We start from the raw sequence: 72,089 nt of genomic DNA on the forward strand, positions 1-72,089 counted from the left end.
GGGTCCACAAATACCCAAGTACCCACTAGGGGTTTAGCTCTCTATGGAGCTAAGTACAATCAAAGAAATAGAATGTAAAAGCAATGAATCCATAGAGAAACCCCCTCGATAGTCGTGTCGATGGTCTTGTGTAAAGTCCTCTACTTGTCGTCCAAAGATTCCCTTGTTCGGTATAGGATACGCCTCGATAGAAGCTCCCCTACCAACCTTCTTCTAAGGAATGATGATGTCGGAGCCGTAGAACCTCTCCAAAACCCTAGCCAATACCTCTCAAAACCCTAGCAGAAACACTCTCTCAAGTTAGGGAAAAGATGGAGAAAAGAATACTGAAATTGGGGCTGAATCGGCTTTAAATAGGGCTGGAATCGGGTGACCACACGGGCCTGTAGATTTTTCACACGCCCATGTGGAATTTCCACACACCCGTGTGGATTCTCTGAATTCATGTTTTCTCGGCCTGCTGTGAACAGTGCTACTACAGTACTTTCTCTACAGTGTTCTGCTGCAGTACCTGGCCTAAAATACTTCCCGAGTCCATACTTTCATCGAGGTGACGCAAACGGGCACACGTTCACATCGTGGATCGCTTTGCTTCTTTAATGACGGACAAGTTGGTGGAGATCTTGTTCTATGTGCATAAGTTAGGATGCTTGAGTGTGGTTGCCCTTGTGCCCCTCCAAATGGTTGTGTTAACTCAAATACGAGGAGGTTGGCACACACTCTAGCATCTCACACCCGACCTATGTCTTCACATTTGAACCTTAGCAAGATTTCCTCCAAAATCGGTGCATTATGATCCACATTGGCTTTTTTCCTTCATACTCGGCCTCACAACCCTACCTGCACGAAAGTAACATAAAAACACACATGTTAGTGTAAAAACCCGATAAAAGTAATGCTCAACATAAGGAAATAATGCTTCACATTCATATCACACAAGCACTTATCACATACCATTCAAAAGCCACACTAGTTAAACTAGCAGCAAATTGTCTTAACAACAAAGATGGGTTATTGCTTGTGTCCCCACATGCTATTATGAAATAAGCTAAATGTTGATCAGGATTCCCTAAGCCATTAAACTGCTTGAACTTGGGAACATTGCATCCCTTAGGATAAGCCACTTGATCATGAAAGCTTGAGTAGGGCTTATCACCATCACTTTTCAGTGTAGCACCCTTGGCTTGTTTTAATTGTGCAGCAACTATCTTTTGTACTTCTTCTCGAGAAATCATTGGCTCTGGCACTGCCGATGTTCCAGCTTGCTCATGCAACCCAAGAACTTCTTCTTCATCATCTTCTTCTTCTTGGATAACTTGTACGGATGGTTCTTGCCTATGAACCCTAGAATTATCATGGAGCAGATTTTGGACTTGATCGCTCAAACGAGATATAACACCAGTCAGAGATGCAACAGTCTGCATCATAGATATGTGATCTTTCTCTCATTGATCCAATTGCTTCTTTAATCTTGCAAACACTGGATCTTTGTTTGATGTGAAAATACAGAAGCTCGCGACTCTAAAAGTAAGTTCTTTTTCCTTATATAGAACTCCCTCGGTGTCATCTTTTCAGTCTGTAGCTTCCTGCAAGAGGTGTAACTATTATATATATTCTTGGCAAGAGTGCTCCTTGACTGGTGGAACTTTGGTGGCCTGCCCCCCTTCTTCATATCACTCTGGTGGGATCGAAGCTCACCAGTTGTAGAGTTCTCCTTCACCATTCTCAGTGGTGTGAAGGAGTTGGTACATGAATTTGTAGAACCATTACCAGAGTCTTGGAATGAGACAAAACTCGCTTTCTCCTGAGGTGAGGGTATCTTCCTCTTAGTCAATCTTGGGCGCCCCATCATAAAGGATTTTGTTAGGGTAGCTTTGGGCTTCTTAAAAATACCACTTTCTTCACCTCTAGCAGTGATTGTGAATGAAGGCTCTTCTTCATCCTCCCCTCCCTTAATGTTCATGACTTTCTTTGGAAAAGTGAGTCGGTCGAAAACAGATGCTTTAGTAGCAGCGACACCTTCTTTGACCTCAGCAGGCAGAATCACGTTCGGGTGACGTCCCCTTGATGGCAAGCGTGGGACATGGACTCCAGTTGGTGATGATGGTAGACTTGGTACAAAGTTGACAAACTCTGAGACAGTCCCAAATTTGATCTCAGCTCCAGCAACACCAGTGTACACAGAAGCATAGGGAAGCTTCACTTGAGTGCCTTCCCCAAGGAAAATGGTGCATGATGCAGTTGCATTGTTGGCGTTGTTTGTCGGTGCCATTGTGAAATCCTGCAAAGGAAAACATCACGTTAACAACACTGGTGGGCTCCTTTCTTTTCACCCGACCTTTAATTAGGATATGACCGGTTGAAAAGCATGGATCACAAATCAAATTTTAATTTTTTTAGATTTTAGATGATTGCAGGTTCATGACTCCTATTAGGGGCAAATCCCTAATATTAATTACCCCAGACAATGTCATGGGAACCTCCGATTAAGAAACAAGTGTGAATGAGAAGTAACTGAGTAAACATAATAATTTTTTTTATATTTAATTTCAAAGATGCATGCGAATACATGATCATAGACAAGAATACAAAAGTAAGAGAGCTATTCTCTAAGAGAGCTTAACAAGAGATTTTTTTAGAAAGAGCTATTTCTATCATGCTCTTCAAAAATATTTTTTTAGCTGGCACTCTTAACTCTTATACTGAAAGTATGTCAGAAGATCCTTTTAGCTTTGTGGATGTAGCTCTCCTCGATTTCTTTTTCTTTGTGGGTTTGTGTCTTGACACATAGCTTAGTCCAAGCTTCGGCCACTCTATATTTACGAGTTGCCTACTTGGTCATGTTTGCTTCTTTTATCAGTAAAGACTTTGGTTCTTTGCGCTTGTAAAATCTCTAGCTCCTTGACTTGTGAAACTCCTCAAACCTTTAACTTCTTGATGTCTTGAAACTTCAGAGTTGCATTTGTCGTTTATATGATATTTAGATCTTGACTATTCAATGATTTTGAGCCTTGACCATTGGATTTTTTTTTTAGGTCATGACCTTCAACATGGTTAGATCATTAACTTGATAATTTTGACTTGCCTTTAAAATGGATCTCAAACTCATTTTTTTTTTTAAAGAAACCTCATAATGGGCTTGGGAAAATCTTTGCCAACTCAACTTTTTCAATGAGTGTTGATGAGAAACATTATTCTTCTTTTTGTGAAAATTTTCATTCATTTTCTTTTATCCATCATTTTTTTCAATGAGTGTTGAACATTGGATAAGAAATGACCTTCAACATGGTTAGGTCATTAACTTGATAATTTTGGCTTGATTTTAAAATGGATCTCAAACTCATTTTCGTTTTTTGAAAGAGACCTCATAATGGGCTTAGAAAAATCTTTACCAACTCAACTTTTTCAAAGAATGTTGACAAGAAATATTATTCTCCTTTTTGTGAAAATTTTCATTCATTTTTTCTTCATTCATCATCAATTTTTTTTTTGTGAAATTTTCATTTTTACTCTTCCTTTCATTTCAAGAAAAGTTTTTTTTTATTTTTTATTTTTGCACTTTTCATTTCATCTCTTTTCACTTTAACGGGTGTCAAGAAATCTTTGCCAACCCTTCTCATTTTTTATGAGTGTTGACGAGAGATATTTTTTTGTGAACTTTTCATTTTTTTTTTCTTTTCTTTCCATTTCAAGGAATTTTTTTATTCTTCTTTTCATTTCACTTTTTCCTTTTACTCCAATGAGTGTCAAAGTCCTCAAAGTGAGCTTGAAGAGAGGATTTGATTGATTTTTTTTTAATGGAAAATTTCTCTTGACCCCAAGAAAGTCAAGACTTCAAGGTGGAATGAGAGAAATTATGGAAAATTCATCGTTACCCCAAGAAAATCGAGATTTCAAGGTGGAATGAGAGAAATTATGAAAAATTCCTCGTTACCCGAATAAAATCGAGATTTCAAGGTGGAATAAGAGAAATTTATGAAAATTTCCCGTTACCCCAAGAAAATCGAGATTTCAAGGTAGAATGAGAGAAATTATAGAAAATTCCTCGTTACCCCAAGAAAGTCAAGACTTCAAGGTGGAATGAGAGAAATTTCATAGAAATTCTCGTTACCCCATGAAAGTCAAGACGTCAAGGTGGAATGAGAGAAATTTCATAGAAATTCTCGTTACCCCAAGAAAGTCAAGCCTCATGGTGGAATGAGAGAAATTTCATAGGATTTTTTTCTATAGGAGGCCTTGCAAAAATAAAATTACCAAAATACCCCTACTCAAATTCATCCTTTACTTTTTTTCTCATTTTTTTTACTCTCTTTTTTTTTAACCCATCCTTTCATTTTCCCATATTTTTCCTTTCTTCTCTTATTTTACTCACCCTTCCATATCCCTTTTTTTATATTTTTTCTTTCTCATCTTTTTTTTTTAACCCACCCTTCCATTTTTCCATATTTTTTTCTCTCTTTTTTTTTAAACTCACCCTTTATTTTTTTATTTTTCCCTTTCTTTTTTCCACTAACCTTTCATCATATTTTTTCATCTCTTTTTTCATCAATCATCCCTTATTTTTTTCATTTTTTTTTCATCCCCCTTTTTTTTTACCATCATTTTTAGCAAAAATTGCCTCTCACTAATATACTCCTCCCCATGTCCTTTTTTTAAGAGCTCCGTGATGATATGCCATGAGTTGGGCGAGCCCGAACCATTCTCATCCCTCACTACCTTGAGATGTTTTTCTAATGCTTTTAAGATGTACCTCATGAGTAGCCGCTTCGAGGGTCGGGCAAGACTTAGCCACAGTCGCTATAGCCCATAGGGATTTCAAAGGGGCGGGGAATCCCCGTTCCCCACGGGGACCCGCCCCGGCAGGGCGGGGATTCCCCGAAATAACCCCCCCGCGGGGCCGGGAACGGGGGAAAATCCCTCCCCGCCCCGCGGGGATCCCCGCCCCGCTCCCCATGGGGATCCCCGCGGGGATTCCCCGATTTTTAATAATATATATATATATATATATATTGAAAATAACTCATATGATTAGTTATTTATTTTTTTAAAATAATTCAATATGAATATAAGATTATAAGGACCAAATATTTGGGTTTCAAAAAAATATATTTTTAGTATTTATTAATAATGTTTTAGACTTTTAGACTTTAAGTAATACTACTATTACTCCCTTGTGATGTCCGAATATAATTATATGAAAATTTTTAAAAAAATTTAATAAATGTTTTTCTTTATTTTTCTATAGAAATTAAAAGTAAAATTAAGATTAAATAAAAATAAGCTATTTATCAACTTCAAAAATATAATATTTTTTTATAAAATTAATTTTTATTATATATTATGAGATAAAATAATAAAAAAATTAGTTTTAAAAACAATATAATTTAGTGTTATGTTATAAATATTTTTAATATTATTAAAAATAATATTGGTAAAAATTTCTATGAGAAATTGACAAGTGTCAAATAGGTTTTCTACTTTAATATACATATATATATATATATATATTGATATATAATATTATTAGAATTTTATGTAATAAAAAAAATTGGCGGGAAACGGGGATTCCCCGACCCCGTGGGGATCCCCGCGGGGGAGTGAGTGGGGATAATTTCTCCCCCGCGGGGAATTTGGAGGCGGGGAATCCCCGCCCCGTTGGAAGCGGGGATGGGGACGTGGATCCCATTCCCCGCCCCTCCCAACTTACATCCCTAATAGCCCATACTTCCTCCAAAAGGTCCTCATCGACAATGAGAGATGGGTTGCCAATATTTGTAACAAGTTCTTTCTCATAGATGCTAACGTAAGGCAGTGTCTGATCCATCCATCCATCCATTTGTCACATCATTGTCAGGTCCGCTAATCCCAAGTTTACCAGTCACCAACTCAAGCAATACTTTTTTTGAAGCAATATACATTGTATGCACATATTGAAGAAGGGAAACCGGATGAGCTTGCTTCTGATATTTGTGAAAATTGTAGCAGTCTTGTGAGGACCTCCTGGTGACCATCTCCTTTTTGAGGAGATACCTCACTTAAATTTCCAAGACACAATTCAAATTTATCATCAAGATGGATGCTGCTTGCCTGAATATCTCTATGAAACAATGGCGGCACACACTCATGATGTAGAAAACAAAAAGCTTCAGCCACTCCTATCGCAATCTTCGACCTTGTTATCCAATCCCAAGATTGCAAACCCTCCTCTTCAGACCTTTTTTTTTTTTTATCATCCAAACAATGCCCCAAGAATGGGACCAGTCTTGAATGTGAAGCCTTCCTAGATACCATGAAAGAGATCTCCTAAGTGCCCATACTTGATAAGATTATCATCACTGAACTTTGACGTTATTTTGATCAATTGATTATAAGTAAATTACTCCCTGACAACCGACAAGTTAACAGAGGCACCGGAAGGAGGTGGTTCAGCTCCCGAAAACATAGTATTCTCACTGCTCTCTCTCTCTCTGTGTTCAGCAGCTTGGTCTCCATATCTCATCAAGCAAAACACAATAAACATGATCACCAGTACTGGAAGCACAGTGTCGCCAAACATGTTGGTCTCAGCGATGAAACTTTTGTTGATCTTCCCAGCCAAAAAAAAAACATCTCCACAACCTCGATAGTGTGAGCATTGGTGACGCGAAGGCCGTTGTGGAACTTAGGCTCATGGCTAGTACGGAGGAGCCAAGCATTGACCTCCGGTCTACCACCATGGATGAGGACAAGGAGGAGACCGACACAAACAAGGAGGGATTCAGAATCGGAGAGACTGAGACCCTCGCAGCTGTGAGATCCTTCCATGTCTCTGGCAAGAGAAACACGAAGAGAGAGAGAGAGAGAGAGAGAGAGAGAGCACGGCACGAGAGAGAAAAGAGAAGGAATTCATGCTAACGGGTCTCATGGGTGCATGTACGTGCATGGTTTTTTTTTTCTAAAATTGCATGAGAGAATCATAGGTGGGACACATTACATTTTTTTAAATGCATGAGAGATGGATCATTGGCATCATATACATGCATGACATGCATTCGATTTTAAAAAAAAATCATTAAAAGGTGGGACCCATTGCATTTTTTCTTCTTAATGCATGAGAGATCGATAATGGGCAGCATATACATACATGACATGCATTCAAAAAAAATTTATTAAAAAGTGGGGCCCGTTGAATATAAATGTATGATCTTAGGCATGTTCATCATGCAAAAAATAAGACCCTTCATTATTTTTTTCTTTTCTTTTTTTTTCTTTTCATCTTTTATATGGGAAGCATTTAGAAAAAACAAATATTGTACATTTTTTTGCTGTTAGAAATAATCCCGTTATTTTCTACAGGCTTTCTTTTGTCGTCCGTCAAGCTCTCTTCGACTTCTTCACACCTTCTTCTCCCCGCCTTCTTTTTCTTCTTCCTTCTCCCTTCTCCTTTTTTTCTTCTCACTTTTCTTCAAAAACTCTCTGTATTTTTCCTTTCTCCTTTTTTCTATCTTTTTTCAGTCTCTCCTCTTGTTCCTCAAGAAAAATCCCTTTTTTTGTCCCAAAAATCCTCAACACCCCGAAGAATCTCCAACTCCCGGGAGAAATTTTTTTTTAAAATTTTGAATTCAAAATTTCCGATCCTTATCCATAATCTCCTCCTTTTTTTATATATTTTTATTATTATTATTATTTATTTTATTTTTTTATTTTTTTATTTTTTTATAATTTCCCTCCTTTTTTTCATTATTATATATATATATATATGAAATTTCAAACGAAAATACATATATATATATATATATTATCTTCAAATATATATATATATATATTCTCTTTCCTCTTCTTTTTCTTTATATCATTATTATTTTTTCATTTACACCCCTACTTTTATTTGGAATAGGATAACGCCCCTTTTTTACTCCTATTTGAAGTAGGAGAATATGATTCATTACTATGATTTTTTATTTATCTCTTTTTTTGTTTGATATTAATTCAAAGTAGAATGCCAATTTTCTAATGGATTAGGTATGAAAATTTTCTATATAAACACAGACCAAGAGTCAGACCAATCTGAAGTTGATGTTCATAAAGGTAAAAATGTATATCATTCTTTCTACATTCTTGCTCATATCCCTTTTGTTTTGAATTATTATTTATCATGACAGAAACAAAATATTTCACAAAATCCCAATGATTAACTTGCAAATGTAGTTATTTGTTGTTTAATTTGGTAGATAACATTTCTCAATTATATTGTGAAGAGGCAATCTGACTCACCAACCTTTGTTTACTGAGTGGATTACTTACTGATCATGAGACCATTTAGGTCAAGAGTTTTTTTTTATTGGTTTTGCTTATTTTTTAGATTTTCATACACTTTTGAATATTTTACATCATTAATCCTGACAAAGATGTGTAATCACCAACGTGTTATATGCACCTTATGCTGAATATCATCACGCTCTGTACCTTTGATAGGACCTGCATTAATGGGTCAGATCCCTAGTGTGCCATCAGTGACTCATCAATTTTCTAATTCAGATGTATTTGTCTCGGCAGGACATAGTATAGAGGTTCAATCAATTCAATTTTGTAAGAATATTACCCAAAAATTTTTCTTCTTGATTTGTTGAAGAATCTTTATATGCCTTTTGCTTTCCTGTTTTAGGGTTCTTCTTGTGCTTGGAGTCCCAGAGATTCTCTTCTGGCAATTGGGTGGGTATAGTTTCCTCTCAATATGCTCTTCTTAGGTAGAGCTTTTATTTTATATTGACTCTTTGAATTAGTCAAACTCCTTATACTAGGGTCATGTATCATATTGACATGTTGATCATTGTTTTTTATCATTTATTATATTGACTCTTTGAATTAGTCAAACTCCTTATACTAGTGTTGTGTATCATATTGACATGTTGATCATTGTTTTTTTTTTCATTTTTTATTTTTATTATATATATAGATATATTTGTGTCATTTCTCTTAACTCCACTAGCTGATTTGCCAGATTTATCAGTGAATAGATTTTTGTAATTGTACTCTATGGATGACTATTCTTATGCCATTCCTTAGAGCTGATTCATTGCTTTCAAATTATGCAAGCAACTCACTGTACAATGTCCAAAGAATTTCTTATCCTTGATATGCAATTGTCATTATTGCATTCTAGTCATTTGAATACTTGCTAGTTTAGTTTCACTAATCTAACAACATTGAGATCCTGAATCTGTTTAGTTTTGAATATACAACATAATAGACAGGTAACTATGAAAGTTGTTTCAAATTTTATTGCGACCAAAAATGAAAATGCACATGACTGTTAAGGCTGGTTCAACTTAAGTCATCTTTATGTAATTGGTTAATTTTGTATGCTTTCTGATTTCAACATGCTCTTTCACAATCTGTTCAAAGAGTGTAAAACAAATATTTCTTTGTCTAAGTTTGTTTTACAATATTTTCAAAACTGAACCTTATGCAAATTTGTTATCAATCGTTAACATGAAAACCTTAACTCTATAACTCATAATCCCATAACTAAAAGTTCATGAGCAACATTAAAAAATATGCAAACTGCAAGATCAACCCAAAAATACTATGATCAGTGTCTAACCTGGATTACCCAACATGAGTTGACATAGGAATGTTAAGCCTCATATCTTAAGATTTCTTCATGATGATGGATTTAGCTGCATGACGACTTGTGCAATTATGCTAATGATGTTTTGATCTACTTAAGGATATTTTAGAAAACATTAAGATATGCATGTTAGCCTTGTTTTTGCTGGGTGGTGTGGTTTATAGAATTCACATTTTTTATTTTATTTTATTTTTTATTTTTAACTAATAGATCTTCAAATTCAACGGCACAAATATGGAAAATTTCAGATGATTTCTCCAATATGCATACTTCAATTCCAAGGGTGCATTTTCTTATTCATTCTGATGCTGAAATCGTTGAGCTAAGTGGACCAGTCACCATAGTTGCTTGGAACGTGAGTTTCACTGTTTCTTTCCATTGATCCCTTGTTCTTGCAACTTTAATGAATATTCTAATTTTCTTCCTGAGAACTAAAGCAAACCCTTTCCACCCTTTGAGCAAGGGACATAATATTTTTCAGTAATCATCAAACTAAATAATTCTAATGAATTCAATCACTTGTCATGTATTCTTGCATAGGGGTGATTTATAACGTGCAATAAACTACTGTACTGATCTAATACTTACTATTTAGGGAGAAGGGGAACTACTTGCGACAGGTTCAGAGTATGGGTTGCCAAGTATTTGGTATAAGAATGGTTAGTTGCTTCTTACTTGTTATATCTAAATGAAAGAAGTTAAACTGATTATGAAGATGTCGTTGGAATTTGAGATATTGTAACCTTGATAAAATAGTTTCATTTAGTGTTTTGTTGATGGTGATTATATCTTGTCTTCCTATTTTCTTATGAAATGGCTGATTCAAAACCATTTTAAACCCTACTATTTTATTAAGATAGGAAATAGGTATTTCAGCCTTCATCAATACAACGACTAATCCCTTTAACTACTGCCATGCCAGTTATCTATTTTCCTACTTCCTTGCACCATGGCTTATCAAAAACCTGATAACATTGAAGAGTTATGTCTGTCAGTCAATACATTCACTTTGGCTAAAGTCAGCCTTTCATGGGGTAAGTTGTTGTCCTATGGAAGATGGCTACATGATATGCCAGCCTTGCTCAATTCAAAGGAAGATTTTGCTGCCATCTTTGTTTGAATTTGTCTGTATCCTCTCTTTTCATATTGGCGGCTTTAGGATAGTGCTTAGACTTGTTTTCTTCTCTACTAACATGCCTAAGAGACAATATTCTCAATTTATGATTTTGAGAGGAACCGAAGAATGCATTCTCATGGAAGGATTTTTCCTCATCAATCTTTATTTTAGTAGTAAGAAGGATTAGAAATTCAACTTTGTTTAGGGTTGTTATATAGCAAAAATCTTTTTTATTGGTTACTGAACGATCATCCATTCCTAGAAGAAAAATTACCTATATGAATTATGGAACTATGAAGGATTATAAACATTCATAATTTACTAAATGGAGTCACTTCAAAAGAATAAATGTTTAAGTATATCTGTATGAGTAATATAATTTAGCATACTTTAAATTCACCGTACAAGTGAGTTATATTTGGCTTCCTTTTGCCTAACCATTCTCTTTTTGGGCAATTGTTGCAATAAAAGTTTGTAGTATTGGTTCCCAAGTGGCTGTCCATGATAATGAATAATAAATTACTATATGGATATGGAACTAAAGGGATACATAAGCATATTGTTCTATTTTATTAAATGAAGTTACTTCAGTAGAAAATTAATAGATACCTATATCAATATGGACTAAAATAATATAGTGTTGATTATTTTGTATTCCTTTTTGTCAAGGTATTCTTTCGACGTTGTGTTGATTATTTCACAAGCAATCAAACCATAGCTGATTTTATGCTAAGTGGGGATATTTGAACTATCATTTGAAGACTTATTTCAAATACAATTAGTTTAGTCTTTCCATTAAAACTACTTGATTTTTCCTACATTAAGTACAATGAGACAAAAACCTAAACCCATCATTAAAGTGTTTCTTGCATTTACTTTACGCAATATTCATGTTGAAGCATCCCTGAAATTAAGTATGTTTCTCACTTGTATCAAAAAGTCCTCAACCTGTGTATTTTGCACAGTTTTATACTCTCTTTTGTTGGCATTGATGCCACAGGTGAATTACACAAGACACTATACAAACATGACGAGTCTATTTCGTCTATCGCATGGAACAACAAAGGTGATCTTCTCCTAATTGGAAGTTATGGCAACCAATTAATAATATGGGACACAATAACATGGGAGCCCAAGCAAATAATAAGATTTGATTTAGGTGAAACTTGATTCAGTTCTTATAGATATATTATGTGCTTTCCTTTTAGAAGTCTCTAAATATAGTCATGCTCATAATATTTATTTTTTCAGGACTTGGCCCTATTGTTATTGTTGCATGGAGAAACAATACTTCATTTACATTATGCTCAAGGGACTACAGAATTCATGTTTGGAACATTGGAGATTCTCATCCAATTATAACTTTTACCGGACATCAAGTTTTAATAAGCAAATAATATAAACATTTATGAGATTAATTTTTATTTGGCATTCCTAAGTTATAATGATTTGTTGCTGATCGGTTATATCCCTTAGTGATAGCATGAATCTTTTACTCAACAAATTTCATGTTTTTGTTCAGTATGCTTGAATGTCATTTGGCCAGCAAAGTGAGCTTTGACATGCATGGCATCAAGTGCCTTTTTTTTTCTTTTTCTTTTGACAAACAATCTTTAGCCTTGTGGTATTTGTAATTTCAAGTTTGATTTGACTCCAATAACCTTGATGTGTTGAACTGAATGGTAAATTCTGAACTGTTTCAAAGTATTTTGTTATATTTATGTATATGCCACTTGTGTGATGACTTCATTTATTCTCATCCCATGGCTTGGGACCTGTTGCTCTGGCCAGACTGGCTTATGGCCATCTCATTTTTTGAATGATATTTTCCAGGCTGTAAATCCTGTTGGCCTACTATGTGATTTTTTTATTTGACAAAATCTTCATGGAAGTTTAGGTTAATCATGTCATGCGACTTTTCTTTTTTATCTTTGAAAGAATGAAAGTTGAAACAAAAATGCATTGGTGATATACTAACAACCAAGTGATCTATTGGTAGTCAGGTTCCCATTAGAACCCTTCACAAGTGGTGAGAGTTTGAATTTTGGACGAGGGCACATTTCTAGGAGTATGAGTAGTGGTTGTGTGCGGGTGGTCCTAGCGCCCATGTGTGCGGGGACCCCGCCCCCATTTGCTCCGCCGAGGCTTGTGCACACCCCTGCCTTTCTTAGCGGCCTAGCTGCTCATCTTGGCACAAAATGCATTGGTGATAGTGGTGTCAGGCCGGCCCGGCACGGCCCACGCACTATGCATGCTCGGGCCAGCACGGCTCGCCAACCACCAAGGTCGGCCCAGCACGTGGCCCGATCCGGTTATATTATATTTATATTTTTTATTTTAAACCCCAAAAATTTAAAAAATACCTTAAATTTGCTAAAAAAATATTTAAAAAATATCATAAAATTCAAAAACATAGAACTAAAAGCCTTAATGACTAAAAAAACAAAAAATATATTAAGAAATTAAAAAAAATGGAAAAAAAAACTTTCATTTGGCGTGCCAGGCCATGTTGGCCCGAAGCAGGCCGCGGACTGTGCCGGCCCGCAGGCTACAAACCTAGCCCAACACGGCCCAGGGTTTGGGCCGTGCTTGGCCCGGGCACGATACTGTAGCACCGTACTTGGGCCAAGCACGACCTAACTCGTACGGGGCCCGGGCGGCACGGCCCGTTTAACACCACTAATTGGTGATATGCCTATGGTGCTTGTTGCTGCGGTTCTTAAGACTGTAGAGCATTAAGGCACATTATGTCATCTTACAGTTAGTCATAGATGCTAGGGGTGGCAATAATCTGTCCGGACCCGCCGGCCCGGAATAAAAAGGGTTTGGACATAAGGTTTGCACATGCGGGTCGAGTCCGGACATGGCTTGGTTGTCCGGATTTAAATCCGGGCCGGGTCCGGACATAGAAATTCTGACAACCGGGCCCTTTTAACCCCTAAAACTTTAAAAGCCCACAACCTTAGGCTCATTTGTTTTAAGCCCATTCTTCTAAAAACTTTAAACATATATTGTTTTTTCTATTAAGACTTAGATTTTTCTATAATTTGAGTTGAGTTTTGGATTATTGATTTTTTTTTTTAGCATTTAATGTGAATTAAATTATTTTTGTATAATTTAATATTTGAGCAAACTTAAAAATAGCTTATAGAATTCGGACAAATTTGGACATCCGGACAACCCGGTTTTAAAATAAACCGGGTTTGGACATGCCAAGTTTGTTCGGATTTAAAACCGGGCCGGGTCCGGACACAAGTTTTTCTATTTATATTAGTTGTTGTCCGGACTCGGTTTTGTCCGGACCCAAATTTTTACCACCCCTAATAGATGGTTACAGTTGAAAAATGCTCACGATCTTTGTTTTCTGTGGGTCACTGTTTATACCCTTCCTCAAAAGTTTGACTTGCATTGGTAATTTAATTTCAGGACGATATTGCTGGCATCAAATGGGATCCTACTGGGACTTTATTGGCTTCATGCTCTGATGATGGGGCTATAAAGGTGGCCAGATTTTATCAAAGTGGCAATTGTTTACTCTGATGTTTTCTAGCCTATGGATGTTTCACTATTCAAGTAATTAGTACTCTAATCTTAAGTCAAGTTGCATAATTTTGAATATTCTAATATATACCTTACAAAATATAAAACTTGTATAGACTTGGATTTGCTGTTTGGATGTGTGCTATGGACACCTATTATGCTTGAAAAATATAATCTTGGGTTAAGTAGGCCATTCATTGTTTGGTTTTTGAGACTAAAGCACAGTGAAAAAGTTTGTCCTTACACATTCAACCCTACATGTACTGTTTGAAATTAACATTTTCAAATTTATTGGAGTGGAGTTAATTTATAAATAATATAATCATGAACAAAGCAATGGTTTTTACTGTTGGTTGATGGCAGGATTTTTTCATGTGCACAAAACCTCATTTTTACAATGGTGTATTAAGAAGTCAAGCAAGAGTTTATGGGTAATTCTTGGATTTCATAGTTGCTTTGTAGTTAACAGACTTAAATTCTTTGTGCACCTGGTGTTACTTTCAGTACCCATAGATTTATCTTGAAGCCCATACCCTAATTTTGCCATCTTAGGATCTGTTACTAAAAATGTCATTTTTCTTGTTGTAGTGTACTTAAGAATTGTGGCAAATGAAGCAACCTTTCTTTCATAAGAATAATGCTGCTATTTTTAATCATTCTAGGTCACATTAGCGAAACCTTGTGGAGTTGACTGCTCTTTATGTTTCGGTTTACTTTTTCCATAATTTATCTAGTTTTAATTTTGAGGGCTATGTGGAAGTTTCTATTATGGTATTTGGTGCAGGCTAATCATATAACCAGCCTCATCTTTTTTCCTTCTCTTTTTTTTTGTTTTGTTTTCTTTTGTCTTTTCTTTCTTTTCTTTTTCTTTTTGGCTATTCAAGTGGTATATTTCAGCATTTACATGTTTTCGAAGATTTGGTCCTTGAAACAGGACCAAAGTCCTATAATCGATGCACTGTGAGGTTTGGGGGTCGTCATTGTTTACTCTCGAATGATCGTCATCGGAAGTGTTTATTTAGTTGCATTTTTCGTGGTATAAAACGATGATTAGATGGAGCTGGACTGGCCCGGGTACCAGCTACCCCAATAAGGAGTTATTGCTTGCTAGGTACATCTCGTTCTCTTTTTCACAGTATCTTTTGTATTATGCCATACTGTGACTCCATGTCTTAATGGTGTGTTGTGCCAGCATTTTAGTTGGGCACTAAGTTATTGACGGAAATATGATTCTTATGATTGTGCTGTTGGGACGCAGTGGTTAACCTGGTCCATAGTCTCACATCGTCTGCGAGCTCAATCTCCCCTAGCCTTTATATATCCTAAGCTCAATCCTTCCCTCTAGCTGCAGTTATGAGAAGTTGGGAGTGGTGGGTCCCCTGATTAACATGGTATCGGAGCTCTTGCTCGAGTCGCCGTGACTAGGATCTTGGGTCCCACATCCGCCGTGGGCCCGGGGGTGTTGGGACGCGAGTGGTTAACCAGTCCATAGTCCCACATCGCTCGTGAGAGCCAATCTCCTAGCCTTATATATCCTAAGCCAATCCTTCCCTCTAACTGCAGTTATGGAGAAGTTAGGGTGGTGGGTCCCTGTATTAACATGTGCATGGTCTATACAAGAGTTTTGTCAAGGTGTTTGTCTAAAATTTAGTTTAACATTGAAAAGCCCAGTGAAAAATCTCAAAAATAATTAAAGAAAAATAATTGTTATCCGAAAGTCGCCTTGTATTGTCTCTGTGGCCATCTTCGTGACTTTGTCTAGCATTAACCTTTCTTTCTTTCTTTTCTTTTTATGGGAGATTTTTGTTTGGTTTTATGACTCAGATATCTAAGCAGGTAGAAGTCAAAATTCTAGGACTATTGTCATAGTTTTGGCAGACACTATGGGCCTTGTGCCTTGTTGCTCATTGGTAGCCTGAACATATAAATGGATGTTAATTTTTTGGTGGCTATTGCAACAACTGAATGATGATTGCTGTCAATGCATCTTTTGCTCTTTGTGGTACTTTTGATGTCTTTCTTGTTACTGTTTCTTAATTTATATTATTTGATTTCACATCTCCTTTGTGAACTACTACCTGCACTCAACTTGATTGTCATGTTTATTCCTTATGCACATCTGTTCTACACAGCTTTTCCCTGTCACATTTACAAGCCTTGCCTCTTGTACCATCATTACCATCAATTAATGTGATACTTGCCCTGAACACAATTTAGCATCATTAGCTTATTTTTCTTGATTTTAGAAAATATCAATGGATTTGCTCATAACCAATTGTAGCCCAAAGTCCAAAGATGCATTTTTTTCACATGCTTGAAAAGTTGAATTCAAGCATCAGTTAAGCTCATGATTGAGCACAAGACAGTTATTGCTAGAAGTGCATCTGTTCTGATTTGGCTTTAAATTACTTGGACTTCATTTTCACTGCTAATATTTGAACATTGTAGATAGAAACTGGCAAACAGTCAAAACTTATGATGAGCAGCTTTTGTATGTTCAAATTTACCCGCGCAGTTGAATATCTGAAATAACCTCAGTCGAATAATTCCATATATAGAACAATCAAAATTGTTAGAATCAAAAGGAAGTTATGGAGTTTTCTCGGAGATGTCTGTGGCTAATATTCGAGCAGAATTCTTTAAATTTACACGTCTTCCATATGTTGTTCTGTTTTATATGATCCTATCAAATGCTAGTGCTTCTAAAATTTCCTTGATTTTCACATCTTTTCTCTTACTCATGATCTTGTCAAATGTCAGTGCCGCAAATGATGGAACAGTCAAAATATGAAATGGCGCACAAGGGCATCTCCTTTACTCCTTCAATGGACTCCGGTACCCTGATCATTTAATTTCTGACTGATTCGTCAATGCATGGTTAAGTATATATTGATGGGAAATTCCTTTCACTTTGAATACTAGGGGACCTGTAATGGAGATGGAGTTTAGCCCGGATGGTGAGTACATAGCTAGTGAATCCATGGATCAACATTTACTGATATGGAAAGTCAAAGATGGGACGATTGTGAAGTCCTACGTTGGTTGTGATCCTTGTGTGATTCGCTTGTGGTAGATCCTTTTTCTGTGCATTGAGAAGTAATGTGGCCTTTGTAAACCTGATTCCTTAAGTATATATATAGTTTTTTTTTTATGTTTTTTAATTTATATAGTTGATTTATACACCAAGAACTGAGGGTGCCAGCGTCCAAGGAAATGAGTTATTTTCTCATTTCAGTAACTTAAACATACATGTTTCAGTGGTTGGAACAATACAATCACACATCTTAACCTCTGTTTGGCTTAGCGTCAACAACAACAATCTACACAAGTTTCCCGACAAAGCTTCATTTCAACTCTCTGTGTCAGTAGCACATTTGCTTAGGACTGAGAAATGAATAATTTCTTCTCTATTTTTGTTTTTAGACTAGTTTTGTCATCTTTTCTTAGATTTCTGAAATAAAAATGTGAGTTTTTCCTCTTTATTTGAATTTTAAAATGCATTTAAAATAATTCATTCATTTCAACAGTTTTTATCTTAATCTTCTCTTTTGTTGTTCCTCTTTACACTTTGCAGTTTGTGTTGTGCACAAACTAGCTGGGTTTTCTTTCCTACGAGTCATTTTGCATCTATAACTCTGAGCTTGGTTAACTAGAATTATATATATATATATATATATATATTATCTGTTATTTGGTAATTGATTATTCGATTTATCTGTGAGTAAACTGATTTGGAGTGTGATTCTCTGGGTGATGATTGAGTGTTGAACTTCGATTAAGCTTTTGAGCATAACAGCAGGTTGTCACTCCGTTCCTTGATCCTACGCCCAACTCCTTTTCAGTATCAATTAAACCCTTTCTCAGACTCCAAGCATCAAGCTCTTATGACAATTTTTTGAAAGCTGCTAGCTAATAGATTTACATTCTGGGAGGTGGTTCTTCATGTATAGTTGATATGATCAAGCCAAATAAATTTCACCGTATGGTGTTAAATGCTGTGTGTAACCTTTTTAGTATAGTTACTATGATAACTGCTAGCTATACAATTTTTTTACTGTAAAGTTTGTACAGTTTATATGTAACCTTTGTAGAATTATCATATATATGAATAAAGCTATCTGGTTTAGTTGCAGATAACAAAAATTTTCCGTAAAAATTGTAATTGCTATTGTGAAATAGACATTTGCACAACTCATTGCTGTACAATTTGCCTATAAAATTGCAAAAGTTAGTTAAGTCATTGTTTTCCACAAAGGTTATAAAATTGTAAATGCTTGCTGTAAAACTATGAAATTGTAGGAAACAAACATTTATAATTGGAACACTTGCACAAAAATGATAGCAGTGTCATGTCATTTGTTTTCTTTTTTTTTTTTAGTTAAAAGAGCTCCCAAGAGCTGATTTTATTAGAAGAAAAACTTAATACATAGAGGTTCCAAACCAAAAAAAAAGGAAGAGGAAAAACAACATAAACCTAAAACAAAGCAAAAGAAAAATAAACGAACAACACAAAAACTAGAAACGACATGCATGCCCAGTGATGATCTTCATAAGCCATCTAGGCAGTTCTCTGCCTTGATGAAACAAAGACAAAGAATGAATTGAGACACAATGACTAGCAAGCCTTGAAGCAATGATACACCAGTTCAAAGGAATAAGATGAATGCGGAGAAAGCTAGCCTCTCTCAGCAGGAACTTGAGATGATTGAAAGTTGATTCCAATCTTCAGGCATTCATAGAAATATTATCTTCTTGGATGCAATGAGAGCGCATTGCATGCTAAGGAGAAGGGCATTGAGCTCAGCATCCAAAGTGGAAGTAACTGAAATAGGACAGCAACCTGCTAAAGATATAACATGATTGGCATCAGTAATATAAAACCCAGCGCCACAGCAACCTGCTAAAGATACAACATGATTGGCATTAGTAATATAAAACCCAGCGACACCAAAATTAAGGTCCCCGGAACAAAAGGCAACTGAGAAGAGAAAGGGAGCATCTGCAGATAAGAAGTTAGAAAGAATTAGACTTTTGCTATGATAATGTTTAGCAGCAACAAAATATTCCTGAGCCAAAGCATAAGCTTTTCTAGAGATGTTAATGAAATTAGGCTCTTCATTCTTGAAAATGGCATTACACCTAGCTTTCCAAATATACCAAGCAGTTGTAGCCACAACAGCTTTAGCAAAATTGGATAAAGAATTGTGATCACTAGTAATCCAATTGCCAGTAGTGAAACCATCATGAAAAGAGACTCGCTTACCCATCAAGCAACTAATCGAATTCCAAGTATATTGGGCTTTAGGACATAGATGTTAATTATGATCTGCAGTTTCAAAGTTGAGGCCACAAAAAACACACATTTATTGAGCACCCAAGTTCAAAACGTGCAGAAAATCAGTTGTCTTAATCTTACCCTTAAACAACAACCAGAGAAAATGCTTCACTCTGGGAAATATCTTTAAAGCCCACAATTTTTTCCAACCCATCCAAGGACCACAATCAGAAGTAAAAGAAACTAACTGATTGTAAACCATATTGGAAATCCTGCTGTTAGAAGCCTTGGGGAACCAAACGCAGTGGGCAGATCATTTAAATTGACCTAACCAACACAGACAAAAGGGTTGATATGCTCCAAAATAAACAATTTGAAAACATGGCAATTCCAATGAGAATCCACAAGGAAATCAGTAAGAGGATAATTATTCAAATCCAAGTCCATATTCAAGTATGTAGGTTTATAAGCCAAAGGGATTTCAAAGTACTACGGATCATTCATCAGAGAGACATAGTTAGCATTGACATCCTTGATCCAAAGAAAAGGCTTAAGAGCATGAGAAGTATGGCATAGACTCTGAAAAAACCAGGAGCAATTGGAAGGAATATTATCATACCATATATTAAAACTAACTACCATACTTATGAGTCAAAATATCCAGTTAAAATAAACCCCCTTCCCCTCAAAACAGATCTGGGAAGACATCTCAATGGAAAACATTCTTGGAAAACATCTCAATGGAAAATAAACCCCCTCCAGTTAAACTAACTACCATACTTATGAGTCAAAATATCCAGTTTAAAAAACTGAAAACATTCTTGGCCATCAAAGCAACTTTGCAAATTCTAAGATTTTTAAAATAAACCCCCTCCCCCTCCCTCTTTTAGAGCTATCAAGAGAAATATCTGTTCTATTAACCAAATGGATGCCACTTCGATTGCCACAATTAGACCAAAGAAACTTCCTTGCTTTAGTGGAAATTTTATCCAAGATAACATCCAGAATAGGATAAACAAATAGATAATAAAGAGGAATAGAAAAAAGAGAAGAGTTAATAAAGGTCATTTTGGCAGTAGGAGATTTTAGAGATTTATTCCAATTGGCAACGATCCTATCAATTTTCTCAATTATCAAATTAAAATGAGACATAGCAAGCTTTTAGGAGAAATCAAGATACCCAAGTAGGGTAAAGGGAAAGACCTAGATTTAAAAGAAAGAATAGAACAAATACTGTTGGAAATCCTTTTATTAACCCAAGCAGGGAAAAGAAGCTCACATTTGAGAGCATTGGAGAATTGGCCAGTCAACTGCCCATAGATAGATAAACAAAGTTAAATAAACCAAGAAGCACTTCTAGTCGCATGTGAGATAATAATTAAGTCACCGGCATACATGTTGTGATTAAAATTATAACGAAGATTGTTGTTAAAACTAGGAACCATTTGATTTTTTGAAGCGAAATTCGAAAGAGCAGTAAGATTATGAGAAACCAAAATAAAAAGATAAGGAGAGATAGAATCACCTTGCCTAACCCCTCTAGAGGAAGATATCTAAGAAGTAGTTTGACCATTGATTAGAAAGGAAAAAGAGGCAAGATTAAGACAAGTTTTAATCCATGAAATCCACAAAGAAGGGAAGTTCATCTTGGTAAGAGTGGCAAGAATTACAGTCCAAGATAAGGTATCATATGCCTTTTTGATATCTATTTTAGCTAACATCCTAGGGGGCAATCAAAATCACGACTAAAAGAATGCACAATTTTTTTAAGAGAAATAATATTATTAAAGGAGTTTTGACCAGAAACAAAGCCGCATTTCTCACGACTAATAAGATGCGGAAGAACATGCTTGAGGCAATTAGCAAGAATTTTGGAAATAATCTTATAACAAACATTACAAAATGAAATAGCTCGAAAAACAGAAACCAGCTTGCGATTAGATTTTTTTTAGGAATAAGAGCTATGAATGTCTTACCCCAAGCCTTAGGCATAACAGCATTAGCAAAAAATAACTCACAGCCAAAAACAGAAAATTGCCCACTTCATTCCAAAAAATACTGATAAAACTCCGCATTAAGCCCATTAGGCCCAGGACTTTTACCTAAAGAAAAGGAAAGTAAAGTTTGATAAATCTCATTTTTGGAAACCTCTCGAGTAAGAAACTCACAATCATTTGGAGAAATAACATTAAGATTAGCTGGTAGAGCACTTAAAACATCATTGAAATTTCTACCAAAAGGATCATTCCAAAGATTAGAGTAAAAACCCAAGAAAACTTGCTCAATATTATTACGATCTAATAAAAACACGACCATTGGCATCCATAATATGAGCAATGGAATTGAAATGCTTCCTAATATGCACATTGTTACGAAAGAAATCTGAATTACTGTCTCCATCCTGTACCCACATCAATGTTGCTCTCTGAGCCCATTTAATTGTATTCTGCCTCTGAAGGGTAGCATATTTTTTATAGAGCGCCATCAGATGGATACATGTACTATCATTTGGAGCATTGGCACTATCTGCAATTCCAACGCAATAATATCTATTTTAGTAGATTTTAAGCTATGCTCAATAGAATTCAAACCTGAAGAACACCAGGAAATAATTAGTTTTGGTGCGAGCCACCAAATGAGAGAAACCATGCATAGGAATGTAATGAGGTTGGAAATGCCAGACATCATGGACAACCGCATGACAATCTAAATAATCTAACCAAAATTTATCAAATCTAAAAACTCTACTTTTATGAAAATAGTGGAGAAAAAGCTTCAATAGAAGAGGCAAATGATCAGAGAAAATTCGAGGAAGGTGATCAAGAATATAAGAATCAAATCTTGAGGACCAAACTGGGTTAACAAAGCACAAATCAAGCCTAGCCCAACAACGTGCTAGGTTGGTATGATTGTTACACCAAGTATAGTTTGAACAAGTGAATTTAACATCCAAATGATCATTTGAAGCAATAAAATCCAAAAAAATACGTATTTTACAAGAATAATATTGATAAGAACCACCCTTATGCTTAGAAGAAGAAAGCACAGTATTGAAATCACCAATAATAACCGAGGCAAGGTTAAGAAAAGACATACCAGAGAGCTCCTGCCAAAGCAAACACTGACCCTGAACTCGGGTAGCATTATAGATAACCAAAAGAAGTCAATCAACATTGTTATGTTAAAAAATTACCATGTGGAGAGCCTTATGGGAGACAACTACCAAAGTTACTCTACCAAGTTGAGTTCTCCATAACATGATAATTCCACCAGAGAACCCACTAGCCACAACCACTGCTTAGTTCCAGTCTTTACCTAGCTTTTACAAAAGCGATTTGTCCGGATATCATCAGCTCTAGTTCCAACCAAGCAAAGCACAAGGGGCTTGTATTTTTTGAGAAGCTTGAGAACTTGAGAAGAAGTATCATGCCTGGCCGTTCCTCAGTAATTCCAACCAGTATGAGGAGATGAGAAGGAATAGGCTGACCATTCATCGATTGCTGGTGGCAGGCATTGGTACCATGATTAACTAAGCCACACAGATAGTAGAACGTTGGCAATTTCTCATAAAGAACAATGACAAATACTTTGTGCTCTTCTTCATCGATCCAAAGTATCCTTGCTTCAAGGGTTTGGTGAGTTTAATCTCCACGCAAACCCAAGCAAATCTTGATCAAGACATAGTACTAGTAAATTCGTCAAATAAGCAAGAGACCGAAATGAGAAGAAATAGCTTCAAGAGAATCCCTATCCTAGAAATCCGCAGTTAGATTATGGAAGTTAAATTCAAATAGCAGCAGTAGAAAGCTTTGTAAAAGTAGGTTCAAAATAAGGATGCCATGAAGCCAGTTGCAGAGTAATCCCATTTACAGTCCAAGGACCTTCAAAGAGAATACTTTGCATGGCTTCATGGGTGATAGTGCTAAACTGATCATATTTTCCATGTCATTTACATTGCATCTAGCATGAAATTGTTCTTGTTTAGCATCTCATTATGACAAAATTTCATTCTTTTGTTCACAATGACCTTTATTTCTGTTTTAGGAAAAAAGAAGTGAATTCAAGGACGTTTTCAAGTAAAAGGAAACAAATTGCTGAATTAAGGTTGCACCACGACTCACAATGGGCGTTATGACAACACACAACGACCGTTGTCTGCACTCATTACTACTATGATCAAGCTGTGGCAGCATGAGCTCACTGGTAGCAGCATAGAAGCCATAACGACCTTACAACGCCCATTGCGAAGTTCATAACTGCTGTTGTCAAAATGCATAACGCCCAAAGACCATGTCGAGACGTGAGTTAGAGCCCAAGCAATAACTTACTCACAACGGTAATCACAACACCTGTGGTAAGGCCATGGCGGAGCCGATTACCAATATTCTCTAAATTCAGGGAGAGTCTTTTGCTGAAGAAGCTAGGGCAGCTAGATTTCTGGAGATCTGAGCGGTGGGAGAAGGAGTTTCTTCCATATTCCAATAGATTCCAGCGGATTTCTCAAGAGTACATCAATGAGCATCATCGGAGAAGATCGCGCGTGGCAGGCATCTTCAAAAATCATCATCAGAGAGGCGTGAGTGACACACGTAATCGGACAATCTTGGGATCTTATAATCCCTATCTTTCGAGAATTATTGGAGGGAGTTAGTCTATGAATACATTAAAAGCTTATCTATCTATTATTTGGTCTTGTGGTGTTCTTATGCTTTGAAGCTTTACTTGTGATAATCCATAAGAATCTAATTCGAGGGTAATTGTATGTCTAGGTCCCTCGGTTATTATTATCAAGATTAATATAAATTATTCTAGTTTTCATAATCATTGCATGTTCTTAATTGATTATTACATGTTGATATGGATGAGGAGGATATGCCCCCATATTGATGACACCCATGCTATGATAGATCTATGCATGTTCAAAAAGGTTAGGCATAGCTAGGTATCCGGATTAGGGATTGATTATTCCTTAGGCTTAGGATCTGATTGCTCTCTTCTCGTGGGATTCACACACTTAAGACAAACATAGGAGGCTGGGATGGAAGAGATTTCATCTTAAGTTCCTAGTGATTTAAACCTAGTTGCCATGGCTTATTGGGGCTAGTAGGTCTTTGAATCCCCCCGTTTTGAACCTAGAACACGATTGACACTTAATGTCTACCATAATTAATAATCAAGATAACTTAGTACATACTCCAAATTCCTTTTAAGTGTGCTTAACGTCATCTCCAATTGTGTTGTTTAATAGTGTTGTACAATCTAATGTAATATATATTATATCAAAAATATTTAATGTCTAATATTATTATGATATTTTATTTAAGTTTTTGACGGAAAATTTTTAATAAGAGCTTGACACTTGTCAGACTTGCCTTCTATTTTAATATATATATATATATATATAATATACTAGTGTTATGCCCGTGTTATGCACGGGAAAAATGAACGCAATATTATGATGTTAATAATATTGTTTGGATCATAAACATAATTATCATATATGCTTGAAATTTAACTTATTAAAAAATTTTAAAAACAATGAACTCAATCTAAATTTAAAAAAATTGTTAATTGATTCTCTTATTGACACATTGAATGGTTCTCCAACTTCTTTAAAAAACTCTTTAAAGATCAAATTAAGAGTTTCAAAATAAAAAAAAATACTCCAAATTTATAATCTATGGACATATTGAAATGGGTTTAATTTTTGGATAGGTCATTGAACTTTGCTCATTTTTACTTCAGTTTGTATCAAATAAATCATCCAATTTTAATTTCATTTCACAACAATCACCCAGAGAATTCTGACCCCAAATTGTTTGATATGGCCATAGGAGATTCCAATTGTCCTCACCGGGCCATATCATATGTTTCAAATGGCACAGTGACTCAGCCAAGTTATGCTTTGTCAGCAAAGTGATGCCACATTAGTATCTTCTTCTCACTGCTTTGATGTGGTCTCCATCACCGTCATCTGCTGGCCCGGTTTAGTTCTAGAAGAGTGTCGACACACTGACGGTGTCTTCGTAAATTACAACGACCAATTCACCGATGATGGCGGCGATGCCGTCATCCTCGTCTCCGAGCCAATGGGTTCATCTTGGCTTTTCCGAACTAGTTCACCAGATGGGAAAACTGAATCTCTGCCGGTGATTTATGAGAGCCTCTTCCATCGATCGCCCAACGATTAGAGCTGATCAAAATTAATTTTTTTCAAAGCCCAAAAAAAAAAAATCATGTCCATGGATTATTGCTGACCTCAAATTTACACACACTACCTGCATGCAATCCCATGATTGAAAATTCTGATCCTGAGGTATTGTTTACTATTTTTTATATTATATATAAATTAATTCAGAGTTAAACACAGTACCACTGAGTCAGCGATTCGTCTCCGATTCAAACACAATGGAATCGAATCCGAATCGCTCCGACGATGCTGATAAAGGCAAAGCACCACCCAAAGAATTGATGCCGCCACCGCCGCCTCGTCGTCCGATCCCCTACCTCGGCTGTAATCCGCGCTTCAATTATCTCCCCTCTGCCAGGTTGATCTCCTTCCCCAACGTTGATGTCCTTGGCAAACTCACTTCCGATCAGCTCGATGTTCTCGTCTTCCAGAATCTCCATGAAAGAGGTCTTGTTTCATTTGTTTCGATTTTTTGGATTTTTTTTTCTTTCTTCTTATTGATGAGCAAGAATATCTTGATAGTTATGTTGTATTTTCTTGTGTTTTTCTTTGAATGGTGATCACAAGTTTGTAGGATCTTCTCTGTTTTTTTTCTTCTTTGCTTTACTTTCTTTCTGGCTTTTTGACATTGTGAGCCTTTGATAGTTATGTTGTATTTTCTTGTGTTTTTGAGTTTCTAGGGTTTAGATTTCTTGTACTTTTCTCGATCTTTGATGGTGGATTTTGCAGTTTCTGAAGATTGCAGGCTTTTTCTCTGCTTGTTCTTCTTTGGTTTTTCAATTTCCTCGTCTTTTGATTTATTCTGGATCTTCTATGATGAATGGAGTTTCAAGGGTTTGGATTGTCATCACATGTATGCTTGGATTTGTGTCGATTTTGTTGTTCTTGTTAACGAGCAAGAGTTTGTCTTGAGGAAGCTTATATTTTGTTTTATTATTATTATTTTTCTTGGACTTCGATGATGAATTGAGTTTCAAGGATTTGGAAAACAGGAGATTCTCTTGAGATGCTTGTTTGTTTTTTCTTCTTCTTCTTTTTTTTTTTGGTGGATCTTTAATTATGAATTTTTTGAAGGCTTGGATTGTCATCACTTGCATGCTTGGATTTCTTGGTGTTTCTTGATCTTGAATGATGAATTAGAAGGTTGTAGGTTTTTTCTTTTTATTTTCTTTTTGATGAGCAACAGTTTTTTTGATGCATGCTCGTTTTCTTATGTATTTTCTGGATCTCTGATGATGAATTGAGTTTCTGAGGCTTCAATTCCTTGTGTGTTTCTGGATCTTGAATGGTAAAATTCTTGGTTGGGCAGGTCTCAAACGCACTGCATTTCAATTTGAAAATGAAACAGAGATTAAGAATACTTCAATTGATAGAAGCACGATTGACAAGGGAGCTCTTCCTTCATTTGTTCACAAAGGTCTTCGGTATACACAACTTGAGGCAAATATGCATGCAGTGGGTGTTTCTGGATCCTTAGATCTTATAATTTTCAAGTTTTTCTGAAATGTTAAAATTTGGCATCTAGTTTCTCATGGTCTGAGTGTTTCTTTTTCTTTTTCTTTTTAATTTTTTTTTAATTTTTTTTTCATAATGCTAATTCTTTTACCGAGTGTTATCGCCTTGAACCTCTGGATATTATCACAAACAGTGTGCATGACTTATCAAAAATCATAAAGAACAGGAAGGAAAATGCTAAGGGGAAGAGAAAACGTGTTGACAGTAGTGAATCTGACCAAAAGCAAGGAAGCAACAAATGGGAAAGAAATATTAATGTTTATGGAGGTAAAAATGTATTTCTTTTCTTTTTCATTCTAGCTCTTATTACCTCTATTTAGTTTATGAATTGTTTAAACAGAACCACAATACTAGTGTTAAACTTCTTATTTATGTGGCCTTTCTTGATGAATTTATTTTGAAAGCAATTTGACCCATCAAATTTTGTGTCTCAAGTGGATTATAGTTTTTCTAATTGTCAAACAATTTTGGTCAAGTTATCATCTTTTTCATGGTTCTACTCTTCCTTTAGATTTTCATACACTTTTGAATGCTTTACCATTATTAATCTTGATCATGATGTGCTATCACTAACTTGCTATGTGCACCTTATGTCAAATGACCATCGTCATCTTTTGTACCTTCAATAGGACCTCAATTAAAGGTCCGCACCTCTAGTTTGCCACCAGTTACTCATCAAGTTTCTGACTCAGATGTATATCTTTTGGAAGGACATAGTGTAGAGGTTTGATCAATGAAACTTCTTGATAATATTCCTCAAAACAATCATATTGTTACTCTTAACTTGCTGGAAGAACTTTATTTTGTTTTTTATTTCCCTGGTCTAGGTTTCTGCCTGTGCTTGGAGTCCAACAGATTCTCTTTTGGCTGTTGGGTGGGTATAGTTTCCTTTTGCTTGCTTAACCGAACTAGGACTTATACAAAGATTTGACTTTTTTCTTACATTGTCTTACATTGGCTCTTTGAATTAGCCAAAACTCCTTGTACCAGTGTTCTTTATCATGTTGACATGCTACACACTATCTTTATTTGATATTTCTTTCAATTCCACTAGCAAATTTGCAAGGATTATATCAATGAATATCTTCCCTGAATTTAGTACTGCCTTCATTGGCAACATTACAATACAAATGGCTGGCCTTATGCCATTCCCTGTGATATTCAACAAGTTAACCTACCAATTCCTTTATTTTGAATTATGTAACATTGATGAAATTATCATTAGACTAAGACCCTTTCTCATTTTGGTGCAATTTACCAACTCACTCACTTTATAATGCCCAAGACCAAGAGTTTATTCTTGATGTGCTGTTGTTGTTAGTGCTTCCCAGTTATTTGAACATTTGTTGCTTTAATTTCTTTAACCTGGCAATGTGGAGATCCAGAATCAGTTTAGTTTTGAATATACCAAGGTTGGAATGCTAAATTGGAAAACTTCATGCAGATTTTTTAATCCAGAATTTGCTTATCAAATTCCTGTGATTCTGTTTAGGTATCTCCCATAATTCAAGTTCTGGAATAAGTGGATTTGTGTTCTACTTTTCCTGTTGAGGTTAACACATTTATATAGAATGTTAGCATATTTTTTCGTGTAATCAGTCCTAAGAGTTGATTTGAAGGTAGATTGTTGGCCTGCAAATTTTTTCAAGTTTCTGTCTTACAGATGAAAAATTTAAGTGCCTGCAATGCTGCTTAAGCGTTTCAAATAGTTCACCTCTAGATTAAGTGAATGTATGAGCTACATGTCTGTTTCTGCCTTGATGATCATCTATTTCTGTATGGGTTTTCCATTATCTTTAATGCTAACGGTCACTTCTCCTAAGAAAGTCTGCAGTATGATTACTTTCAATTGTTTACTTTTTAAGGTTTTTCCTTTTCTCCCGTTTTATTTAATCCATCTTTTTCTTGCATATTCCCTCAGTTTTGAATGCTTGAGTGTCAATTAAAGCTTACAAATTTTTGACACGCTACAATATTTATCTTTGCTCAATAATTATCATTTCAGTAAGTCTGTAGTCCACCTTAAATGATATTTACAAAACCAGGCATGTTAATTTCCGAGTTCTTGCTGATTTCAACATGTTATCACTATGTTCTTATGCAAGTATTCTTGATTTTATTTTGTTTTACAATGTTTCCGAAGTTAAGTCCAAATTTTATATTGGTTATGAAGTTGAAAACTTCATGTCTATAACTCATAATCCCAAATTTAAAAGACAGTTGTACTTTTAAGGTTACTTCCAACTTTGCCATTTGAAAATATGCACACTACAGGATCAAACATGTTTAATTTTGTCCCTAAAATGCATGGGTCAACCTCTAACATTCACTTGAAATTATCCAACATAAGTTTTCATAGGATAGTTTGGCCTCATATCTTTGACATTAATGATTAGTTGTACCACAGATTTGATAATTATGTTAATGATGCTTCTATCTACATTAGAATATTTTTGCTAACATTGATATATATATGTGTGTGTGTGTGTGTGTGTGTGTGTGTGTTAAGGTTTATGTTTGACATTACAGTTTATAAGATTAAAATTTTAGTTTTAAACTGGCAGGTCTTCAGATTCAATGGCACTGATATGGAAAATTTCGGATGACCTCTCCAAAATTTATAGTTCAAATCCGGACGTGCGTTGTCTAATTCGTCCCGATCCAAAAAACGATGGGCTAGATGGAGTTAGCACACTTGCGTGGAATGTGAGTTTCACTCTTTCGATCGATGTCCCTGTTCTTGCAATTTTAATAAACATTATGTTATTTTCTCTCAGAATTATGTAATTCATTTTCGTCCTTTTGAGCTAAGTATATAAGAATTTTTTAATAATCATCAAGGTAAAGGATTGTCCTGAATTCATTCATTGGGACATAAGTTCTTATTGCATGGCAGTGCTTTGTTTGTTTATGGTTAATTGCTTAGTTTACAAATGGCTATTATACAGGGAGGAGGGGAACTACTTGCCACAGGATCATTTGATGGGCTGGCAAGTATCTGGACTAAGAATGGTTAGTTACTTCATACTTAGTTTTCATCTGAATTAACCAAATTAATTGATTATGAAGATCTTGTTGGAATTTGAATTATTCTAGCATTAGTAAAATAGTTTTATTTTGGCATTTGTTCAATCAATATTATTTGTTTGTAATCTCGATTATGCAGTTGTAGTTAGCACTTGAGGTATTTTGGCCTCCATAAAATAGTTTTGTTTAGGTTGCTTCTGTTCTGTTTTATCAGAAATATATATATATATATATATTATCTCAAAGTTGAATAAAACCTGAGCATATTTGGTTAGGGAGTATTACAAAGAAGAGACACTAATGTTACAGAATCATGCCGTCATTCAATGGATTTGCTTAGGGGCAGTCAGAGCCACTTGCCGTGGTATCTCACATAGCTACTTTTGTTCTCTATTAGCAAGGATATGATTTTAATGGTAGGCCAAGAATGCAGTTTCATTAGAGGATCTTTATTCCTTCTATCCTTTTCTATGGTAGAAAGTATTATTGGAAAAATAGCCTTAGTTCACAGCTGCTATTGCAGCAAACTCACATTGTTCACAGAAGGATTGCCTATGCCTAAATGATAAATCACCTTTATTGTTATTGAATTTCAGCTGAAACATGTTTTCATAATTTACGAACTGGATTTGCTTCTGTAGAATAAATACATAAATGCATCAACATGACTGGCATAATTTAGCATGTGCAGCTTCATCACACAAGTGAGTGTGATTTACCTTTGTTTTGCCAAAGTGTTCTCTTTCACTGCAGTTATTGCAACAAAATTTCTAGTGTTGGTTCCTGAATATGGATATTGAGCGAAGGGATATAAGCATATTTTTGTAATTTACTGAATGAAGTAACTCAAAGGGGAAAAAATGATAAATATGTTGCTACATCAATATGGATTAGCATTGTATAGCATACTGCAAATTTGTCTGTTGGGATAGAGCAAGTGCATAAGTTTGTTTTGTTTTTGCAGTCATACTTCTCAAAATTCCCTTTGAATATAGTGTTGATTATTTAACATGTATTCAAATCACAGATTGTTTTATGTGAAATGTTGATCTCTCAACTATTATTTAAGCACTTCTGTAAATAAAATTTGTTTAGTATACGTTGATTCTTCGTATGCTAAGTACAATAAGACAAAACCTAAACCCACCAATAAATTGTTCCTAGTTATTTATTTTATGCAATGCTTGTGTCCGAGTATCCCAAACATTAAGCTGTGTTTCTCACTTGTGCCACAAAATGCCTCTACTTGTATTTTTTTTGAGCAGTGCTGTTTTCTATTTTTTTCTGGTAATAATGCGACAGGTGAATTGAAGAAGGCACTAGACAATCATAAGGATACCATATTGTTTATAGCTTGGAACAGTAACGATGCTTTTCTCATTACTGGAAGTGGAAGTAGTGACAACAGAGTTGTTGTCTGGGACACCAATCGATGGGAGTCTATGCAAGAAGTTGCATTTGATTCAGGTGCAAAGTTGAGTCAGTTGGTGAAGATAGATTTTGTGTCTTGTTTTAGTTATCCCTCGATGTAATCATGCTCATAATATCTACTTTTGCAGAACAATTGATTGGTGTTGCGTGGAGGAACGGTACTTCATTTGCTGCATGTTCAGGGGACAAGAGGATTTGTGTTTACAACATTGGAGAATCTCAGCCAGTCAAAACTTTTTCTGGATATCAGGTTTCAACAAGCCAATACTATTAACAATTCTGTGACCAATTTTTATTAGTCATTGACAATTTGTAATGATATGCTGCTGATCTGTTATTCCTTTTGTTGATTGCCTGAAATGTGGCCTCAGCAGTGTTTATGTTTCCATTCTTTATGCTTGAATACTATTTGTTTGGTGAATTGGATTTGACATCAATGTAGCCAAGTTGCAGTTGCTGCTGCTGCTTCTTTGTTTTTTTCTTTGGGCTATGTGTCTGTGATCTTCAGTATTGTGATATCTACAATACGAACTCTTAAAATGAATTCGATAACCTTGTTGTGTTGGATTAAGTTATAACTACTGGCTTGTTTTATGGGCGTGTCACTTTTGTGATCATTTATTCTCATTCTTTTGCTTGTTAAGTTGCATCCGTTGCTTTGGCCAAACATATGCAAGGTCATCTCCTTTTCTGAATGACATTTTCAAGGTTTTAAATATTGTTTGCCAACTATGTGTTCCTCAATTGATGGAAACTTCAGATTGATTACTTTATGCAACTTCTCTTCTTTCTCTTTTGTGAAATGAAAATTGAAACAAAATGTATCTGTAATATGCCTTTGGTGCTTTTTAGTGTAGTGAAAAAAATGATGTTTCAATTTCAGGATGAAGTTTGTGGTATCAATTGGAATCCTACTGGGAGTTTATTGGCTTCATACCCTCATGATAAGGCTATAAAGGTAACCATTCTTTATGAAAGCGGTAATTGTATATTCTACAAAATTTTCTTTCTTATCACCTGACCTCAGTTTTCAAAGATGTATAATTTTGATTATTTTACATATATACCTCAGAAAATGCGAAAATTGCATTCACTGTGTATTTACTATCTTGCATGTGTACCCTGGACACCTATTTCTCTGGAAAACTAAGCTAATGAGTGGGGCTAGTTGAAGATAATATAATCATGCCAAGGCAATAACTTCTAATGATGGTATCCAATAAGATTTTACATGTGCCCTAAACCTTTGTGTTCAAAGGTGTATTAAAAAGTGAGACTAGGGTTTTATGTGTAATCCAGGATTTCTTGGTTGTTCTATACGCAAAATATGCTTAGTTTTTTATATGATCTGGTCTCACTTTGGCATCCATGGGTTTTGCTGCTATCAGTTCCTGCTATAGATATAGGCATGATATCCTTGACTTCAGCCCATTCTGCGACATTATGGTGAAGCTCTTACCCTAATTTTCCTAGCTTTCTGATCTGGCATCAAGAATTTATTATCCTTGCTGTAATGTGTTCCATTAAAAATGACAGCATATGAAGTAGCCTTCTTCCATGAGGGTAATGCTGTTGTTTTTACCCATCCAAGGTCACATTAAGGGGGCCTTGTGGACTATACTTCTCATTATGTTTTAGTTGACTCTTCTTTTCTTATATATAATTATTTTTAATTTCCAGGAGGGAAACTGGTCAACCTTCATCTTCACTTATTTCTGTCATCATATGTGAAACAAAAGTTATTTATATAATAAATGGTCCCATCTTTTGTTACTTCGGTATAAACTACAGTTAATCAAAGGCCAAATTTCAGAATTTATGTGATTTTTTCCACCAGATTTGGACTCTAGAGCAGGATGAAAGTCTACATGATCTGATGCATAATGAGGTTTGGGGCTTTTGGGCTTTTTCTTTTCATTGTTGGTCATTCATTCTGTACGATTAAACTGGATCGGGTTTCTTAATTTGCATTTTCAGATTGTACACTGTTAGATGGAGCCCTACTGGCCTAGGTACTAACAATCCCGGTAAATCTTACAGTTTTCTTGCTAGGTACTCTTTTTCCTCTCTTTCTTCTGCCTTTTTTCAGTTATGCGTTATTGTTACTAAATGTCTTATGTGGTTTATGTGTTTTATGCATTTTCTGACATGTCTGTTAAGTAATTGTCTGAAATTTGATTTAAATATTGATATGGTCCTGTTGCATGATGTTTATGCTCCAACAAAAGTTTCCAAATAGTTGTGTAAAATTTAATTTATTAAGCACATTAGAAGCCTTCTAAATATTTCAAAAATAATTGAAAAATAACTGTCAGGTGAAAGCAGTGGATCTTTTGTTCATAATTATGTAAGCAATTTGTAAATAGTAACCCTGTAGGTGAATTTTCTTGTATAATTCATGTCTGAAATAATTATACATGTGCGATAACTCCTACAGCTAGCTTTGTTTGGCGTCTTATTCTTAGTTTCACTTAAGAGTAAATCTATAGTAAAGAATCAAAATGGATAAGATCAAAAGAAAGTTTTAGAGTTTCCTCAGAGTTGTTTCTTGCCCACTTCTAATTTTGAATAATTTATTTTCATCTTTCTTTGACGGTTGTGTATGAATCCTGTCAAATGCCAGTGCTTCCAAAGACAGAACAGTGAAAGTATGGGATTGTGTTCATGGGCAGCTCCTCTACTCCTTCAATGGCCACGGGTACCATGATCATTAAATTTCTATCTGATACTCTGAAACATAGTTTAGCATAATTTGATGTGCAAATTCATATCATTTTGAGCACCAGGGCATCTGTAGTTGAATTAGAGTTCCACCCAGATGGTGAGTATTTGGCAAGTGCATCAGAGGATCAGCGTTTGCTCACATGGAATGTCAATGATGGGACAATTGTGAAGTCCTATAGCTCTTGTGACACTTCAATCTATAATCTCTCTTGGCATAAAGCAGGCAAGCTGATAACAGCAGGTTCTGATAATGGTACTCTCTGCGTGGTTGATGTATCTTTTTGATCTTTTTATGCGCTATGTAAGAAACCATGCAGATCTGTCGAAATGATTTCCCAGTCATTGAACATACAGATACGTTTCCAAACTCCTTTAAACTGATTCTAATGCCAATTTTTTCCCCATGCTCTTGATTGTGCATTGACAAAATCACTTTTTAGTGCCACTTTTGGTTTGACTTTGGGCATATTTAATGTTTTTGTTGTAAAACTTGTATGTTAATTTCTCATAATATTTCAAACATTGTTTTGTGCACATGCATGCTGCTATGGTTTTCATGTGAAAGAACTTCAAATAAATGATTGCAAGACAATGCCAGTGGTCTCTTTTGCATTGCAGAATCACCGAAAGAATGCCTAGTTTCCAAGTCCCACATGATAATCCAACCTTTAATGGTTGTGGTTTATAAAAAAAAAAATGTGATCATATTTGTGTTTTAATTGTCTAGTGTAAAGGTTCTTTGATGGTTTCCGAGGATCAAAATCCTTATCTGCTTCAGGTTTGAAGATAAAATGGCTATTGTGCTTATGAAAATGTGTCTTGATCTTTCGTTTTTTATAATTCTTTCTCAACGTGTACTTTTCATTATGCTGCTGCTACTGCTGCTTCTGTTACTGCTTCTTCTTTCTGTCTCTTTTTTATTTTTATGTTTTTTCTCTCTCACATGCACACAAACACGTAACAAATATACACATATTACATCAAATGGTTTGAGTCGATTGCTCTTATTAACAATTGGGCTGCCCCAATCCTATTTCTTGTGTTGAGGGCTTTTGTACATATTTTTTTCCTGGTCATCATCCCCTCGTTTCTCTTTTTCCTTTGCGCGGGGAGTGTTATGTTGGTCTTTTTGTTTATCTCCAGCCTAGTTTGTTTGAGGTTTGGTAATTTTTGAAGTCCTTGAAGGGTCTTTTAGTTCACAATAATGATATATTTTACTACGTTAGTGAGATTATAATGTTTGGTTGGAAACATATATTAGATAGCAATTAACATAGTAATATTACAAAATTTTTAAAATACCTTTGTATAAAAAATTTTCAGTAAATTTAAAATTAAAATAAAATAAAAATTTTATATTTAAAATTATTGATTATAATAAAAAATTTAATTTTTTGAAGTTGAAGATATTTCCAATATAACGTTAACTAAGGTTAATTTTTTATCCGACGGATGAAATATGTAGTCTTTTAATTTTAAAAAAAATGATATATTTGTCCAAAAAAAATTCAAATTATTATTTAATAATCCAACATAGCCATCTAATTTGATGGTAATGAGATTACCAAGTTTTTTAGTAATATTTCTGTGGGATCGAAAATACGCGTCTGGCATCATGAAGACACTAGACAATACATCGAATCACAAATATCATATGTTGTTGTGTTGGTTTTTTCATTTCCAATAGAGGCAAGCCTCTACTATTAATTACCCTAGATTAGAATCTTAGGAACCTCCGATTAAGGGCAAAAGTACAAATAAAAGGGCAAGAATATTTGCGAATTATAAATTTTGTTATTTTATTGCATATATTTAATACATCATTTATGTCATTATATAACTTTATATATATATATATATATATATATCATATATCGTTGCCGCTGCCTGTGCCTTGCCACCGTGTTGCGTGTCTCATTGCCGTTTTGAAATTGTTGTTGCCATTTTGAAATAAATAAGTCACCGCTGCCTCTGTCTTATTAATGCGTTACATATTGTCGCTTTAAAATATATATCTCATTGTTGTCATGAGATAAATTTAGCAACTACCTTGAGATAAGCATCCTTGTTGTTGCTACATATTTTCTGTCATGCGTTTGTTTTCATATCATTTCCATATTTTTTTTATGCACTTTTGTCATCATTTTTTTTGTTATTTTTTTTTCATATGCGTATTCGCAAGTGTGCATGCATGTACTGGAAATTTTTTTTATATCATGACATGCTCCTCATTTTATATATATATTTGCCACACACGTGTGCATGCATGGTGGGCCCCTATGCTTCTCATTTCTCTTTATTATTTTATTATTATTATTAGTTTTTTTTATTTATGTCGCGCATGCATTTCATTTATTTTTTTATTTTTGCCATGCATATATGCATGCTTCTCAAATTTTTTTTCCTCTTATTTCTCTCTTTTTTTTAATTTCATGCAGGTATACATGCATGCTTCTTATTTTTATTTTTATTATTATTATTATTATTTTTGCATGCTTCTCATTCATCATCATCATTTGTAATTCCAATTCCAGCTGAAAGCATCTTTCCCCACACCACGGCTAAAGGTAAATTCACCATGGATCCTTCAAGTAATCTTTTAAAGACTTCCTACGTATTTTTACTGATAGTGTTAGCAAATGATATAACGCCAAACCATGTTGTTTTACATATTTTTTTTGGACTAACGACTCATGGATTAAGGTTCGAGACATTCATATAAGTATGGCACTAGTGATTTTTACAATCTGTAGTGCAAATGATGAGATGAGGGGATCACAAGTATTATCTCCAATTTGCATCTCATCAAGAATCTCACCAGCTTTGTCAATTTGCCTAATGAAAGCTCACAGATGCATCAACATTTGAACTAAATCCCATCTTTATATCAAAAGCAAGTAGCTGTTTGTAGATGACCGGAGTGTTGAACGCCGGAGAGGAGGCGACCGTTTGATGAAAATTCCTGAAAGAGAACAAAGTGTTTGTTAAAATGCTATACAAAACACACTGCTTTTTCAGAGGAAAAAGGGAGAGTCAAACTAGTCAAGGATTGGTTCTCAGCCAATACCATTCCTCCACTATCTTCCAATATATATATAAACTAATACACACAGTTAGACAAAACAAACCACATCGATTGGCTAATGCCCAATCTAAACTCTCATTGGCCACCTCATTCCACTAACATTTAATTCATTGGGTGGACACCCGGGCGTGGATAATTTCCACACGCCCGTGTGGATTCTCTGAACTCCTGTTTTCTCGGCCGGCTGTGAACAGTACTGCTACAGTACTTTGTTACAATGTTACTACAGTACTCTGCTACAGTACCTACTTAAATAACTTCCCGAATCCATACTTTCATCGGGGTAACGCAAACGGGCACACGTTCACGTCGTGGATCACTTGCTTCTTCAATGATAGGCAAGTTGGTGGAGCTTTTGTTCAATGTGCATAAGTCGGAATGCTCGAGTGTGACTGCCTTTGTGCCCCTCCAAATGGATGTGCCAACTAGAATACGAGGAGGTTGGCACACACTCTAGCTTCTCACACCTGACCTATGTCTTCGCGTTTGAACCTTAGCAAGATTTCCTCCAAAATCGGTGCATTATGATCCACATTGGCTTCTTTCCTTCATAATCGGCCTCACAACCCTACCTGCACGAAAGTAACATAAAAACACACATATTAGTGTAAAAACCCGAGAAAAGTAATGCTCAACATAAGGAATGAACGCTTCGCATTCATATCGCACAAGCACTTATCAACCATGTATCTTACGATCTCCACGACTCATTAATGTATTAGTTAGGAAGTATAATAGTTGGTTTTGCACTTGAAACAATTATTTTAGGCGGAACAGTATCCAAGTACTCCATTTCTATCGATTGCCTTATCTCTCACCTACTTGTGTTTCTTTTTCTTGTTTCTTTTACTCATGTTTACACTACACCTTATCAACACAATCATTGTTCATCTTCACTTGGTTAAGTAGCAATTTAAGTATTTTTACTCCCTACTCCTTGTGGATACGATACCCCACTCAACTGGGACTTTATTACTCAACAAACCCGTGTACTTGTGGGTAGTACGCAAGGGGCATTGTCACAAAACTAGGTTGGAGAGGGTCGAGAGGGTGAGTCGAGAGGTAACAGAATGTCCCCTTTCCGTTCCGTTGTGGTTTATCCTACCTCTACGTTCTAAGAGTTCTTTACGGTCATGATAGAGTGAAGTGCTAAGAGACAAACTTGAATGGGGTTTAGTTGTGCAAGCAACACAGTGAAATGTTGAAGTAATCCTCAGTACTGGGCTTAATCATGACTAGGGGTCTTTCGCTTGGACCAAAGGGTTAGATCTATTTTAGGGAATAGGGTTTACCACTTGGAGTCTCTAGAGCTTCATGCAACCCCACACAGTGTAAGGCTTCGAGAGTATCCCTTTCCGCCAGGGCATAGTGTAGGGTTAGTCATGGTTGACCTTAGGTTTGCAACCGTGTGTCTTTGGATGTCCACGACTAGTTAAGCATCAGTTAGGAGGCATAATGATTAATCTTGCAATTGAAATAATAGTCCCCTGGTGAGTAATGTCTGGGTGCCCCATCTCTGTATCGATTACCTCTCCTTATCCCTATTGCGCCTTTTTTTCTTTTCTTTACTTTTATTTGCATTGATATTGTTCACACAACTTTTTCACTATAGTTGAATAACAATTCTTGTGTTTCCAAGCACTATTCCCTGTGGATACGACTACCCACTCACGGGGGTACTTTATTACTTCGACAACCCGTACACTTGCGGTATACACACTCAAGGGGTGTGTCAAGTTTTTGGCATCGTTGCCTGGGAATAGTCATTCTGGAAGCATTTTGCACTTTGCTATTTTAGCTATTCATCATTTGTTCTATTTCACACTTTCTTATTCTTCCATCGTTCTAATTTGTTTTTCTTTTTTGGTTACAGCTCTAGGTTATGACCTGAGGAAACCCTTCGACGTTAATTGAAGGTGATTTGGATATTGGAAGAAGAATTCATAGATGGAGAAAAGAACCTGTACAAGAACAGTTAAATCAAGCTGAGATAGAAGGTAAAGGGTCTGATAATATGGCAGAACAGAATGAGCAGCAGAGGATACTCTCAGATTATGCCAGACCCGCAGTTCTTGGCAAGCAATCCAGTACTGTGCAGCCACCATTTACAGCTCAAAATTTTGAGCTTAAGCCAGGCTTCACCCAGATGTTACAACAGTCGGCACAGTTTAATGGTTTGGCCGATGAGGATCCAAACAACCATATCGAGAATTTTTTGGAAGTGTGCGACAGGCTCAAGATTAAAGGGGTTACGGATGATGCCATCAAGTTGAGGGCCTTCCCATTTTGCTTGAAGGGGAGGGCAAAGGAGTGGTTGCATTCATTACCTAGAGCATCGATCACTACTTGGGAGGAGATAATTAAAGCTTTTCTTGCTGATATTTCCCTCTGGGAAAATCTTTGAAGCTCATGAATGAAATATTCTCTTTTGTGCAAACGGAATTGGAGTCTCTTTTTAAGACATGAGATAGGTTCAAGGAGTGGCTACATTCATTACCTAGAGCATCAATCACTACTTGGGAGGAGATAATTATAACTTTTCTTGCCGATATTTCCCTCTGGGAAAATCTGTGAAGCTCAGGAATGAAATATCCTATTTTGTGCAAACAAAATTGGAGTCTCTTTTTGAGACATTGTATAGGTTCAAGGATCTCTTGTGGAAATATCCTCAGCATAGGTTCCCCGAGTGATGATCATCCAAACCTTCAACAAAGGTTTAAACCCAAGCACAAAGTAATGACTTGATGCTGCAGCAAGAGGTACCTTAGAAAGCAAGACTCTCGAAGAAGCTCGACATCTTATTGAGATTGATGCAGAAAGAAGGTAGCCAGATTTTATGTGATTGATGCAGTTACATCATTAGCGGCCTAAGTTGAATCATTGAGCAAGAAGTTAAACACTCTAACTTCTCCTAGAGGGGCTGTAGTGATGAGTTTGCACTGGGTGTAGGGGAGGACATGCTCCATCTGATTGCCCAATTTCTATTGGTGGTGCAACTTCTGTGGAACATGTCGATTTTGTAGGTAATGTAATGAGAGGTCAAGGAAATCGGTATAGCAACACCTACAATCCGGGTTAGAGGAGCCACCCAAACCTTTCTTGTAGTAATCAAGGGTACTAGAAGGCGATGGCACCACTAGGTTTCCAATAACAACAACAACAAGCCCCGAACATGGAGAATCAAGTTTCAGGATTGGAGAACCAGATGACCGGTTTAGAGAAGGCTTTGACCAAGTTTATTTAATCGTCCGATATAAGATTTCAATCGGTTGAAACCACACTTCACAAGCACACCGCATCATTACACAACTTGGAGAACCATGTGGGACAAATTGTGAAGTCACTCTCGGAAAGACCTCAAGCGAGTTTGCCTAGTAATATGGAGACCAATCCAAGAGAACATGTGAAAGTGATCACTTTGAGAAGTGGTCGTGAAGTTGAGAGTAGGCTCCCTAGTGAGAAGACAAATGTTGAGTCACCGGAGGTCGTGGAGGTTGAGGAGAGAGCCAAAGAGAAGGAGGTGGCACACCTACCTTATAAGCCAAGAATCCCTTATCTTTTGAGATTGAAGAATGGCTAAAATGATGAGCAATACAAGAAGTTTTTGGATAGATTCAAGTAGTTGCATATCAACATCCTATTTGTGAAGGCGTTGTCTCAAATACCACTCTATGCAAAGTTTCTTAAAGACCTTTTGACTAATAAGAGGAAGTTGGAGGAGAGTGCATCTGTGATATTAGATGCTTCATGCTCGACGGTATTACAAAAGAATATGCCGAACAAGAAGAAAGACCGTGGAAGCTTCATCAAACCATGTAACATTAACAATTTGGGTGAAGAGAAGACATTGGCTGATTCAGGGGCTAACATAAACGTCATTCTTTATACATTCTTTCAGAAGCTAGTCTTGGGAGAGCCTAGGCCCACTAGGATGATACTTCAGTTGGCCGACTATACATTTAGACATTTGACGGGCATCATTTAAGATGTACTTATGAAAGTTAACAAGTATATAGTTCTTGTGGACTTTGTGGTGTTGGATGTTGATAAGGATGTCGGGGTTCCATTGATACTTGGGAGGATGTTCTTGCACACTTCCAAGGCTCTTATTAACATGGATGGTGGGGCGTTAACATTAAGAGTTGGCGATGACAAGTTGACATATCGCCTCATCAAAGCCATGCGACATTCTCTTGACTTTGATGACACTTTGTATTTTCTTGACACCACTGATAAGTTAGTCAATGAATATGTGCAGGAAATGATGTGTTCGAACCCATTTGAGGGTTTGTTAGATCAAGAAGTGGAGAATAAAGAAGTCTTATCACTTGGTCCAGAGGACAAGTTGCAACCTAGCCCGGGAGTCATGCAGAGGATGATCCAAAAGTCTTATCACAATGTCTCGAGGCTAATGGGGATGTGCATTCATGGAGTAAGGGCGAGGAACCCTTGTGTGGTAACAAACTGGATAACTCACCCTTTACCTTGAGACAATTGTGTTCATTGTGCTTTCAAGTTGTAGGTAAGAGAGCAACCTTCATCTATGAACCCCGTGAGATAAGGTTAGTTATGTCAAGCTTAGTGACGTTAAACAAGTGCTTCTTGGGAGGTAACTCAAGTGTTTAATGTTTTTCTATGTTTTAGTTTAGTATTTGCATGAATAAGAGCTTTAGTATTAATGTCTTGATTTGTACATGCTTTTGCCGTGTTTTTCTCATGGATTGTCGGTGTCTTAGTGTGCTTAATGGTGATTGGTGAAGTTTTGGGTCATTTAAGCATGTTCCAATGATTCTCTTGTCAAGGTTTCAGTGTTTATGGAGCCTCTGTATTTCTATGAATATTGCAAAAATTTTTCTGCAGAGTTTGTAAGTTTTTTCTAAGTCATTCAGAGAAGACACATTACCGTGTGAAATTTTCACACAGGCATGTGTTTTCATTCAGAGCTCATCCCGAGAGGACACAGGGGCATGTGAGTGCCTCTGTGAATGGCCTTGTGATGGTCACACGTCCGTGGGTAATTTCCACATGGGCGTGTGGATCTTTGCAGTGTTCTCAGGCTTAATCCCGAGAAGACACAGGGGCTTGTGAATGCCCTTGTAGATGACCCTGTGAATGGCACATGTGCATGGGTAATTTCCAAACGCCCATGTGAAACTCTGCAGAGATTTCTCCTCCATAACGAGAGCACACAGGGACGTGTGAGTGTCCTTGTGACTACCCATGTGAGCATCATCATGGCCGTGTAGAATTTCCACAAGTACGTATAGAATACTTAATCGAATTCTTGGGAGGACAGAGAGGCCACAGGGGCGTGTGGTTGCCCCTCTAGGTCAAGCACGCTAGCGTGGGTAATTTTGACATGCCCGTGTGGATGCATTCAGAGATAGTCAGAGGCTATCCCGAGAGCACACAGGGGTGTGTATATGACCCTGTGAGCTCTCCTGTCGAGTCACACCCGCGTGGGTAATTTCCTCACGCCCGTGTGGATGTACAGAACGCTCAAAGAAAGCCTCTCTTCACTCTCCCGACCCCTCACTATCCATTTAAAGAGATTTTAGTTGAGTTTTCCGGCCGCATTTAAAGTTTTTCACTTGCATTTCATCGGTAAGTGACATGACCAAATATGCGTGTAAACCGCAAGTGAACGGGTGTCGAAGTAATAATAATCAGGTGAGAGGGTAGTCGAATCCATAGGGAATAGTGCTTAGAAACACCAAGATTGCTATTTAACTAGAATGAAAATATGTTGATAGTGATGTGAAAACAAACTCAATGCAAATGAAAATAAGAAAAGATAAAGGAGGCGCAAGTAAAAGATAGGGGAGGCAATTGACGATAAATGGGGTACCCGGATATTGTTCCACCTGGGACAATTGTTTCAAGTGCAAAAACCATCTATTATGCTTCCTAACTAATGCATTAATGAGTTATGGAGATCCTTTAATACATGGTCCCAAATCTAAGGTCAACCATGCCTAACCCTATACATGTCCCGGAGGAGAAATTGAACAATCTCTCAACCTCGCACTCGTATAGAATTGCAATAAGTTCTATGGATTCCAAGTGATAAATCCTCTTCCTATATGTAGACCTAACCCTTTGGTCCAGGCGGAAGGTCCCTAGCCACAATTAAGCCCTAGATGGTAAAATCACTTCGACGCTTTACTCCATTGCATTCGCAACTAAGAACCAGCGGAAGGTCATCCATTAGCCCATTCATTCTACTATGACCGCAAAGAACTCGAGGAATTAGAGGTAGAATAAATCACACTGGAGGGGAAAGGGGACACTCCATTACCTCTCGACTCACCCTCTCAACCCTTTCCAATCTAGCTTTATCTAACTCTTGTGGTGTGTCACTCATTCACAAGGGTTACCAACAAGAACTCTCAGCCCTAGTGTCACTCTAAAGGAGTATTCGCTCAATCAAGCATACAAGATTGGAACTCAATTAAAATATCAATTCATTGAAAGCATAATAAAAAGGTTTAATGAAACGAATACATCCTAGGGTTCACAAATATCCAAGTGCCCACTAGGGGTTTAGCTCTCCATGGAGCAAAATACAATAGATAATGAAATCAAAAGCAAAGAGATGCAATCCATGAATGGAAACCTCTTTGTGTTCGTGTCGAAGGTCTTGTGGATCGGTAGCATCTTCGTTAAAGGTCCCCTCGTCAAACCTAGGGCACACCTCGCCGGATCGGTGCTGACGAAAGCTCCCCCAATAGCTCTCTTCCGAAGGAAACGCTGTGTCGAAGGCCATCAAACCTCTCCAAAGCCTTGCCGAAGCTTCTCGAAACCCTAGCCGCGAGCACCTCCAAAGATTGGGAAAGGTGGAAGAAAAGATAGGAAAAAAGATGGAGAAATCAGGGCTGAATCGCGGCTTTTAAAAGGCTGGAATCGGGCATCCACACGGCCCTGTGGATATTCCACACGCCCCTATGGAATTTCCACAAGGGTGTGTGGAATTTCCACACGCCTGTGTGGATTATCTGAATTTCTGATTTTTAGCGGCCTGTGAAGAGTAATTGCTATAGTAAATTACTACAGTGATTTGCTACAATAATCTACTACAGTACTCCGTCAAAAACACTCCCGAATCAACTTTTCATCGAGGCAACATAAACAGGCACATGTTTATACCGTAGATCGATTCGCTTTTTCAATAAATGGGTTCATTGCTGAAGATCTTGATATCAATGCACAAGTCGGGATACGCAAATGTGACTGCCCTTATGCCCCTCTAAATCATTGTAATTGTTTGAATACATGGAGGTTAGCGCACATTCAGGTATCTTTGAGCCCAGCTTGTGTCTTCGTGTTTGTTCCTTCCAGGATTTCATCAAATAGTGCATTCGCAATCTACTTTTGGCTTCTTTTCTTAAGACATAGCTTCACAACCCTACCTACCGAAAAGAACACAAATACACATGTATTACCACTTAAACCTGATAAAAGTAATGCTCATTGTAAGGAAAGAACACTTCGATTTCTTAACGCCCAAGCACTTATCAAACTAATCCACACTTAAGCTTTTGCTTGTCCTCAAGCAAAAATTAAAACATTAAAGCATAGATGAAGAAAATATTGGAAGTGCTTGGCCTTAGGTTCACCAAAGCATACAAAGAGAGCATTCTACAAGTAAGGGAAATTTCAACACTAAATATGGAAAATCAATGCTCTAGCTAAAAACTTGAATAAAAAAGGACAACAAACCCGAAATCGTGTAAATGTGTGAACTCACTCAAGTCAACCCAAGGTATACTCCTCAAAGTTCTAAGTATAAGCTACTTATTTATCTACAAAAAGTAACAAAAATTTCAAAGATGGTAGTAGCTTGACACATCCTCTAAGATAGCCCTTTCCAAAGCGGCCGCTAAAGTGGCATTCACACTCTCGAGGTGGTAACTTTTTCTACCAGAGTGGTAGCTTACACTCATCCTATGAGATAACTCTTTCTCTGATAAGGGCATAACTACTATCCGACTTATGATAGTAGCTCCATACTTAATAGGTGGTAGCTCTTTCCACCCAACAAGTACAACTAACCAATAAAACTATTTTTGTTCTTTCTTTTTATTTTCCAATGTTTTTTAACAATTAACAAAGGAAACAACTATAACTAGTCCCTTTAACATCAAACTTGAATTTCCAAAAGAGTTTAATGAGCGAGTAGTGCAACAAGTGTTAATCGACAAAAATTCCTAGAAATTCAAGCAAGAACTAAAGCATGAAAACACTCAATGTTAAAAATTCTCCTAAGCTCAAGAATACAATCATTGCAACTAAGGTGAACCGCCATTGGCTACGTGAGCATGTATGTCAATCAAAAGTTATGTAAAAGACATGTGCAATGCGAACTTCCCCCCACACTTAAGATGTACATTGCCCTCAATGTACATATGTAAGCACAATAAAAGTAATACAATTCAGAACACATGTGGGAGTGGGCAATTGAAACAATACTCCCCTGACTCCTAGTGGTGCGCTTTATGGAGTTAAATCCTTGGGAGTTAAATTCCAACGGGTTGTGAAACACACATGGCCAAGTGTAAAACACATTGACCGTGTTTATGACTAATCCTTAATTTCCATACTGACAAGACCATCTGCACGCATACACAAGGGGGTTCAATGAAGCTCAATAAACAAAAACAACTCGAGTATATAAAAAAAATAGAGCAATGAAATATAACTCAAGACAAAACTAAAAGATACACTCAGAAGGAAGATCCTTTCTGTGCACACAAGTCCAAAATAAAATGCAAAAATAAAATGCGAAAAATAAGAACAGAGAAGGTAAAGACGCCTTAAGTGCAGGTGTCAATTGTTGGTGCATCTGTTGCCGCTGCTGGTGAAGATGACGCTGGTGCTGCAAAATAAATGAAGATTGGGCAAAGAAAAGAGAAAGAGAAGCTTACCTACGAAATGAGAATGAGAGACTAGAAAATGGCCGGAAAACTCAAGTAACAACCCTTTAAAATAACGGTGAAAGGTCAGGAGAGTGCAAGGGTGTTCTCTGAGTGATTAGGAGTGTAAAGATGAAGAAAACCGAAAAGATTTTAAAGAAAACCCACGGCTCTTGAGTTTTTGTGCATCCACACGGGCGTGTAGAAATTACCCACGCCCGTGTGACTTCCCAGGAGAGACCCACATGGGCAGAAGCATGCCCCTGTAGCTTCTCTGTCTAATTGAGAAAATTCTCTAAGTGTTTCACATGCCCGTGCGACAATTCCACAAGGGCGTGGATCCTTACTGGGCAATTCACAAGAGCAGACGCACGCCCCTATATCTTCTTGGGATAAAGGAGAAATTCTCTATAGACAAACACACGCCCGTGCGGAAATTCGGCACGGGCATGGACCATCACAAGGTCGCTCACAGGGGCGAGTCTACAACCCTGTGTCATCTCTGGATGAGCTCCAAACGAAAACACACGCCCGTGCGAAAATTCCACACCGGCGTGTGTTTTCTCTGGACACTTAGAAAACTTTGCATGCTCTGTAGAAAATTCCTGAACACAAATATACACTCAGAGCCTGCCTAACAATACAATTTTAACTAGAGAAAACATGAAAAACACGCTCAAACGTCAAGATTCTTCGCCACACATGATTAGGCACATGATAACACCACAATGTCCACAAGAAAATCACAGTGAAAGCATCTAAGAATCAAGACACCAACACTCAAGGCCTTGTTAATGAAAATACTAACTAAAAACTAGAAAAACATTAAAAACTTGCGTTGCCTCCCAAGGAGCGCTTGTTTTACGTCACTTAGCTTGACGTACCTCTTCCTTACCTTATGGAGGCTTGAAAAGAGTGTATTCCTCCCGACTAGACATTGCATAGCTACTTATTTTAAACCAAAAATCTACTTTCCAGGGTGGAATATTTGTTGGAGAGTCCAACCATCTTACCTTTGGCATCCAAGAAAACAATTTCGGTTGGGAATTGTCCAAGCTTAGCACAGGTGGGTCATTGGATGGTTTCAATCTCCTATCCACATCTTCTTCCAATCCCAAAATCTCTTTCTTGCAATTTATAAGTCGATCACTCCCAAAGAGAAGTGCTTGTTCCATTACCTTAGGATTCACTTCTTCTTGTGCATTTTCAACTTGAAAGGAACATGACACTAGTAAATCCCCTTGAAAGTTTTCTCGGTCACAAGCACAATCTTCATTCACACAATCCAAAATTTCAAAATGGTATTCAACTTCTTTCTTTTCATTATCTGTACCAATGAACTCAATTTGCCCAACTTCTTCATTGTCATTCACTACCACATCATTTCTGTAAGGGACTTGAATTGCTTGCTCAAATACTTGTTGTTTCTTGGAGATTGTGTCAAGTATCCCTCCTAATTGATGCTCAAGGTTATTAAAGGAGGTTTCATGACATCTTAGTGTGGTCTCAATATTTTGGATATGGACATCGGTTGCTTCAATAAAATTAATTAGCTAATAATTTTTGGAATTGAAGTGCATCGTCTCCAATTAACTCATCTTTTTGACATTCCTCTTGAGGTGCTTCCCAAAATTGTCCATCACTATTCCACAAGAAGTTTGGGTAGCCCTTTTCAATTGGATGATATGTGTTGCAAGAAGGAATGCTCTGTTGTTGTGAAGCAATAATTCTATCAACTTTTTCACTCAGAGCTTCAACTCAAAAATACCGAGTAATGAGCAGATCAATCATCATTTAAACTCCTTGCAAGAAAAAGTAAGACATGACAAAAGAAAATAAATGAGAATGATGGAAGAATAAGAAAGTGTGAAATAGAATAAATGATAAATAGTTAAAATAGCAAAGTGGAAAGTGTTTCTAAACTCCTATTCTGCGGCAACGGCGCCAAAAACATGACACGACCGAATATGCGTGTAAACCGTAAGTGTACGGGTGTTGAAGTAATAATAATCAGGTGAGAGAGTAGTCGAATCCACAGGGAATAGTGCTTAGAAACACCAAGATTGCTATTTAACTAGAATGAAAATATGTTGATAGTGATGTGAGAACAAACTCAATGCAAATGAAAATAAGAAAAGATAAAGGAGGCGCAAGTAAAAGATAGGGGAGGCAATTGACGATAAATGGGGTACCCTGATATTGTTCCACCTAGGACAATCGTTTCAAGTGCAAAAACCCTCTATTATACTTCCTAACTAATGCATTAATGAGTCGTGGAGATCCTTTAATACATGGTCCCAAATCTAAGGTCAACCATGCCTAACCCTATACATGTCCCGGAGAAGAAATTGAACAATCTCTCAACCTCGCACTCGTATAGAATTGCAATGAGTTCTATGGATTCCAAGTGATAAATCCTCTTCCTATATGTAGACCTAACCCTTTGGTCCAGGCGGAAGGTCCCTAGCCACAATTAAGCCTTAGATGGTAAAATCAGTTCAACGCTTTACTCCATTGCATTCGCAACTAAGCCCCAGCGGAAGGTCATCCATTAGCCCATTCACTCTACTATGACCGCAAAGAACTTGAGGAATTAGAGGTAGAATAAATCACACTGGAGGGGAAAGGGGACACTTCGCTACCTCTCGACTCACCCTCTCAACCCTTTCCAATCTAGCTTTATCTAACTCTCTTGGTGTGTCACTCACTCACAAGGGTTACCAACAAGAACTCTCAACCCTAGTGTCACTCTAAATGAGTATTCGCTTAATCAAGTATACAAGATTGGAACTCAATTAAAACATCAATTTATTGAAAGCATAATAAAAAGTTTAATGAAACAAATACATCCTAGGATTCACAAATATGCAAGTGCCCACTAGGGGTTTAGCTCTCCATGGAGCAAAATACAATAGATAATGAAATCAAAAGCAAAAAGATGCAATCCATGAATGAAAAACCCCTTGTGTTCGTGTCGATGGTCTTGTGGATCGGCCGTGTCTTCATCAAAGGTCCCCTTGTCAAACCTAGGGCACACCTCGCTAGATCGGTGATGACGAAAGCTCAAACGATAGCTCTCTTCTGAAGGAAACGCGGTGTTAAAGGCCATCAAACCTCTCCAAAGCCTTGCCAAAGCCTCTCGAAACCCTAGCTGAGGGTACCTCCAAAGATGGGGAAAGGTGGAAGAAAAGATAGGGAAAAAGATGAATCACGTCACTTTTTCAATAAACGGGTCCATTGCTGAAGAAAGCTAAAGTGATTTGCTACAGTACATGCTACAGTACTCCACCAAAAACATTCCTGAATCCACTTTTCATCGAGGCAACATAAACAGGCACATGTTTATGCCATAGATCACGTCGCTTTTTAAATAAACGGGTTTATTGCTGAAGATCTTGCTATCAATGCACAAGTCGGGATACGCAAATGTGACTGCCCTTGTGCCCCTCCAAATCATTGTAATTGTTTGAATACATGGAGGTTGGCGCACATTCAGGTATCTTTGAGCCCAGCTTGTGTCTTCGTGTTTATTCCTTCCAGGATTTCATCAAATAGTGCATTCGCAATCTACTTTTGGCTTCTTTTCTTAAAACATAGCTTCACAACCCTACCTGCGCAAAAGAACACAAATACACATGTATTAGCGCTTAAACCTGATAAAAGTAATGCTCATTGTAAGAAAGAACACTTCACATTCTTAACGCACAAGCACTTATTAGTAAGCTTCCCTTTTCTCTTTTCTTCGCCAATCTTGATTTATTTCGGTTAAATTGGTAAAAGTTGCTTAGATTTCATGTTTAAATGGTTGGTGTATGCTTTTAGAGTGATCTTAGAATGAATTCATGGTGTATTTGGGCGATTTTGTAGTTTGGCCGTGTGGCTTTCATGCCCCGAAGATTCACACGGGAATGTGGAATTTCCATACGACCGTGTGGATTCCTGAAGAATGAGTTTTGAAGTTGATTTGATCATTTCTTGTCCAATTTTTCCAGGAATGGCACCCAGGACCAAGAAAGCAGCCGGTATGCATCCCAGAGAGCATTCTCCTGAGCATGAGCACATGGAGTTTGCCAACCCCGAGCACTAGGTCCGTTATGACTATCGAAGCTCAAGTTCGATCAGATGCAGTTCTCGGACTTGAGTGCACTTAGAGAGATCCAGCTAGGAGATGATATGGCCGATGAGGTCAATGAGGTCCTCTTAGTTGGTGTCTAGCACAAATTACTATTGATTCATGGGCCAGCCATCCGTATGTTGACGGTAGAGTTGTTGGTGTCATTTGAGTTCGACATTCTTACAACATTTTTGATAGCATTGATGCCATATAGTTTAGAGCATTTGGATAGTACCATAGTATGAGCGTCACACAATTCTCGATCCGATTTGGACTATAGGATGAGGCGTTCACTGATAAGGTGGAGTACGAGCAGTTGCCTGCAGACTATCCCGGTAGTTTGACACCACAGAGTGCTTGCAGAGTGCTGTGTGGGCAGGGCCAATACGAGCTGGGAGTGTCAAAGGCCAAGTGCCTGTCTCGGCCAGCTTATAGATTTGTTTACGTAGTCCAAAGTAGATCAGTGAATGACCGCGGTAAGAGTACCAGAGTTTTTAGTAGATAGGAGTTACTATACTTATATTCCATGGTATAAAGCGAGCCACTACATCTGGGGCACATCTTGGTCGAGTATCTGTGTCACTGATAAGTGCTTGTGTACTAAGAATATGAAGTATTCTTTTCTTATGATTAGCATTACTTTTATCAGGTTTTATCGCTAATAATTGTGTTTTTGCGTTCTTTTGCGCATATAGGGTTGTGGAGCTAAATAGAGAAGAAAGGAGCCAAAGTAGATTGTGAATGTATTATGTTGATGGAAATTTGAAGTGGACACAAGAGAAGATGCAAGTTATGCTCGAAAACATATGAGTGTGTTCCAATCTCCATTATTCTTGATGGAATATGTAAATTGGAGGTGCACAAAGGTAGTCACACATATGTGTTCCGACTTGTGTAATGATAGCAAGATCTTCATCAGTGTTATCCCTTATTGAAGAAGCGACACGATCTATGGTATAGACATGTGCCCGTTTATGTTGCCTCGATGAAAAGTGTGGATTCGGGAGTGTTTTTGGCGGAGTACTATAAAAGGTTACTGTTGTAAATCACTGTAGTAATTTACCATAGTAGTTACTGTTCACAGCCCGTAGAAAATAAGATTTCTAGAAATCCACACGGGTGTGTAGAAATTCCACACGCCCGTGTGGATGCCTGATTCTGGCCCTTTATAAAGCCGCGACTTATACTGATTTGGGGATCCATCTTTCATTCTTTCTTCTATCTTTTCTCCATCTTTTAGGAGGCCAGTAGCTAGGGTTTAGAGAGGCTTTGGCAAGGCTTTTAGAGTGGTTCTACGGTTTCAACATCGCGTTTCTCTTAGAAGATAGTTATTTGTGGAGCTTTCGTCGGCACTGATCCGGCGAGGTGTGCCCTAGGATTGACATAGGGACCTTTGGAGAGGACGAGGCTACTCCACAAGACCATCGACGCAAATACCGAGGGGGCTTTCCTATGGATTACATGTTTTTACTTTTGATTTCATTATTGATTATATCATGCTCAATGGAGAGCCAAACCCCCTAGTGGGTGCTTGGACTTGTAAACCCTACGATGTTATTGTTTCATTGACTTTTTATTATGCTTTACTTAATTGATATCTTTAATTGAGTTCGAATATTGAATGCTTGTTGAATGATTTCTCCCTTAGAGTGACACTAGGATTGAGAGTCCATCTTGGTAGCCTTTTTGGATGAGTGATACACCATGACGGTTAAACAATGCTATATTAGAGAGGGTTGAGAGGATGAGTCGAGAAGTAGCGGAGCATCTCCTTTCCCCTCCAGTGTGACTTATCGTACCTCCATGTTCTTATTATTCTTTGTGGTCATAATAGAGTGAAGTGGTAAGAAAGGAACTCCGCTGGGGTTTAGTTGCACGAGCAACAGAGTGAAGCGTTGAAGTAATCCTTAGTATCTCGGGCTTAATTGTGACTAGGGGTCTTTTGCCTGGACCAAAAGGTTTGATCTAAATATAGGAATAGGGTTTATCACTTGGAATCCCTAGAGCTTCTTATAATTATGCACAGTGTGAGGTGTTGAGACTGAGCGATTTCTCCGCCAGGGCATAGTGTAGAGTTAGTCACGATTGACCTTAGGTCTGGGACTGTATATTTTAGGATTTCCATGACTTATTAAGCATCAGTTAGGAGACACAATAGTTGGTCTTGTACTTGAAGCAATAAGCCTTGGGGAGCATTGTCCGAGTGCCCCATTTTCTATCGATTGCCTTTCCTCTCACTTTATCGTACCTCCCTTTCTTATTTCTTTTAGTTCTTTTCATAACGATTTTATTCTTATTACTATTGATTCATTTTCATCATAGTTAGATAGCAATTGTTGTGTTTCTACTCACTATTCCCTTTGGATACAATACACACTCACCTGGGATTTATTACTTTAACAAACCCATGCACTTGCGGGTCACTCGCAAGGGGCATTGTCAATCACCAGGGCTAGTATGCTAAAGTTAGACTTATTTTCTCAGGCCAGTATATTATGAGACTTATCGTGGGCATGGGTCTGGTGGATGCTATTTGAGGGTCCGAGAAGATGATTGTACCATCTCCCTCGGCTTGGAGACCATGCGTTTGATGGACATGATCCGGAGGTATTGAGATGGAGTAAATGTTATAATCATGCCCCCACCAGAGCCAGCCGAGGGTGAGTGTGATGCAGTAAAGGTCTCAGCCTGCTCTTGAGCTATAGCCAGAGCAGATGGAGACAGAGGCACCACCCACATCATAGGAGCCACCTCCAGTGCGTATATTCTATCCATCTCGAGCCCAAGATCATTTTGAGAGGCTCAAGAGTGCTGTAGGGGTGTTACAGACACAGTTGGCTGAGGCTCGTGCGACACAGGCCGTGAACCACATAGAGGTGATGGCACGTCTCGACATTCTATAGCAGATACTTGAGCAAGATGCGACTTCTAACTTTATGATGAGACCCCATACTCCTTCGACATCTCCAGCATCTTGATCACCAACAACAGTAGCACCAGCACTGAAAAGTTCTTGTGTATTAAGAATGCGAAGTGTTCTTTTCTTACGATAAACATTACTTTTATCAAGTTTAAGCACTAATACATGTGTATTTGTGTTCTTTTACTCATTTAGGGTTGTGAAGCTGAGTATTAAGAAAAGAAGCCAAAAGTAGATTGTGAACACACTATTTTGTGGAATCTTGGAAGGAACAAACGTGAAGACACAAGTCTGGCTCTAAGATACTTGAATGTGTGCCAACCTCCATATAGTCAAGTCATTACAAAGAGTTGGAGGGGCACGAAGGCAGTCACATTTGTATATCACGACTTGTGCATTGATAGCAAGATCATCACCAATGATGACTTTGATCGAAGAAGAGTTGCGATCTATGGCATGAACGTGTGCCCATTTATGTTACCTCATTGAAAAGTGTGGAATTGGGAGTGTTTTGACTGAGCACTATACCAGTTTATTGCAGCAAATCACTATAGCAATACGCTGTAGTAGTTACTGTTTACAACCGGCTAAAAATCAGGTTTCCAGAGAATCCACAAGGGCATGTGAAAATCTCCCATGCCCGTGTGGAAATACCACAGGTCCCTGTGAAAAATCCACAGGGGCGTGTGGATGCCTGATCTAGCCCTATTTAAGCCACGATTCAGCCAGATTTTGGGAGGAATCTTTCACCCTTCTTTCCAACTTTTCTCCATCTTTTGAGAGGCCGTTGGCTAGGGTTTTGAGAGGCTTTTGGCAAGTCTTTGGAGTGGTCCTATGGATTCGACACCACGCTTCTCTTGGAAGAAGGTTGTTGGGGGAGCTTTCGTCTGCACCGATACGATGAGGTGTGCCCTAGGCTGGACAAGGGGACCTTTCGAGAACAAGAGGCTCTTCCACAAGACCATCGACACAAATAAAGAGGAGGTTTTCCTATGGATTACTTATTTTTACTTTCGATTTCATTATTGATTGTATCTTGCTCCATGGAGAGCTAAACCCCCTAGTAGGTACTTGGATTTTATAAACCCTAGGATGTTAATGTTTCTTTGACCTTTTATCATTCCTTCCTTAATTAATGTTTTTAATTGAGTTTCAATCTTGAATGCTTGTTGAATGATTTCTCCCTTAGAGTGACACTAGGGTTGAGAGTTCATCCTGGTAACCTTTGTGGATGGATGACATGCCATGAGGGTTAGACAAAGCTAGATTGGAGAGGGTTGAGAGGGTGAGCCGAGAGGTAGTAGAGCGTCCCCTTTCCCCTCCGGTGTGATTTATCCTACCTCCAATTCCTAGAGTTCCTTGCGGTTATAATAGAGTGAAGAACTAAAGGATAAACTCCGCTGGCGTTTAGTTGCGTGAGCAACAGAGTGAAGCGTTGAAGTTACTTTAGTATCTGGGGCTTAATTCTAACTGAGGGTCTTTCGCTGGACCAAAGGGTTATATCTACACATAGGAATAGGGTTTATCAATTGGAATCCCTAGAACTTCATGCAACTTTGTATAGTGTGAGGTGTTGAGACTAACCGATTTCTCCGCCGGGATATAGTGTAGAGTTAGTCATGGTTGACCTTATATTTGGGACCGTGTACTTTAGGATTTTCACAACTCATTAAGTATTAGTTAGGAAGCATAATAGTAGGTCTTGCACTTGAAAATTAGTCCTAGGAGGAGCATTGTCTGAGTACCATACTTCTATCGATTGCCTTTCCTCTCACTTACTTGGGCCTCTCATTTTTGTTCTTTTGTTTTTGCTTACATTACACTTTATCAAAACAATTATTATTTATTTTTGCTTGTTTAAGTAGCAATTTTAGTATCTGGGGCTTAATTATAATCAGGGTTCTTTCGCTGGACCAAAGGGTTATATCTACACATAGGAATAGGGTTTATCGATTGGAAACCCTAGAACTCCATGCAACTTTGCGTAGTGTGAGGTGTTGAGACTGACCGATTTCTCCGTCGGGATATAGTGTAGAGTTAGTTATGGTTGACCTTATATTTGGGACTGTGTACTTTAGGATTTACACAACTCATTAAGTATTAGTTAGGAAGCATAATAGTAGGTCTTGCGCTTAAAAAATTAGTCCTAGGAGGAGCATTGTCTGCGTACCATACTTCTATCGATTTTCTTTCCTCTCACTTACTTGGGCCTCTCGTTCTTGTTTCTTTTATTTTTGCTTACATTACACATTATCAAAACAATCATTATTTATTTTTGCTTTTTTAAGTAGAAAGTTTAGAATTTTTATTCCCTGTTCCTTGTGGATACGATACCCTACTCACTTGGGATTTATTACTTCAATAAACTCGTGCACTTGCGGGTCACACGAAAGGGGCGTTGTTAAGTTTTTGGCACCGTTGTCGGGGAGTAGGCATTTACAGATACTTCGCACTTGGTTATCTTAGCCATTCATCATTCATTGTACTTCACATCTTCTTATTCTATCATCGTTCTGATTTGTTTTCTTTATTTTAGTGCAGCTCCAGGTTATGACCTGATGGAACCCCTCGATATTAATTGAAGGTGATCTTGAACTTGAATGTACACTCACAAGAAAGGGTAAAGAACCTGTGCAAGAAATGTCAAATCTAGCTGAAGTGGAAGGTGAAGGGTCTGACAACATAGCAGAATAGAATGAACAACAGAGAACACTTTCTGATTACGCCAGAGTGTTAGTATTGCGGATACAATCTATCATTGTGCGGCCCCCGATTATAGCTTTGAACTTTGAGCTAAAGCCAGCATTCATCCAAATGATACAGCAGTCGGTGCAGTTCAATAGTTTGGCGGATGAGGATCAAAACAACCATATTGAAAACTTCTTATAAGTTTGTGACATGCTGAAGATTAATGCTGTTACAGATGATGCTATAAGATTTAGGGCTTTCCCATTCTCTCTAAAAGGAAGAGAAAAGCAGTGGCAACATTCTTTACGATGAGCATCCATTACGACATTGAATGAAATGGTCGAAGCTTTTCTTGCGAGGTACTTTCCCTTGGGGAAATCGGCGAAGCTTCATAATAAAATATCATCGTTTATTTAGATGGAGCTTGAATCCTTGTTTGAGACATGGGAGCGATTCAAGGATCTCTTATGGAAGTACCCACAGCATGGTTTCCCCGAATAGATGATCATTCAGACTTTTTACAACTAGTTGAATCCAAGTATGAGACAACTTCTAGATGTCGCTGAAGGAGGTACAATATGGAATAAGACCCCTGAAGAAGCCCGGCTGTTGGTAGAGGAAATGGCCATGAACAACTACCAATGGAATGCAAGAGAAAATAAGAAAGTGGCTGGACTCCATTAAATTGATGCGGTTACATCCTTAGCAGCACAAGTGGAGGCATTGAAAAAGAAATTGGATACATTGACTTCATCGAGGGTGGCCGCGATCATGAGTTGTGATGGTTGTGGGGGTTCACATATACCATCTGATTGTCCTATTTCAATTGCTACTTTAGCCCGTATGAACAAGTAGACTTTGTGGGCAATTCAGGAAGGGTACAAGGTAATCCTTATAGCAACACCTACAACCAAGGCTGGAGAAACTACCCCAATTTCTCATGGAGTAACCAAGGGCAGCAAAAGGCCATAGCAACACTGGGTTTTCAACAACAATAAGCCCTGAACATGGAGAATAAAGTTTTAGGCTTGGAAATCCAGATGACCGACTCAGAGAAAGCCTTGACTAGATTTGTGCAATCATCGGATACACGGTTCCAATCGGTCGAGGTTGCACTTCGCAACCACACCGCTTCATTGCACAATTTAGAAAATCAAGTAGGGACTAATCCGAAAGAACATGTGAAGGTGATCACTTTGAGAAGTGGTCGGGAGGTTGAGGGTAGGTTTCCAAGTGAGAAGACCAATGTTGAAGTACCCGAGGTCGTGAAGGTTGAGGAGAGAGCTAACAAAGAGAAGGAGGTGGCACCCCCACCTTACAAGTCATGAATCTCGTATCCTTCAAGATTGAAAAATGACCAAAATGATGAGCAATACAAGAAGTTCTTGGGTCTATTCAAGAAATCACACATCAACATTCCTTTTGTGGAGGCGTTATCTCAAATGCCTTGGTATGCCAAGTTCTTGAAAGATGTTTTGACCAACAAGAGGAAGTTGGAGGAGAGTGCATCGGTGATTTTAGATGCCTCTTGTTCGGCGGTGTTGCAAAAGAATATGGCAAACAAGAAGAAAGACCCAGAAAGCTTTTTGATTCCATGCAACATTGGCAATTTGGGTGAAGAGATGGCATTGGCGGATTCGGGGGCTAGTATCAATGTCATGTCATACTCGTTCTTTCTGAAGCTAGGCTTGGGAGAGCCTAGGCCCACTCGGATGACATTGCAATTGGCGGACCAAACGGTGACACATCCGAGGGGCATCATTGAAGACATACTTGTCAAGATGGACAAGTACATATTTCCTATAGACTTTGTAGTGTTGGATGTCAATGAGGATGCAGATGTTCCTTTGATACTTGGGAGGCCATTCTTGTGCACTTCCAAGGCACTTATCGACATGGACAGCAGGGCGTTGACACTGAGGGTTGGAGATGACAAGCTCACATACCACCTCACTGAAGCCATGCGATATTTTATTGACTTTGATGATACTCTTTATTTTCTTGACAGTACCGATGAACTAATCAATGAATATGTGCATAAAATGTTGAATCTGGACCTGTACGTGGGGTTGCTAGACCAAGAAATGGGGAACGAAGAGGTGATGATGCTTGGTCTAGAGGAGAAGATACCATCTACTCCGGGGATCGTGAACAAGATGCTCTAGAAGATGAAGCGAGTGAGAAGACACCACAAGAAATGCCCCAAGGTTATTAGGGATGCGCAAGAACGGAACAAGGGTGACGAACCCTTAAGTGGTAACAAGCTCGACAACTCTCCCTCTACCCTAAAAAGGTTAGTAAGGAGGGAGCCTTCATCTATGAACCCCCGTGAGGTAAGACAAGGTACGTCAAGCTAAGTGACGTAAACAAGCACTTCTTAGGAGGCAACTCAAGTTTTTACTGTTTCTCTAGTTTTTAGTTAGTGTTTGCATGAATAAGGCTTTAAGTGTTGGTGTCTTGATTTTTAGATGCTATTGATGTGATTTTCTCATAGATATTTCGTTATTTTCATGTACTTAAATGTTTATGGCGAAGTTGTTGGTCGTTTGAGCGAATTTTTCAAGTTTTTCCCTAGTATAGTTTATATGATAAGGCAGGTTCCGAGTGTATTACTATGTTCAAGAATTTTCCGTAGAATGTGTAGAGTTTTCTAAGGCGTCTAGAGAAAATGCATGGCCGTGTGAAATTTCCACACGGCAGTGGGTCTCTACTGCAAGCTCGTCCCAAGAGTTCACAGGGGCGTGGACTCACCCCTGTTAACAACCTTATGACACTCCACGCCCTTGGGTAATTTTTGCACGGGTGTGTGTCATCCTGTAGAAACTTAGAGATTTTCCTAAGAAGAAATAGGTGTGTGGACTCGCCCTTGTGGATAACCTTGTGACAAACACACTGGCATGGGTAATTTTTGCACGCACGTGTAGATCCATGCAGTAGAGCTCTCTTCCATCCTTGGAATACAAAGGGGCATGTGAGTGGCTCTGTGAGCTGGTCCTGTGAAGGTCCACGCTTGTGTCAAATTACCGCACGGGCGTGTGAAACACTTAGAGATTCATCTCGGATGGACAAAGAAGCCAAAGGGGCGTGCGTCTGCCCCTGCGGATCGGGCACAAGGGCTTGGGTAATTTCTGCACACCCATGTGGTTACATTTAGAAGCATTGATTATTATCTTGAGAGCACACAAGGGAGTGTGTCTGCCTTGTGGGTCTCTACTGTGGAGTCACACAGTCGTGGGTAATTTCCATACACCAGTGTGAATGTACAGAAACGGAAAAGCTGTGGGTTTCCTTTAAAATCCATTTGTTCTTCTTCATTCTCACACGCCCCATCACTCAAAGAACACTCGTACTCAACCTCCTGACCTTACACCGTTGATTTGGAGTGTTTTACTTGAATTTTTCGGCCAAAGTCAAAGTTTCTAACTTCATCTTGTCGGCAACCCTTAATTCTTTATTTTCTTCATCATACTTGATTTTAATTAATAAGAATGGTGAATGCTACTTCATTTCATCAATTAGATGGTTTATGCATGCTTAGGAAGAGTTTCAAAATGATTTTATGGTGTATTTCTAGATTTCTAGCATGCGGCCGTGCGGTTTTCTTGCCCCGTGAATCTACATGGACGTGTGGAAATTCCACAAGTCCATGTGGAATTCTGCAGAAACAATTTTGAATGCTTTTGATCGATTTTATGTTTTAATTTTGCAAATATGGAACCACGGTCGAAGAAGCAAGCTGAGAAACATCCGCGTAAGACATCTCTTGAGCCGGAGAATATGAGATTTGCTAGTCCCGAGCACCAAGTCCGTTCTGAGCGGTTGTTGAAATTGAGATTCAGACAATGTCACTTTCTAAACACAAGAGTTTTGTGAGATATACAGCGGGGAGATAGGTTGATGGATGAGGTAGAGGATCTTGTCTTAGTGGGTGGTTGGAGGTAGTTACTATTGATCAGAGAGGCAGCCATTCGTGCACTCACGCTGGAGGTTTTATTTTTGTTCGAGTTCGACAGGTCCTATGTTCGATTTGACAGTGTCGATGCTATACAATTTAGAGTACTTGGGCATTATCATGTTATGAGCGTCACACATTTCTCAATCCTGTTCGGCCTATATGATGAGACCTCTATGGCCACTAAAGTGTATGAGCAACTTCTGACCGACTACCTTGGTATTTTGACTCCTCAAAGAACATATAGCATTCTATGTGGCCAGGTAAAGTATGAGCAAGGGGTGCCCATGGCCATGGACCTTTCCCGACCTATGTACCGCTTTCTTCATGCCATTCTGAGCAGGTCAGTGAATGACCGTGGTGATAGTACTAGAGTCCTGAGCTGACAGGAGCTACTGTATCTTCATTCGATGGTACAACATCAGCTGATCCATTTAGGGTACATACTAGCCGAGTATTTGCACCACCAGGGCCAGTATTTTAGAGTTGGTGTCATCTTTTGAGGCCCGTACATCACCAGACTCCTTATGGGTATGGGTTTGCTAGATGCCATACGTGGGGCTAAGAAGATGATTGTGCCTTCACCGTTAGGCCTGGATACATTGAGATTAATGGGATTATTTTGTACACAGATACATCCCTGGTGTATATGTATCGACTACACCAGTTCTAGAGGTAGCAAAGGATGGAGGTGATACAGGAGAGGATCCTCAGCCTGCTCCTGAGCCGCAGCCAGAGCATACAGAGACCGAAGTACCACCTACAGCACAGGAGCCGCCCTAGTGTGCATGTCTTCCCCCTACTGATCCTATGATCATTTTGAGAGGCTCGAAAGTGCTGTAGGTGTACTTCGGACTAAGATTGCTGAGGTTTGCGCGACACAGGCCACGTATCTCACGGAGGTGATGGCATTGTTGATTCCTTACAGCAGTTATTTGAGTGAGGCGCGTCCTTACCTTTCATCATGAGACTGAGGACCCCTCTGGCCTAGCTAGCATCACTGTCACCAGATCCACCAGCACCATTCGACCTAGCACTGACAGTCTTGGAAGAGCCGACCGGTGATGATACTAACACTTGATGCACATTTCATTTCTTTCTTTCTGCATTTTATTTTGGACTTGTATACTCGGAAAGGATCTTCCTTCTGAGTTTATCTTTTATTTTGTCTCTAGTTGTATTTTATTGCTCTATATTTTATATACTCAAGTTATTTTTGTTGATTGAGATTCACTGACCCCCCTTGTGTATGCGTGCAGATGGTCTTGTTAGTACGGGAATTGAGAACTAGTCATGGACAAGGCTAATGTGGGTCGTGTGTGATTCACAATCCGTTGGAACTTTACACGCAACATTAGGAGTCAGGGGAGTATTGTTTCAATTGGCCACTGCCACATATTTGCTTGATTGCTATACTTTCTATTGTTCTTGCATGTGTACTTTGAGGGCAATGTAAATCTTAAGTGTGTGTGTTTGTGTGTGTGTGTGTGTGTGTGTGTGGGGGAGAGTTCACTTTGCACATGTCTTTTACTCAAGTTTTGATTAACATACATGCTCACGTAGCTAATGTCGGTTCACCTTAGTTCCAATGTTTGTATTCTTATGTTTAGGAGAAATTTTAAGATTGAATGTTCTCATGCTCTAGTTTTTACTTGAATTTTAAGGAAGTTTTGCCTGATTAATATTTGTGCACCACTCACTTATGAAACTCTTTTGGAAACTCAAGTTCAATGTTTAAGGGACTAATTAGTTTTATTTCTTCTTCATTTTGCAAAAAAAAAATGGAAAACAAAAAGAAAGAAGAAATAAATTGTTTATTTGTGCATTGGGGGTTGAAAGAGCTACCACCTAAGAAGTATGAAGCTACTCTCATAAGTAGGATACTAGTTATGCCCTAATGAGAGAAAGAGCTATCTCATGGGATGAGTGAAAGCTACCACCCTGATAGAAAGAGCTACCACCACGAAAGTGTGAAAGCTACCTTAGCGGCCACTTCGGAAAGGGCTACCTTAGAGGATGTGTGAAGCTACTACCATCCTTTTGTTTTGTTATGCTTGTAGAAAAATAAGTCCCTTGTACTTGGAACTTTGAGGAGTATACTTTGGGTTTACTTGAGTGAGTTTACACACACTTACACGATGTTGGGTTTGTTGTCCTTTTTGATTTAAGTTTTTAGCTAGAGCATTGATTTTTCATATTTAGTGTTGAAAGTTCACTTTCTTGTGGAATGCTCTCCTTGCATGCTTTGGTGAACCAAAGGCCAAGCACTTTCAATTCTTCCTTTTTCTATGCTTCAATGTTTTATTTTTGCTTGAGGACAAGCAAAAACTTAAGTGTGGGGGAGTTTGATAAGTTCTTGTGTGTTAAGAATGCGAAGTGTTCTTTCCTTACTATGAGTATTAATTTTACTAGGTTTAAGTGCTAATACATGTGTATTTGTGTTTTTGCACATTTAGGGTTGTGAAGCTGAGTATTAAGAAAAGAAGCCAAAAGTAGATCATGAACACACTATTTGGTGGAATCTTGGAAGGAACAAGTGCGAAGACACAAGTGGGGCTCTAAGATATGTGAATGTGTGCCAAGCTGAGTATTAAGTCATTACAATGAGTTGGAGGGGCATGAAGGCAGTCACATTTGTGTATTCTGACTTATGCATTAATAGCAAGATCTTCACCAATGAGGACTTTGATCGAAGAAGAGTTGCTATCTACATAATAAATAAATATGTGCCTGTTTATGTTGCCTCGATGAAAAGTGTGGAATTGGGAGTGTTTTGGCGGAGCACTGTAGCAGTTCGCTGTAGCAAATCAATGCAGCAATACACTGTAGCAGTTACTGCTCACAGCCGGCCGAAAATTAGGTTTTGAGAGAACCCACACGGGTGTATGGAAATTTCCCACACCCATGTGGAAATGCTACAGGCCCGTATGAAAAATCCAGAGGGCGTGCAGATGCCCGATTCCAGCTTTATTCAAGTATCGATTTAGCCCGATTTTGGGAGGAATCTTTCACCCTTCTCTCCAACTTTTCTCTATATTTTGAGAGGCTATCGGCTAAGGTTTTGAGAGGCTTTTGGCAAATTTTTGGAGTGGTCATACAGATTCAACACCGCACTTCTCTTGGAAGAAGGTTGTTGGGGGAGCATTCGTTGGCACAGATCCGGTGAGGTGTGCCCTAGGCCGGAGAAGGGGACCTTTGGAGAAGAAGAGGCTACTCCACAAGACCATCGATATGAATACCGAGGGGGTTTTCTTATGGATTACTTATTTTTACTTTCGATTTCATTATTGATTATATCTTGCTATATGGAGAGCAAAACAACCTAGTGGGTACTTGAATTTGTAAATCCTAGGAAGTTAATTTTTCTTTGACCTTTTATTATGCCTTCCTTAATTGATGTTTTTAATTGAGTTTCAATCTTGAATGCTTGTTGAATGATTTCTCCCTTAGAGTGACACTAGGGTTGAGAGTTCATATTGGTAACCTTTGTGGATGGGTGACACGCCATGAGAATTAATAAAAAGCTAGATTGGAGAGGGTTGAGAGGGTGAGTCGAGAGGTAGCAGAGCGTCTCCTTTGCCCTTCGGTGTGATTTATCCTACCTCCAATTCCTAGAGTCCTTTGTGGTTATAATAGACTGAAGAACTAAAGGATGAAGTCTGCTGGGGCTTAGTTGCCCGTGCAATAGAGTGAAGCATTGAAGTGACTTTAGTATCTGGGGCTTAATGAGAGAAAGAGCCATCTCATGGGATGAGTGAAATATACTACCTCGGTAGAAAGAGCTACCACCTCGAAAGTGTGAAAGCCACCTTAGCGGCCGCTTACGAAAGGGCTACCTTAGAGGATGTCTGAAGCTACTACCTTCTCTTTTCTTTTTGTACATAAGTAAGTCCCTTTCACTTAGAGCTTTGAGGAGTATAAATTGGGTTGACTTGAGTGAGTTTACACACACTTACACGATATCGAGTTATTGTCCTTTTTTATTCAAGTTTTTAGCTAGAGCATGGATTTTTCTTATTTAGTGTTGGAATTTTTCCTTACTTGTAGAATGCATCTTTTGCATGATTTTGATGAACCTAAGGCCAAGCACTTTAAATTTTCCTTCTTAGAGGCTTTAATGTTTTATTTTTGCTTGAGGACAAGAAAAAGCTTAAGTGTGGGGGAGTTTGATAAGTGTTTGTGTATAAGTAATACGAAGTATTCTTTTCTTACATTGAGCATTACTTTGCTCAGATTTTATCGCTTATTCGTGTGTATATTTGTTGTTTTATGCGTGTAGGGTTGTGGAGATAATTGTGGAATAAAGGAACCAAAAATAGATCGTGGATGCATTTGTTGATGAAGTCTTGGATTAAATAAACATGAAGACACAAGTTATGCTCAAATACTTATGAGTTTGTACCAACCTCCATTTTGTTCAAGCGAATATGCAAAGTGGAGAGGCACAAAGGCAATCACACTCATGTATTCCAACTTGTGCAATACTAGCAAGATCTTCATCAATGTGATTTCATTGAAGATGCAACGCGATCTACAGCATGGATGTGTGCCCGTTCATGTGGCCTCGATGAAAAAGTGGATTTTGAAGCATTAGCGAAGTACTATAGTAGTTACTGTTCATAGTTCACAGGAAACCAATTTCTAGAAATCCACAGAGCCGTGTGGAAATTCCACACGCCTATGTGGATGCCACATTTCAGTCCCTATCAATATCGCGTCTTGAGACGTTTTTAAGAATATTTTTCCCATCTTTTGTCCATCTTGGGAGCCGCTCGCGGCTAGGGTTTGGAGAGTCTTTGCCTAGATTTTTGGAGCAGTTCTACGGCCTTCGACATTGCGTTCCTTTGGAGGTGAGTTATTGGGGGTGCTTTTATTGTCACCGATTCGGCGAGTTGTGCCCTAGGCTTGACAAGAGAACCTTTGGAGAAGACGATGCGGCTCCACACGACCATCTTTACGGGCTGCAAGGGGGTTTTACTTATGGATCATATGTTTTCACTATTGATTTCTTTGTTGATTGTGTATTGTTCCATGGAGAGCTAAACCCCTTGTGGGGGCTTGGACTTGTAAACCCTAGGATGATTTTGTTTCATTGACTTTATTATGCTTCTTTAACTGATGCTTTAATTGAGTTCCATCCTTGAATGCTTGTTGTATTGATTTTCCGTTAGAGTGACACTAGGGTTGAGAATCCATCTTGGTAATCCTTGTGGATGAGTGACACTCCATTAGGATTAGACAAAGCAAGATTGGAGAGGGTTGAGAGGTAGCCGAACGTCCCCTTTCCCTTCTAATGTGGTTAACCCTACCTCGACATTCCAAGAGTTCTTTGCGGTAATGATAGAGTAAAATGCTAAGAGACAAACTATATTGGGGCTTAGTTGTGCAAGTAACAGAGTGAAGTGCTAAGAGACTAACTCCATTGGGGCTTAGTTGTGCAAGCAACAGAGTTAAGTGTTGAAGTAATCATTAGTGTTGGTGCTTAATCGTGACTAGGGGCCTTCGTCTAGACCAAAGGGTTAGATCTATTCTAGGGAATAGGGTTTACCACTTAGAGTCCCTAGAGCTTCATATAATCCTACACAGTGTGAGGCATCGAGAGTATCCCTTTCCACCAGGGCATAGCATAGGGTTAGTCACAGTTGACCTTAGGTTTGGGACCGTGTGTCTTTGGATGTCCATGACTCGTTAAGCATCAGTTATGAGGCATAATGATTAATCTTGCATTTGAAATAACAATCCTCTGGTGAGTAATGTTCGGGTGCCCACCTCTCTATCGATTACCTTTCCTTATCTCTATTGCGCCTCCTTTCTTTTCTTTACTTTTATTTGCTTTGGTATTGTTCACACAACTCCTCAATCATTTTCACTATAATTAAATAGCAATTCTTGTATTTCCGAGCACTATTCCCTATGGATCGACTACCCACACACACACAAGCGGTGTGTCATTTGTGATCATTCTAGAATAAAGTGGGCAAGTAGAAACCTGATTCTAGAACCTTCTTAGCAGTCCTAATGGCATTATGATGTCCATCAATGTGGCTAGCATGATAATGCCCCAAGATTCTCCATTCCTCCAAAGTAGAGAAGCAACATTGGATAAACTAATTTGTACAAATATGAAAAAATAAGGATCTTCCCCATGGCAACCCTTAAAATCAGAAAAGCACTTTTTTCTTTTGTTGATAGGATAATCATTTAGGTAGTAACCTTCCAGCTATCTAATTAGTGAAACCTACAAACCATGGAAGCTCATCTAAATCTTGAACATTATAGAGGTTATCCTCAGGAAATGAGTCATGGATTTCTTTTCCAGTTGTACTTCCAATTCTAGAATCTAAAATCAGGACAACAGGTCAATCTCCAAGTTCTCTATTCCTCGCTAATCCTAAACTTCCACATTAAATTCCTATAAAAGCAAGACCGGTCTAATCAGTCTAGTCTTAGTGTTAGTCTTACTCATCAAGTAGCAAACTATAGAGTGATTCGCAAAAAACAAAAACTTTTGATAAAATTAAATAAGATCTAAATTTATCCAATGAAAAGACTACAACCAACAACTTCTTTTCTATTGTGGTATAATTTTTTTATGCATCATTCAGCATCTTCCTGGCATAATAGATAGGTCAAAAATGGTTGTCCCATCTCTGAACAAGCATGATCCCTACCGCATGATCACTGGCATCACACATGAGGCCAAATGGTAGATTCCAATTTTGTTGAACCACGATTGACGCATAAGTAAGCTTTCCCTTAAGAGTCTCAAAAGCCTCAAAACACTGTTGGGCAAATTGGAAATGAACATCTTTCTCAAATAGCTTAGTCAATAACTGACAATCTTCAAAATTATTTGATGAATCTTCTATAGAATTTGCATGCTGAGTAAGCTATTGATGGTGTTCACTAAACTAGGAGACGGAAGTTTCTCAATTGCTTCAATTTCGTCTTATCCACCTTTATACAATATTGTAATTATTCCTTCTTTGACTATAAAATAACATTTTTCCTATGTTAATACCAGATTTGTTTCTCCACATCTTGACAAAACTTTCTCTAACTTATGAAGGAAAAGATCAAAATAATCTCTGAATACCACGAAATCATCTATGAAAACCTCCATGATTTCCTCCACAAGGTTATCAAATATGGCCATCATGCATTTTTAAAATGTTGCCAATGCATTGCAAAGGTCAAAAGGCACCCTTTAATAAGCAAAGGTACCGTATGGGCTAGTAACATCATCTTCTTCTGATCCTCAGGTGCTATAGGGATTTAGAAGTATCTCATTAACCCATGCAGAAATAAGTAGTACAAGTGGCCTAAAAGTCACTCGAGCATCTGATCAATAAAAGGAAGAGGAAAGTGATCATTGGGAATGGCGTCATTTAGCCTCCGATAATTGATACACATCCTCCATCCTATAACAACTCTGGTTAGGATCATCTCATTCTTTTCATTGGGAACAACAATCATTACTTTTTTCTTGGAAACAACATGTACTTGGCTTACCCATGAACTATATGATATCAGATAAATGATGCCTTTATCTAATAACTTCACCACTTTAGCCTTTACAATTTCTTTCATATTAGGATTAAGTCTTTATGATGGCGGAATTATTGACTTGAAGTTGTCTTCCATAAGAATCTTGTGTGTGCAATAGGATGGATTTATATCTCTTATATTTGAAATTTTTGATGCTATAGATCTCTTATGCCTTATAAGCATGTCTAAGAGCTTTGCTTTTTGATGAGTCACCCGCAAGTATACGGAGTCATATTTCTCAGGGCCAAGGATCTACCATTACTTCCTTTTAACTTATTATCTAACCAACAAGTTCGACTTCAACTGTTGTAAACTACTAAAAAGACATTAAATGGAGTTAAAACAGGATAACAAAGCACAGGATGATGTGGAAATATCAGCGGAAGAAATGGTCACGGATGCTGATCCCCTCGGAACTACTAAAGCTAGAAGGATTCTAGGGTTACAAAATCAATGGTTATTTGGACCAAGAGATTCCTAAAGTAGGTTAACTCTGAATCCCTTGGTGATTAACCCCTAATCCCATATGAGTGTTAACCGAAATCCCTCCCTCGTCAACTCCTCCTACGATTGCACTAAGCTTAGGAAAATCTCTAATTAGGGTCAAACACAATGTCTAGGTTCAAATCTAATGGTTGGAGGGGTGCTAAATACCCAAATCCCTTGCTGTATTAGTGCATGAAATCGCTTCTACACTATGTGGATCTAATACAAGTTTACATCCCATGCATCCATGTGCAATCGATAAAATGAATCACAAAGTTCTCATGCAATCCTAGAGTGTACATTGAATGAACCACAAACTACACAAACTGGATTAAATATAAACTAAAGCGTTGAAGTAGGCAAGTTCATCCCAAGGTTCACTGGCATCCGGTGACCTTAGGGTTAAGTTTCCTATAACAATAAAGAACAAGAAATAAACTTATGAAAACAACTAAATTACTCATAACCAAACACCCTTAAGTGTTGATGATGAAATGGAGAGCCGGATCACTGTCGAAACCTTCCATCGATGCCCAATAGGAGCAGCTTTCCTTATTATCTACATGCTTCCCCTAAGTGAGATCGGTGCAGGAACTTGCCACATTGAGCTTCTCCAACTATTTTCTATCCTTCAAATGTCAGGAATCTAACCCTTCTTTTCTGGATCTTCCTCCTTGCCTTCAAGCTCCAAGCACTCCCTAAAATTTAGCCCTAGCAGCCTTTTAAAACCCTTTATGCTCGATCCTTACGGGCATCTATGTAGGCGCATAGATGCCCATGAGGCTTCCGGCCTTTCCCGCACAAAACTCCTCCTAGTGCTACAATGCCTACTATAGTAAACCGTCTACAATAAGTTACTATAAACTTCTATAGTAATGCAGTTGTAGTAGCCGGCGCCAAATTTTCTTGCCAACCTTCCACCATGCAGGTACATAGTAGCCCTTGAGGTTTTCAGACAAGTCTCTGCAGCTGCAAATAGTCTTCACACTGCAGTACAAACTATAGTAACTAAAGCTCTAAAATGACATTTTTGATACAGATTTCTCCTAAAATGTGTTCTTAAGTTCACCTTAGCTTCTTGAAGGCCTGTAACACAAATAAAAACCAATTTAAACACAAAACATGCATTAATTCATTAAAAAGATATGCAAATTGTACATGGAACATACATATAAATACATACATTTAGACACTTATCACATTTTGTTTTACACTCAAGTTGGATGTAATGATCGCTACCAGCTTTGAATTATTAGGCAAGTATACATACTCCAGGTGGCCCAAAACATTCTTCAACTAAAGCTTGGGTGGTTCCTCAATGGATGGTTTGAGCTTATCGTCTATCTTTTGTGCGAGTTCTTCAAATTTACCCTCTTTTTAAAGTAATGTATTATGATTATCATTTTGATTACCATGCTCAGGTTCAATTGAAATCACCTACACTTCTTTCTCTAAGGAACATGAAGATAACTTTATTGATTCATTGGCATGTAGCTTCTTTTTTCAATTTCCTATAATACCACCTAACCCATTAGAAACTAACATTATTTGTGCTAAAGACATTGCAGAGGATGGTTGAAGACAAGCTTTTACGGCTTGTAAAAACATAACCAAAATATTCTTATTGCAATCCTTCTTAACTTAATTCATTTTGGTATTGAGCTTTAACCTTCAACAATGAATCCTTCAACCTTAGATTGCCCTCTTTAAACAATGGACATTGTTGACGATCCCATACATAAACTTGACTAAAGCTTGCAATTTGGCTTGCTAGTGTTACATAAAAAAATTACACACAATAGCTCAAAATGGGAATAAATGTAAAAGAATAAACTAAATGAAGAAGAAATCAACACATAAGATTCAAGGTAAAGAAGGAAAATATAAAAGATGACTAGAATGATAGGATCCCAATGTTCCTAAAAACACTTTCCTAGCAATAACAACAAAAACTTGATTAGCTTTCTTGTGCATGTGTAAAATTGCAAATAAGCTGTGTTCGATCTTCTGCAATGTGCAAGTCATTTCATATGTTAATTGCATACATACTACAAGTACATGGGCTGCATAATTAGTAATGTTTACCCTAAGCTAGGGTAGTTGAATATATCCACGAGGACGAGAGCTCATAATACTAATTCACCCTCTATTACCTACCTAGCAAAATGGATTTGGAATTACTAAACCTAAGTGAGAAAATCAAAAACTAAGATGGGGAGATGACAAACTTGGGATGTAATCAGGAGATGGAGTAGTGCCCCAAGCTCACTCCTTTCAAGGCAATTGCAAAGATTTCCTATATTGGTTATTGTAGTGCATTCTTAGACCATGGAGGTCCCTAGAGTTGTTGATCCCTTTGATCCAAGCAACCAATCCTAATTCCATATAGTAATTGATCATTACCCTATGATTGCATGATGCTTGATGTATTCCTTTATTAGGTTTAACACTAATCTAGAGATTTCGACATCATACACCCTATGTCTAGGAATGCACTCAACCCTTGTGTTCTGTGTGAAATAACATGCTTGATTTCTCAATCCTAATCATGTCAATCAAATATGCAATCAAATCTTTCACACAATCTAAGTACAAGCATGAACCTGCATAGAAGCTTAAAAAAAAAAAAACTCATAGCCAATATATAAGAATAAGGAAATAATTTTAAAATAAATCTTGAGATTTATGGCTCGAGGCACTGAATGTCAATTTAGCCTCAAATGTTTAGAAATAACAAGGCACAATCCAAGATTAAAGACAACAAGCAAATCATAATGAAAACTCCCTGAAGCTTCTCTCAATGGTGGCAATAGAATCAAAGGATAGAGAATGCTGAATATTCAATTACTTGCCTCTAGACCACAAGGGCAGCATCATTCCACCACTAAATGAAGGCCTTTGGCTTTCACTTCAAAATCCTAGTCGTCTCCTTTATTCTCCAACGAAACTACCCCATAAAATCTATTTTTTGGTTTTTAAATCATTTATGACTAGTACATGGCCATATTAAAAGAGTGTTTGAGGTTGTGTATTTTATTAACAAAGTTCAGAACTCGAATTGAGCAAAACTAACACAACCTAAGATTTGCACAGCCTTAAGAATGGTCATGCTTATTCTTTGCACGACCATGCAAGGAGTTAGTTGTCCGTGCTTCTTCATTTCTTATTTCTCTATATCTACATGGATGTAAGCACACTGGTGCTTCATTTTGCAATGCCATGTAAGGAAAAAACTTGCTTTGTTGCTCCTTGCATTCAAATTTCTCAACTCCTATGATCTGCATGGCTTAGACACTAACTAAGCACGATGTGTGGGGTGCTCTTTTCTCGCTCGTTTAGCTCTCATTCGCTCATATTTTGCTTCTTTTGTCCTAAAACTTGCATTCTTGTTCAATGAAGAACAAAATATCCAAAGTGACACTAAAATATAAAAAATTACGTGCATGTACAATACATGTAAGCATTATGTACACTATGCACTCATCATCATATATTCAAGTAATAGAAGTGTACATGAAACACATGATGTCAATCCAACAAGGAGTGTGAAAGCTAGTACTACTTGATTTTCTATTACCTAGTAAATTTTTTTTTATTTTTATCTAAAGAAATTAGTGAATTATTTAAGAACTAAAGAAAAGAAAACACAAGGAAATTAATGTATCGAGAGCGTCCCGAAATTGATTCCCCCTAGAATTTCTCAAGTATCTAAACCTTAACTTTTGGATTAAATCCAAGTTTGATTGAACTATGGAGATTCTATAAGCATGCTAATACTTTGCTTGAAGCTATTAGCATCTAAATCAATACAAAAATCAGATGAGAGCATGAAGTTCAATGAATCTCTCACAAAGGATAAGCAAAAGTCTACTTAACCAAAGGCGAGTACTAGTCTTCTAGCCGAATGAGAAAACCCTATGACGGAAGGAACAAGATGTTCTATTTCTAAATACAT

The 72,089-nt window shown here is 37.7% G+C and overlaps 2 protein-coding genes and 2 non-coding genes across 4 annotated transcripts; 2 read left to right on the forward strand and 2 right to left on the reverse strand.

Moving 5' to 3' along the window:
* Positions 1-25,920: 25,920 nt before the first annotated feature.
* On the forward strand, positions 25,921-34,833 carry LOC120282145 (WD40 repeat-containing protein HOS15-like). The gene is made up of 14 exons (XM_039288897.1): positions 25,921-26,179; positions 27,042-27,187; positions 27,414-27,514; positions 27,877-27,971; positions 28,075-28,121; positions 29,812-29,953; positions 30,196-30,259; positions 31,577-31,741; positions 31,834-31,955; positions 32,589-32,663; positions 33,543-33,593; positions 33,683-33,757; positions 34,329-34,403; positions 34,492-34,833. The coding sequence occupies exons 1-12, from the start codon at positions 26,114-26,116 to the stop codon at positions 33,695-33,697; spliced, it is 1,089 nt and encodes a 362-aa protein (XP_039144831.1). The 5' UTR covers positions 25,921-26,113; the 3' UTR covers positions 33,698-33,757; positions 34,329-34,403; positions 34,492-34,833.
* On the forward strand, positions 33,815-34,714 carry LOC120282814 (WD40 repeat-containing protein HOS15-like). The gene is made up of 3 exons (XM_039289659.1): positions 33,815-33,864; positions 34,329-34,403; positions 34,492-34,714. The coding sequence occupies exons 1-3, from the start codon at positions 33,815-33,817 to the stop codon at positions 34,712-34,714; spliced, it is 348 nt and encodes a 115-aa protein (XP_039145593.1).
* Positions 34,834-40,087: 5,254 nt separating the features above from the next.
* LOC120283070 lies at positions 40,088-40,194 on the reverse strand. The gene has a single exon (XR_005543072.1). It is a non-coding gene; the product is annotated as a small nucleolar RNA R71 (small nucleolar RNA).
* A 16,338-nt stretch (positions 40,195-56,532) lies between these two features.
* Positions 56,533-56,639, reverse strand: LOC120283082. Its single transcript, XR_005543083.1, has one exon. It is a non-coding gene; the product is annotated as a small nucleolar RNA R71 (small nucleolar RNA).
* Between the last annotated feature and the right edge of the window lie 15,450 nt (positions 56,640-72,089).

Source organism: Dioscorea cayenensis, chromosome 18 (assembly GCF_009730915.1).
Source record: "Dioscorea cayenensis subsp. rotundata cultivar TDr96_F1 chromosome 18, TDr96_F1_v2_PseudoChromosome.rev07_lg8_w22 25.fasta, whole genome shotgun sequence".
In the NCBI taxonomy this organism is placed as follows: Eukaryota; Viridiplantae; Streptophyta; class Magnoliopsida; order Dioscoreales; family Dioscoreaceae; genus Dioscorea; species Dioscorea cayenensis.

Excerpts from the sequence above, each read along its gene's own strand:
- LOC120282145 (XM_039288897.1), top strand. The coding sequence starts at position 26,114 with ATGTCCTTGGCAAACTCACTTCCGATCAGCTCGATGTTCTCGTCTTCC. Across the intron at positions 29,954-30,195 it reads TTAGCACACTTGCGTGGAAT|GGAGGAGGGGAACTACTTGC; the intron begins GTGAGTTTCACT and ends GCTATTATACAG. Across the intron at positions 32,664-33,542 it reads CTCATGATAAGGCTATAAAG|ATTTGGACTCTAGAGCAGGA; the intron begins GTAACCATTCTT and ends TTTTTCCACCAG.
- LOC120282814 (XM_039289659.1), top strand. The coding sequence starts at position 33,815 with ATGTCTTATGTGGTTTATGTGTTTTATGCATTTTCTGACATGTCTGTT. Across the intron at positions 33,865-34,328 it reads TTTTCTGACATGTCTGTTAA|TGCTTCCAAAGACAGAACAG; the intron begins GTAATTGTCTGA and ends GTCAAATGCCAG. Across the intron at positions 34,404-34,491 it reads TACTCCTTCAATGGCCACGG|GGCATCTGTAGTTGAATTAG; the intron begins GTACCATGATCA and ends TTTGAGCACCAG.